This window comes from Balaenoptera physalus, assembly GCF_965194825.1.
Source record: "Balaenoptera physalus genome assembly, chromosome: 15".
Lineage (NCBI taxonomy): Eukaryota > Metazoa > Chordata > Mammalia > Artiodactyla > Balaenopteridae > Balaenoptera > Balaenoptera physalus.
The window spans coordinates 74,246,091-74,318,179 of NC_138894.1; positions in this window are offsets into that span (position 1 = coordinate 74,246,091).

Consider the following 72,089-nt stretch of genomic DNA (forward strand, 5'->3'; position numbering starts at 1 on the left):
GCGCACGGCGATGAAGAGTGGCTCCCGCTTGCCACAACTAGAGAAAGCCCTCACACAGAAATGAAGACCCAACACAGCCATAAATAAATAAATAAATAAATAAATAAATAAAGAGGGAGTACAGTGATTGTCTCAGATCAGCACACAGTTTTTTGCTCCCAAGAGGGCCTTGTGACATTGGGGAGCCAAGGAATAGGGGCTACTTTACTATAATTCGTGTTTGTTGTTGTTCCAAGCAGTGGGAAATAGCAAGGTCACCTGAGATAGGAATAGCTGAGTGCCCAGAAGTTCTCTGGCCATGCCCAGTGACTGGTATGGGAAAATTTGGAAGTGACCTACGTTATCAAGTTTCTTCCTTCCTGCTGGGGGACCAGGAGAGCATCCTTTGGAACCTTTGGGCACAGGGACTGTGGATAGGTGCTGGGAGCAGGTGGCTGCTCTCTGACAATTAGATTATACCACAGGAGGCCTGGGGAAGAGTAGGAGCCACAGAGAGGACAATCTTGTAACGCTGATCATCTTTCTTACCAGCGTGGTCTTAGTAGTTCAGAGACCATTGTCACATGCCTGTCACCTGTCAGGCTCTACCCATTCAAGGGTCATAGCCGCTACTAAAGTGCAGATTGTCATCCACTTCTCTGTGATACAAGTGCCTTCATGCCTCAGAGCTCCATCATTAGTCTTCCTCACCTCACTGCTGTTACCACCTGGAACGCAGGGACTGCCATCCCACACAGAGTGATGATGGGACAGCCCTGTGGACCTCAGCAGAGGGGAGACTTGGGGAAGGCCACACATCTCTACACTGCCCTGCATCTTCCATCCTCCATCCCACCTCCATACAGAGTTGAATGACTGGTGGTGATAAATTAAGGTAATTACAGTAGTAGAGGAAAAAAGGTGATGTATCAATGCTTGCTTTGACTTTTTCCATAGTCCAGGGGGTAAAAAACCTAACCAAATAATTAAACTCTTCACTGGGAGCCCCCCCCTTGCGTACATCCTGATACCTAGTCTTGCTTCCTGTGCTTGAGGTTTCTTTTTCACTCTCTTTCTGAGAGACTTTTTCTGTTATCCAACATATAAAACCTCCACCTTTTGAAAACTTAAAACTCATAACCTGTATCACAGAGGTTGATCTCATCCCAGAATCTACTCTTTTCACTACACCTCAAATCAGGGACTTGATCTGTAACAGCATAAATGGGGTGGGGAGGAGGTACTTGGATGGGGTAGTCCAGGGTTGGCTTTGGCACTCCAAGGTCTGATGCCCACTGGAAATCCCTCCATCACTGTGACGGTAGGCCCCTTCTTTATTCCTTGTCTTCAAACCTGTGCGCGTGCATGCACACACACACAGACATCTCACAAAGACACAGAATATTTCTCTGAGACAGTGGTATAAAGGAAAAAGAAACATCATTTCTGCGATATCATCTGCATAGATTGTGCTGCCAGGAGCAGAGAGAGTGCTTCATCAGTTGTTCTTTATTCATCCTCCCGTATGTCCCAGGCCCATTGCTCTAAAGAGAAAGATGGTCAAAGACCCTGGACATTTTCTTTTTTAATAATAATATTAAATTATAATATTAATAATTTAATAATGATGTAATAATCATTTAATAATCTTTTAAAATAATCATTTGGCCTGAACAAATTCTTAGATATGGTGTCTTCCTTCCTCAGTCTGTAGCACTCATCCGGAAGTGGTGGCAGGCACCATCACTCCCATGATGACTGGTGTATTACCCTGTTTTATATATTAGAAGGAGGAGACTCATAGACGCTTTCTGGTACCCCCAAGGTCAGATGTGGTGGAGCCAGGACTAGAACTCAGATCTGGTGAGTCCAGGCCTAGAGCTCTTTCTACCACATTAAAATGGAAGAGAACATCACTGAGTATATATCTTGTTAAAACAGATTACGATGCCAGTAAAGAAGAAATTAGTGTGAGAATGTACAAGACAGGGGGATCTAGAGTTCAGAATAGATCAAGATATCACTATATTTTCCAAGAAAACCTAAGGAAGAAGGATCCTGTCTGTTAGCTTGGTATAGGAGGACTTGTTCTTACTCTTCAGCCAAATTTTATATTGGCTACTTCAAGGATCTTAGTTTATTCATCTAAAGATAGGAAAGTTTGGATTATGATTGTGCCTTTCCAACCCCAGCATTCTGTGATATAAAAAGCTGACATAACACATGATATGAAGTATGGAGAATGACTTCCGTGTCACATGTTGACTCAGGAATGGTAGAGCCATGTAGCAACAAGGCTAATCTGATAGCTGTAGTGTATCCAAGGTCATCGAGTTAGCCTGGCCTTGCAGCCACAGTGAAAAGAAGTGCTTCATTTCATGATTGTGGAAGATGATAGGCCATTATCAAGAGCAAAGAACTCATATCGAATTCTCTGTGAGGTTAAACAAATCTTCAGATAAGACACTTGACATGTAAAAGGAAGCTTAAGTGGGTCAAGAAAAAGAGCTGTTGGCTGACACTGAAGGATTCAGGAAGGTCAGATACATGTGTGAAGTGGGGGCCCATCATCTGCAAGACTGATGAAAGTTTTAAAAGGCCAGAAATTTGGTTTGTACAAATAGACAATTATCTGTAAGAATGATGGTTGAGGACTTAAACTGAAAAGAAAGAACAGATTCATTTTGAGAGAATGCTGAAGGAGGAAAGTTTCTGTAATGATTGTGCTGTGCATTTGATTAATGATCAGAAATAGTCAGGACTTGTCATTCGTCTGGATCTCTCAAGGGAAGCTGGACACAGTAAAGGATTTTTGAGGAAAACAGTATCTGGTCAAGTAGTTCCTTCTATCTCTGACTCACCTCTCTAGTCTACTCATAGTCACAATTCTTGATCTGGAAGCCCTTATCAAAAAAATATGGATAATATTCATCTCACAGGTTGTAAAAATGTGTATGAAATATGTATGTGTATGAAAGGGCATGGCTACTTGAAAAATCCTCGACTAACATTATTGCTATGCTTTACAGGGACAGCAGTAAAGGGGGTGAGAAGGCAGTGTGGTATTTTAGTGAGAGCTATGGCTTTGGTATCAGGCAGCATGGATTCTAATCCCTGACCTGTCACCTATAGATAAATCACTTAACACCTGGAGTCTCATATTTCCCATCTGTAAAATGGGGATAACAAATCTCACTTGCACAGGTGTGTGACTTAAAGCCAAAATGAATAACATATGGGAAGACTTTGCAAATGCTAAAGCACTGTATAAGTGTGAGGAATTACAAATATTATTATCACTTGGGTCCCCAGTTTATGGGCTTGAAAGTCAGCTACTCCAATGACAGATGAGTGGGAATACATGAATGATTACCCTCAAAGTATACTTTTTCTCTTTGCCATCTATCACCAATAAATATTTGATTTACATTTGAAATTTGGCAACCCGGAAAGCCATTAATCCAAATAAATACTCAATGCTCTGCAAAGCAAAATGTTTCCCAGCCAGAGCCTCCACCTGCTCTGTGACGCTTGCCTTGCACATGTGCAGACAGACTCATTTGCTGCTGGTGCTGTCTATAATGATTCACCCCTCAGTCAGTCAACAGCCTGGCATAGGTTGCCACTGTGCATGCAGCAGCTTGCAGGATCTGCAGGCAACTACAGAGGAAGGACAAACATTGTCCTTACGAGCTGACAAGCTAAGAGATCCTGTCATGAATGGCTACTGTTTCTGACTGTCCAGCCTTCATTTACCCTCTTCTGGTAAGAAAACATCAATTTTCCTTTTGTTAACCATCCTTCCCCCACTCTTGCCAGTGTTATTTTTGGGAGAGACTGACCTTAACCCCCTGCTCTAGAAGTGGGGATACCACCCAGGCCTTCTAAACAGAGAGAGCCTTGATGATTGGTTCTGGGAAGGGCAAGTCAGTTTGACCCATTAAATGTCAGGTCCAGAGGTCTTGCTCAAATATTGAGAAAAAAGTCTTTCTGAGCCTCAAGAGTACTATAGACAGCTTCCTGGTATTATTTCTGAGCACCTGGATCTAGCTGGACCTGAAGCTTACATTGGACTTTGAAGCTTATTACCCCAACCAATGAATTCCTTTTGTTTGCTTGTTCATTTGTTTGGTCTAGTCAAGGCTGTGCATAGCTGTATAACTAGTTATAGCGGTGTTCATTCATTCAGTCTACACACTACTTATTGGGTGCTTCCTTGTGTCAGGCCCTGTGCAGGGAGTTTTGATGACAAAGACATGGGCTCTCTCTTCATGCAGTTTGCAAACTAGTAGGAGAGACACAGAATATTAAAATACAATATAGTAAATATAATGAGTGATATATGTATGAGGCATTAAAGAGCATAAAGTGGAAGTCCTTAACTCATCTAAGAGTATGTCAAGTGTGGAGGATCTGGAAGGGTCTTCTACCTTGAGGAAATAAACCCTGAGAGGCTACTTACTGGATGAGTAGGAATTATCCAGGAAGTGATGGGGAGGAAAGGAAATATATGCTTGTTTTTACCTCTGAGATATAGAGAATGGTGTGTGTGTGTGTGTGTGTGTGTGTGTGTGTGTAGGTATGTATGTATGTGTATGTGTGTGTTTGTTGAGGGTTGGGGACTATAGACGAATTACAAGCAGGTTCAGGATTCTAGAATGAAAATGAAAAATCTCATTGGAAAGTGATAGGATACTGGAGGGAATCTGGATGATGGGAGGAGTCCTTTCAGCTATGGACTTTTCTTGGGTGTTTGACTTCATCCTGTAGGTCATCCATGAAATGTATAAAGCAGGAGAATGTTTTGAAAGATATACTAGCAGCTATATAGAGAATGGGTTTGAGAAAGACACACTTGGAGGGAAGGAAACCAGTTAAGAGGCTCTTGAGGCTTCTTGAGAAGCCTAAGTTTGAAGAGACAAATATAGATTAGAGAAATATTTTGCAGGTAAAATTTGTAGTGTTGGTGCCTGGTTGTGGGGGGAAAAAGAAAAAAGAGTCTTTTCTTTTTTTGGCTTGTGTGACTAGTGAAGGTAGATGACCAACTAAAATGACGAGGTTTTTTTTGGACATGGTAAATTTAAGGTACATGAGGGATGACTGGACAGATAGACCCATCCATCAGGCAGTGGGATATATAAATTTGTGGCTTGATAGAGAGGTCTGGGTTGGAGGGAGACATTTAGCAGTCATCAACATGTAGTTAAAATGATATTATCTAAGGAGATAAGTGGGGTATAAAGAGTAGAGCATCTGGGAAGAACCCTGAGTACACCAATACTGAAGCATTGCGCTGGAGTAAAAAGAGCCCTGAAAGGAGGCCCTGAAAGAATCGTTAGAAAGACAGGAGAAGAACCAGGAGTGTGTGGTCTCCTAGAAATCAAGGAATAGAGCTTCAAGATGGAGAGGGTAATCATCTGTACCACATGCAGTAGAGTATAGGAAAAAAAAAGTTATTCCAAACTACCTATGGTATTTGAGTCAGGAAGTCATCTAGTGATTATAGAGTTGGTTCAGTAGAGGAAGGATGGGAGTGGGAACCAGAGTGGAGTAAGTTGAAGGTGACAGAATAACTATGACCACTCTTTGAGAAGTTTACCTAAAAAGAGAGGGAAAAGATGGTATAGTAAATGGAAATGGACCCAGTATCAGGGAAGGTTTCCTCTTAAGGACTGGAGCCATGTGAGCATATTTCCAGGATAACAGGAAAGAGAGAGATACCAGAAAGAGGGAAGTTGGACATATAAAATGAGAAGGTTTGGGGATATAGCAAGACTTTAGAGCCTGGAGTGGGTGTGGTCAAGGGCACCGTGGATAGGTTCGCCTTGGAAAGCAGGACATGTTATGATAATGGGAGGAAATTTTTTAGGACGGGTATGGGTTTTAATAATTGGACTGGGGAAATCTTTGGGAAGAATACACGTTATGGCTCGTTTTCATAGAAGTAGGAAATGGCGGGGGGAAGGTTGGAAAGTTGAGGACATAATACCAGATAACTGTTTTTCCTCATGTGGCCAGTTGTTTCTAGTTGGCCAGGAATAGACAATGACAAAAAAGATAAGTAGCTGAATGGCACATGGCCCAAAGGCCTTATCTTTTTCTTTTCTTAAGATATAATTTACTTGCCATAAAATATACCTTTTAAAAGTGGTTTTTAGTATCAGTACATTCACAGTTGTACACCTATCACCACTGTCTAATTCCAGAACATTTTAATGACCCCCAAAATAAACCCAACTAGAAGTCACTACCTATTCCCCCCATCCCCCAATCTCCGGGCAACTGCTAATCTATTCTCTGTTTCTATAGATTTGCCTGTTGTGGACATTTCATATAAATGGAATCATACAATATGTGGTCCTCTTTGTTACCGACTTCTTTCACTTAGCATAATGTATTCAAGGCTCATCCATGTTGTAGCATGCATCAGTACTTTATTACTTTTTATTACTGAATAATCATCCATTGACAGATACTCCACATTTTGTTTATCCATTCATCGGTGATGGATATCTGATTTGTTTCATTTTGGGGGTATTATGAATAATACTCTTAGGAATATTCATATACAAGTTTTTGTGTGGACATGTATCTAGGAATGGAATTGCTTTGTCATCTGATGTTTATGTTTAATTTTTGAGGAAATGTCAAACTGTTTTCCAAAGTAGCCGTACCATTTTATTTTCCTACCAGCAGTATAGAGTTCCAATTTTTCCATATCTTCACCAACACTTGCTATTATTACTTTTTCAAATAATTATCTTAGTGGATGTGAAGTGGTATCTCGTGGTTTTTATTTGAATTTCCCTGATGGCTAATGATATTGAGCATCTTTTCATGTGCTTATTGGCATTTATATATCTTCTTTGTAGAAATATCTATGCAAATTCTTTTCACCTTTTAAAATTAGGTAATTTGTCTTTATACTGTTGAACTATAAAAGTTCTTTATGTATTCTGAATACTAGGTCCTTAGTAGATACGATTTATAAATATTTTCTACAATTCTGTGGATTGTTGTCTTTTCACTTTATTGATAGTACAGTATCATTAGAAGTACAGATGTTTTAAATTTTGATGTAGTCCAATTTCTCTATTTTTTAATTTGATTGCTTGTGCTTTTGGTGTCATATCTAAGAAACTGTTGCCTAATCCAAGGTCAAGAAGATTTACACGTATGTTTTCTTCTAAGAGCCTTATAATTTTGACTATTACATTTAGATTTTTAATTCATTTTAAGTTAATTTTTGTATATAGTATGGGATAGAGGTGCAAATTCATTTGTTTGCATGTTGATATCTAATTGTCCCAGCACATCTGTTGAAAAAGACTATTCTTTCCCCCTTTTAAATTGTCTTGGCCCCCTTGTCAAAAATGAATTAACCATAAATGGTTTATTTCTGGATTCTCAATTCTATTCCATTAATCTATATATCTGTTTTTGTTCTGACAGTACTACAATATCTTTTTTTAAAATTTAATTATTTATTTTTGGCTGCATTGGGTCTTCGTTGCTGTGTATGGGCTTTCTCTAGTAGCGGCAAGTTGGGGCTACTTTTCGTTGTGGTGCGCGTGCTTCTCATTGCAGTGGCTTTCTCTTGTTTTGGAGCACAGGCTCTAGGTGCGCGGGCTTCAGTAGTTGTGGCACATGGGCTCAGTAGTTGTGGCTCGCAGGCTCTAGAGCACAGGCTCAGTAGTTGTGGCGCATGGGCTTAGTTGCTCCGTGGCATGTGGGATCTGCCCGGACCAGGGATCGAACCCGTGTCCCCTGCATTGGTAGGTGGATTCTTAACCACTGCGCCACCAGGGAAGTCCCCAGTACTACAATATCTTGATTGCTGTAGCTTTGTATTAAGTTTTGAAATTGAGAAGTGAGTCACTATTTTTATCAAGTTTTTTTTTGGCTATTTTGGGTTCCCTACATATCTATATTAATTTTAGGATCAGATTTTCAGTTTCTGCAAAAAAGCCAGCTAGGATTTTGATAGGGATTGTGTTAAATTTGTAAATCAATTTGGGAAGTACTGCCGTCTTAATAGTAGTCTTCCAATCCATGAACACAGGTGGAAATTAGGTTACTGACTTGAGATTTCTTCTTTTTTAATAAAGATTTTAAAGCTATAAATTTTATATTTGAAGTTTTGGTCTAATAAGCACAATATCTGGGTTTTTCAAGAGACTGGGAAACTGAGCTTAGAAAGTCTTTATTTGCTCAAGGTCACATAGCTAATAAGAAACAATATAGCAAGGTTGTAATTTGGGAACTGAATGACTCAAAGCTTGTTGTATTTGTTCCCTATTGCTTATTTTTTTTTTTTTTTATGTTTTGTCTTCAAAGAGTGACTTTATGTCAGGTGCCAGGGATGTAAAGGGTGCTAAGATAAATAAGCCCTGGACTTTGGTCTCAAGGAGCTAACACATTAGTTGAGGGAAAGAAATATGCAAATAAATGAGATAGAGTAGTACAGGTGCAGACCTAGATGCCTCTACTGGGATAGTTGTGGTGCAGAGGTGAGGGTGAGGGGTGCTGCCTATGAAACGGGGAAACTTACTCTATTTTAAGTGCTATCAATAGGATCTGAGTTTTACCAGGTAAATAGGATGCCAGAGGGGCCGAGTGACCATTGTGTCTGTGTGTTTTCGATGTAAATACTCCCTTCTCCTGTCTGTGAGGGTCATAGCTTCTTCGTTCATTTTGGTTTTTGAAGAGGGACGAGCATCTTGGGCTCAATTTCCTGTCTGTTTCAGGGGCTTGACACAGAGCACCACGGAGTTTCATTGCTGGAAGGAAGGACTGGTGCATTTAGACAAAAAAAAGAAAGACTTTCAGAAATATGAAGGGACTAAGGTGGCAAAATGACCTGTTGGATCTGTCTTCTGTGTGGTATTGTGGGCAGGTCACAATGAAAAAGGTCACAATGAAAAAGGCAGGCAAGATTCAGAAAGCATGTGGGCCATTTGGTCAATCTTGATTTTCCCACTTTGGGCAAGAGATACTTTATTCTCTTCTCTATAAATAAATGAGAGGGATTGCAATGATAAATAGCAATTGACTCCTGGCTGTTGTATAGGGAAGACAGTAGGTTGAGGTGGAGTCTGTGGTGATGGGAGAGCAGGCGACCCAACTGAAGTCAGCAGGAATATTGGCTCAGGCAGTGTGTTGACATGTGGAAATGTGGGCCTAGTTTTCCCAGGTCTACTGATTTTTCAAGAGAATTTGGAAAGTTAGATTTTTAATAAAATCACTCAAGTTTTAAGTGTAGGCAATTTTTTTTAAGACTAGGTGGGCTATTAATCTTCAGGCCAAACATGATACATCTGCAAGCCACTAAGTTACAGCCTTCACCAAATCAGTTTGCAGCCAGGACCCAGCATTTCTGGCTTTGGGGACCAGCTTTTAAAGCATATTGGAACCTGGGATACCTTTATCCCTTGGGGAGCATAATAGCACCTGTGCTGGAGTGGGAATCGTTCCTCCTATCTGGGGTCAGACTGACATGTCCTTACTTGCTGTTCCTGACTCCTTTGGTTAGCCATGTTTAGTGCTTCTGGTTTCCCCAGAGGTCCTTCCTTATTTGCTCAGACACCTGAAGCAGTTATCTCTAGAATGATTTGGGGAACACCAAAGAATGCAACTTTCTGGGAATCCCACCAGGGCTATGCTATTCAATATGGTAGGTGTATATGACTGTTCAGCAATTGAAATGTGGATAGTCCAAATTGAAAGGTGCTGTAAATGTAATACATGTAAGATTTCAAAGCCCTTGCTGTGAAAAATAGTGTTAAATATCTCAATTTTTATATTGCTTACATGTTGAAATGATATTTTGGATATATTGGCTTAAATAAGATGTATTATTAAAATAATTTACCTGTTTTTACATTTAAAAAATGTAGCTACTAGAAAATTTAAAATTGCATATTTAGGTGACATATTTCTACTGAACAACACTGCACTGGGTCCCTCCCATTCCCAGGGTAAATTGGGAAAAGATGATTGCTCATTCTATTCTCATTATCATGGGGACATCTACTCTGAAGCTCATGGGAGATGATGGGACTGTTGTGAGGGAAATAGCCGGGCCTAGAAATGTCACATCACTGCAGACAGTTATGCCTTTAAGATAGGCAAATATATGCCTGTAGAGTGGCCACTGAACCATTAAAGGAAATGCAGTCTCAGGGGATGACTGCAGGCTGACTGCCTCTCACAGATCCATTGTTATTTCCTTTTATTTTGACCTCTGACCCTGGGTTCTACTTCTCATTACTCTCTCAGGATCTGGCACATATTTGGACTTGAGGGAGTTGCCAGGGCCATTTTGAATAATAGCCTTTTTTTCTGCAATCAACATAGAACTGAGCCAAACACTGAGTGTGGATGAGTAGGTTCAGGGATGAGAGGGTCCTTTTATCACCTTATGGCCAGAGTACCACCACTGGAATCCCCTTTCTTGGCTGGTGTTGGAGGCTGGATAGTGGCCCCCAAGCACTCTGACTCTGGATGAGAGATTTATTCCCTTAGACCCCTGACAGAAGTTAGGAGTCTGTGCGGTAGACTCCACCCTGCTCCGTACCCCATGGGCCAGGGGGTATTGGGAGGATACCAAGAGAGGCAAGGAAAACCTAGAGCTGAAGTGTGTTCTGTCATCTGGGAGTGCCTGCTCTACAGGTGTGCTGAACCCTGAGTGTGCCAGCAGGCATTTTAACCAGCAGAAGAGTCAAAGCAGTAGGGATGAGGGTGCAAGTGTTGGATTAAAAACATTAGAAATCACTTTTAAAAACACTGTGCTGCATACTACCACCAGCATTATCATAGAAAGGTCCTTTCCTCCTTCCTTCTTTTTGCTCTCTTCCTCCTTTCCCTCCTGTTTCCTTCCCTCCCTCCCTTCCTCCCTCCTTTCCTTCCTCTCTTTTCCTTTTTTTGTGCTGGGGCATGAACCTGCCAACATATCTTTGCAATCTATCAGAGCCCTGATTTATACCACTCAGAAATTTTGCATGGCTGTCACCTCATTAAGGTATTTATGTCCTGGCAGAGCCTGAACTTGAATCTACCTTGAAGGTGTAATTGTGTGTTGCTAATGTAATGGCTGAAGTTGCCCATGCAAAGAGCAACATGGAAAAGGTCACAGGAGGAATGCAAGGTCACAGAGCCACCTGAAGCGTGCTCAGGGTTGATTTGCTCATTTCCTCCAATTCCAGAGAGGAGTCTCATGACAGCAGGTAAGACTTGCAGGGGGGAAGGATTGCAGCATGGGCTTGTGCAGATGGGAATGGAGAGGAGTTTATTGTGCTTTCCAACTGCTGAAAGCCTCACTGAGAATCTGAGCACACACACAGCAATAGCCCCAACCCAGATGCCTATAAATATGGATGAATCGATGGGAGAGATGATCGCCTCTCCCCTAAAGATGGCTTGCTATTTCCCCAGCATTAGCAGATTTATCTGCAAAACAATATAGGAAGTTTTTTTTTTTTTTTTCCAGAATAGATACAAAATCCAGGCTTGCTCTCCAGTGTTTGATCTACTTCCCAGATTCCTTGGGGGGGGCGGTGGTGTGGCATGAGAGATGTGGCTAGATCCACCACTGTGATGCTTTTCTTCTCCTGTCACCCAGGGGAGAACGGCTGACTATACCACAGGGGCCCTCTGCTCCCTTAGATTATATCACATTTATGACTTCAGTGAATATTTATTAAGCACCTGCAATGAGGTGTACCAGGTGCTGGGGGTACTGCAGGGAACAAGGTAAGCATGAAGCCTGCCCTGGTGCTCAACCACTAGCTGAGGATGCAGGCAGTTGCAGTGTGGTAAGTGCTATCATGAGGGACAGAACAGGGTGCCAGGGCTGCACAGAGAAGGGACATCTCACCCAGAGCATGTAGCACAGGGAAACCTTCCCAGAGGCAGAAGACCCTGTGAATCCTATATTCATGGATTCATGAAAGGGACTTCAGAATTCATCTTGTCCAATTCTTGCAACAATGAAGAAATTGAGTACCCCCCGCCGCCCCAGAAAAACCCCAAAGTTTACAACAGCTGGTAAGTGGAAGACCAACTGAACTCAGGCATCTTTTCTTCACTCTATTATTCTGTTCCATTAAAGTCATGTGATTCTCTTTCCATAATGTTGGGTGTTGAACCAACTGAATTTTAAGACGTCAGATGAAAGAATTGATAGGGACCACAGTATTGCTATTAATCACATAACCGATATTAGAGAATATGACTGTCCTTAGGTGGAGGTTGAGCTCCAGGACTAGGCTGTGCTGCCCACCCTGCCCTAGAGGTACTGGAGCTGAGACAGTGCAGGCACCTGTGGATGGCTCACTTTGAAGAGAAAGAGGAGATCTCGAAAAGGGCTAGGCTACCTTCCCCAGATTGTCTTCCAAATGCGGCATTTGGATGGGCCACTCAATACCTCCCAGGGCACAGTGAGTGACAGGACAGGAGGAACCAGGAGTGCTATGTTAATGGGAAGAAGGAAGAAACACCAGAAGAAGGGAAGAAATACTCCCCCAAAACTCACGTTCCATACTCATTCATTTGTCTGTCAAACTATTTTTGAGCACCTTCTCTTTCTCTGTGCTAGGTGGCAAGTATTTAATGATGTTATCTTGGCTACTAGAGAAGTCATTATTTAGTAATAAATAGTATTTTTCTTGAAGTTTAACATTAGGAGAGGAGGGGTTATTAAACATAAATTCTAAGCAACTCAATCAGTAGTTCACACAGTGCCTTTTTTCCGTCCTTTGAGTTTGGTGAAGAAATCCACATGGGGCACCACTTGCTATTATAAGGCCCTTATCTCAGCTTTGCACAATCCAAGTCACTGTGAGGTGGGAACTGAGTTCTGTCCTTCTGTGGTAAGAATGGAACAATTGTTTCCCTCTTCCCTGTGGCTGCCAGCTGGTCCCGTTATGCTGTCACGCCATCACTCCCTCTGTCCCTTCCCCCTACCCCTCCCCTTCCAGTATAAAGCATCTCTTCTCCATCTCCCCCACCCCGCACCCCGCACCCCGTAAAGAAGGACTACCAGCCTTTGACTCATCTCTCTTCCAAAATTTTAGTGACTTGTCTCTTTCTCGGACTATGTTTAACTGATGTCACAGACCCCTCATTTTGGAAGGGTCTCAGTATAAGTGGTCATTGACCTTAATATAAGTGAGTTTTCTGTGGTCTTACTTTTGGCTCCCCCAAAAGGAAACCCTGAGAGAAAAATATGGATTCAAGTTATTTATTTGGGGGGCAGCATCAGGAAGTACCAGTAGGGGAGTGAGAAAGCAGTAGAGAGAAGGGAACCAAGCCAGCCAAGTGTGGGGTAACGAGTAAGTCACTGCTGTGGAACCTGGGGCTCTGTTTGTTCCCAGGCCCTATGTGCAGCGTGCCTCAGAGTTGTCCCTGAAGGCTGAGGAAGTCAGCATATTTATCCACCAGCTCTCAGGCCTCTCTAGGTAAAGGTTGCTCCTGTGGCACCAAGTCCCAGAGCAGCCTGGAGGCCAGAAAATGCTTTGAAGCAGAGAGACAATGCAGAAAGCCATCCACATGAAAAAAACTGTGTGGTGACCTCTGGGGTAAGCTGGGGGTGTGGGCAAGGCACTGACCACCTAAGCCATGTCTTTGCTAATCTCTCTCTCTCTTTTTTAAAAATAGATCTTTATTGGAGTATAATTGCTTCACAATACTGTGTTAGTTTCTGTTGCACAACAAAGCGAATCAGCCATATGCATACACATGTCCCCATATCCCCTGTCTTTGCTAATCTCTTAATCCACTGTTTCTTCCATTAAAAAATATTTACTACACTTGTCACACTTTTCAATTTTATATTAATTTGTAAGTTCATATGTCTAATATCTGTCTCATTTGCTACCGTATACCCAATGCTTAGCTCAGTGCCTGGAACCTGGGAGATCCTCAATAGTATGTGTTAATTGAATAATTAAATGAATGAATGACTCCATGCCTCTGCATCAGCTTTCTGTTCTTGGGACGTGTCTGGGACTACCTGTAGGGCTTTAGTTACAAGGCGTAAGGGAGGAGGGAGGTTGGAAGCTATACCTGAATATAGGTAGTTCTCTTCCTGAGAATCTCTGTAGGAGTAGGGCATGGCTCTCATTAAAAAGTGTGCACTCCATGGGGGGTGGGGGTGGGGGTAGGGGCGGGAACAAAAAAAAAAGTGTGCACTCCTGACTCTCGTAGCTTAAATCTGTAGGGAAACTCTAAGATCCCTTCAATAGCTTACGCATTTGACAAGTTTCAAGCACCCACTGTGGGTAATACACTATGGTTAGAGGTATAAGATATACAAGCAAGGTACAAGATACAAGTCTTGTTCTCACAGACCTTACAGTCGAGTTAGGGGTAATAACATAACCCGTGTGAATTACAAAACACCTTACAATCAAGAGTTGGATTGCACATCTCAGACTAAGTATTAAGTATTTGTAGGGTTCAGAATCATCAGGGGGATTCAGTATAGCAAAGGGGAATGGAGCAAGCTCTGGACTTGTGGTGAAGAGACCTCGGTTTGGGTTCCTTCTCTATCACTAGACTCTAAGACTTTTGAGGGCACAGACTAGAGTTGATCCTGAGAGAAGAACTTCTCACAATATTTAGAGCCCACAGTAGCTACCTCATTCTTTGCCCCAAGGCTGAGCAGTATGAATTACATTAACGGTGCTGATGCCCTCTGGTTTCTGGTTGGTTTTGACCAATGGAGAACCCAGTTGGTGTGAGGAGAGTGAGGCCAGTGTATTGGCATTCCATGGCTCCCTCCCTGGGGTCACCTTGGCCCAGCTACTGGCTCTTTCCTATTCTTTCCTTCAGGGGTCCATTTACCTGAGCCTCTCTCATTCCCTTGGGTTTCTGCTAGCTCTGGATTCCCACACTATCCTTTAGGTTCCCCGTGTCTTTCCCACATCTTGGTAAATAAACAAACCCTCTTTGAATTGTCCAATTTCAACATGCCATCTTTTTTCTACTGGGACATGTTACAAAAACTCAGACCCTGCCCTTAAGAAACTAACAGTCTAGTAGGAGAGAGAGTTCCAGACAAGACCATTCTTTTTGTTGTTGTTGTTATTTATTTATTTTAAAATTTATTTATTTATTTATTTATTTATGGCTGTGTTGGGTCTTCGTTGCTGTGTGCAGGCTTTCTCTGGTTGCGGTGAGCGGGGGCTACTCTTCGTTGCGGTGCACGGACCTCTCATTGTGGTGGCTTCTCTTGTTGAGGAGAACAGGCTCTAGGTGCACGGGCTTCAGTAGTTGCAGCACATGGGCTCAGTAGTTGTGGCTCACGCGCTCTAGAGCACAGGCTCAGTAGTTGTGGCACATGGGCTTAGTTGCTCCGCGGCATGTGGGATCTTCCTGGACCAGGGCTCGGACCCATGTCCCCTGCATTGGCAGGAGGATTCTTAACCACTGCACCACCAGGGAAGTCCAAGACCATTCTTAATCAAAGAAAAACTGAAGACGGTATGCTGATGGGCTGACGAAGGTGTGATGATTCAGATTATAGGTAGCTAGAGGGCCTTTTCAAATTTACTTTGGAATATACAGGTGATAAAATCTGTTACAGAAGAGATTATTACCTATAATTACACTAATTTAATTGTGGCAGCATGATTCACTGAAATAGTAATTGGGGCTTTGTTTTTTTTGTTATTGTTGTTTTTTTTAACATCATTATTAGAGTATAATTACTTTACAATGGTGTGTTAGTTTCTGCTTTTTAACAAAGTGAATTAGACATACATATACATACATCCCCATATCTCCTCCCTCTTGTGTCTCCCTCCCATCCTCCCTATCCCACCCCTCTAGGTGGTCACAAAGCACCAAGCTGATCTCCCTGTTCTATGCGGCTGCTTCCCACTAGCTATCTATTTTACATTTGGTAGTGTATATATGTCCATGCCACTCTCTCACTTCATCCCAGCTTACCCTTCCCCCTCCCCGTGTCCTCAAGTCCATTCTCTATGTCTGCGTCTTTATTCCTGTCGTGCCCCTAGGTTCTTCAGAACCATTTTCTTTTCTTTAGATTACATATATATGTGTTAGCATACACTATTTGTTTTTCGTTTTCTGACTTACTTCACTCTGTATGACAGACTCTAGGTCCATCCACCTCACTACAAATAACTCAGTTTTGTTTCTTTTTATGGCTAATATTACATTGTATATATGTGCCACATCTTCTTTACCATTCATCTGTTGATGGACACTTAGGTTTCTTCCATGCCCTGGCTATTGTAAATACAGCTTCAGTGAATATTGTGGTACATGACTCTTTTTGAACTATGGTTTTCTCAGGATATATGCCCAGTAGTGGGATTGCTGGGTTGTATGGTAGTTGTATTTTTAGTTTTTTAAGGAACCTCCATACTGTTCTCCATAGTGGCTGTATCAATTTACTTTACCACCACCAGTGCAAGAGGGTTCCCTTTTCTCCACACCCTCTCCAGCATTTATTGTTTGTAGATTTTTTGATGATGGCCATTCTGACTAGTGTGAGCTGATACCTCATTGTAGTTTTGATTTTCAATTCTCTAATAATTAGTGATGTTGAGCATCCATTCATGTGTTTGTTGGCAATCTGTATATTTTCTTTGGAGAAATGTCTGTTTAGGTCTTCTGCCCATTTTTGGATTGGGTTGTTTGTTTTTTTAATATTGAGCTGCATGAGCTGCTTGTAAATTTTGGAGATTAATCCTTTATCAGTTGTTTCATTTGCAAATATTTTCTCCCATTCTGAGGGTTGTCTTTTCGTCTTGTTTATGGTTTCCTTTGCTGTGCAAAAGCTTTTAAATTTCATTGGGTTGCATTTATTTATTTTTGTTTATATTTCCATTTCTCTAGGAGGTGGGTCAAAAAGGATCTTGCTGTGATTTATGTCATAGAGTGTTCTGCCTATGTTTTCCTCTAAGAGTTTGATAGTGTCTGGCCTTACTCTTAGGTCTTTAATCCATTTTGAGTTAATTTTTGTGTATGGTGTTAGGGAGTGTTCTAATTTCATTCTTTTACATGTAGCTGTCCAGTTTTCCCAGCACCACTTATTGAAGAGGCTGTCTTTTCTCCACTGTATATTCTTGCCTCCTTTATCAAGAATAAGGTGACCATATGTGCGTGAGTTTATCTCTGGGCTTTCTATCCTGTTCCATTGATCTATATTTCTGTTTTTGTGCCAGTACCAAACTGTCTTGATTACTGTAGCTTTGTAGTGTAGTCTGAAGTCAGGGAGCCTGATCCTCCAGCTCCGTTTTTCTTTCTCAAGATTGCTTTGGCTATTTGGGGTCTTTTGTGTTTCTATACGAATTGTAGGATTTTGTGTTCTGATTCTGTGAAGAATGCCGTTGGTAGTTTGATAGGGATTGCACTGAATCTGTAGATTGCTTTAGGTAGTATAGTCATTTTCACAATATTAATTCTTCCAATCCAAGAATATGGTATATTTCTCCATCTGTTTATGTCATCTTTGATTTCTTTCATCAGTGTTTTATAGTTTTCTGAGTACAAGTCTTTCGTCTCCTTAAGCAGGTTTATTCCTACGTATTTTATTCTTTTTGTTGCGGTGGTAAATGGGAGTGTTTCCTTAATTTCTCTTTCAGATTTTTCATCATTAGTGTAGAGAAATGCAAGAGATTTCTGTGCATTAATTTTGTATCCTGCTACTTTACCAAATTCACTGATTAGCTCTAGTAGTTTTCTGGTAGCATCTTTAGGATTCTCTATGTATAGTCTAATGTTATCTGCAAACAAGGACAGCTTTACTTCTTCTTTTCTGATTTGGGTTCCTTTTATTTCTTTTTCTTCTCTGATTGCTGTTGCTAAAACTTCCAAAACTATGTTGAATAATGGTTGTGAGAGTGGACATGCTTGTCTTGTTCCTGATCATTGAGGAAATGGTTTCAGTTTTTCACCATTGAGAACGATGTTAGCTGGGAGTTTGTCATATATGGCCTTTATTATGTTGAGGTAAGTTCCCTCTATGCCTACTTTCTAGAGGGTTTTTATCATAAATGGGTGTTGAATTTTGTCAAAAGCTTTTTCTGCATCTATTAAGATGATCAAATGGTTTTTATTCTTCAATTTGTTAATATGGTGTATCACATTGATTGATCTGTTTATATTGAAGAATCCTTGCATTCCTGGGATAAATCTCACTTGATCATGGTGTATGATCCTTTTAATGTGTTGTTGGATTCTGTTTGCTAGTACTTTGTTGGGGATTTTTGCATCTATGTTCATCAGTGATATTGGCCTGTAGTTTTCCTTCTCTGTGACATTTTTGTCTGGTTTTGGTATCAGGGTGATGGTGGCCTCGTCGAATGAGTTTGGGAGTGTTCCTCCCTCTGCTATATTTTGGAAGAGTTTGAGAAGGATAGGTGTTAGCTGTTCTCTGAATGTTTGTTAGAATTTGCCTGTGAAGCCATCTGGTCCTGGGCCTTTGTTTGTTGGAAGATTTTTAATCACAATTTCAATTTCAGTGCTTGTGATTGGTCTGTTTATATTTTCTATTTCTTCCTGGTTCAGTCTTGGAAGGTTGTGCTTTTCTAAGAATTTGTCCATTTCTTCCAGGTTGTCCATTTTATTGGTGTATAGTTGCTTGTAGTAATCTCTCATGATCCTTTGTATTTCTGCAGTGTCATTTGTTACTTCTCCTTTTTCATTTCTAATTCCATTGATTTGAGTCTTCTCCCTTTTTTTCTTGATGAGTCTGGCTAATGGTTTATCAATTTTGTTTATCTTCTCAAAGAACCAGCTTTTAGTTTTATTGATCTTTGCTATTGTTTCCTTCATTTCTTTTTCATTTATTTCTGATCTGATCTTCATGACTTCTTTCCTTCTGCTGACATTGGGTTTTTTTGTTCTTCTTTCTCTAATTGCTTTAGGTGTAAGGTTAGGTTGATTATTTGAGATGTTTCTTGTTTCTTGAGGTAGGATTGTCTTTCTATAAACTTCCCCCTTAGAACTGCTTTTGCTGCATCCCATAGGTTTTGGGTCATCGTGTTTTCATTGTCATATGTTTCTAGGTATTTTTTGATTTCTTCTTTGAATTCTTCAGTGATCTCCTGGTTAATTAGTAGTGTATTGTTTAGCATCCATGTGTTTGTATTTTTTACAGATTTTTTTTCCTGTAATTCATATCTAGTCTCATAGTGCTGTGGTCGGAAAGATACTTGATAAGATTTCAATTTTCATAAATTTATCAAGGCTTGATTTGTGACCCAAGATATGATCTATCCTGGAGAATGTTCCATGAGCACTTGAAAAGAAAGGTATCCTGTTGTTTTTGAATGGAATGTGTTATAAATATCAATTAAGTCCATCTTGTTTAATGTATCATTTGAAGCTTGTGTTTCCTTATTTATTTACATTTTAGATGATCTGTCCACTGATGAAAGTGGGGTGTTAAAATCCCCTAGTATGATTGTGTTACTGTCAATTTCCCCTTTTATGGCTGTTAGCATTTGCCTTATGTATTGAGGTGCTCCTATGTTGGGTGCATAAATATTTACAATTGTTTTATCTTCTTCTTGGATTGATTCCTTGATCATTATGTAGTATCCCTCTTTGTCTCTTGTGATAGTCTTTATTTTAAAGTCTATTTTGTCTGATATGAGAATTGCTACTCCAGCTTTCTTTTGATTTCCATTTGCATGGAATATCTTTTTCCATCCCCTCACTTTCAGTCTGTATGTGTCTCTAGGTCTGAAGTGGGTCTCTTGTAGACAGCATATATATGGGTCTTGTTTTTGTATCCATTCAACCAGTCTATGTCTTTTGGTTGGAGCATTTAATCCGTTTACATTTAAGGTAGTTATCGATATGTATGATCCTATTACCATTTTCTTAATCTTTTGGGTTTGTTATTGTAGGTCTTTTCCTTCTCTTTTGTTTCCTGCCTAGCGAAATTCTTCAGCATTTGTTGTAAAGCTGGTTTGGTGGTGCTGAATTCTCTTAGCTTTTGCTTGTCTGTAAATGTTTTAATTTCTCCATCAAGTCTGAATGAGATCCTTGCGGGGTAGAGTAATCTTCGTTTTAGGTTTTTCCCTTTCATCACTTTAAATATATTGTGACACTCCCTTCTGGCTTGCAGAGTTTCTGCTGAAAGATCAGTTGTTAACCTTATGGGGATTCCCTGGGATGTTATCTGTTTTTTTTCCCTTGCTGCTTTTAATATTTTTTCTTTATATTTAATTTTTGATAGTTTGATTAATATGTGTCTTGGCGTGTTTCTCCTTGGATTTATCCTGTATGGGACTCTCTGTGCTTCCTGGACTTGATTGACTATTTCCCTTCCCATATTAGGGAAGTTTTCAACTATAATCTCTTCAAATATTTTCTCAGTCCCTTTCTTTTTCTCTTCTTCTTCTGGGACCCCTATAATTTGAATTTTGGTGTGATTAATGTTGTCCCAGAGGTCTCTGAGACTGTCCTCAATTCTTTTCATTCTTTTTTCTTTATTCTGCTCTGCAGTAGTTATTTCCAGTATTTTATCTTCCAGGTCACTTATCCGTTTTTCTCCCTCAGTTATTCTGCTCTTGATTCCTTCTAGAGAATTTGTAATTTCATTTATTGTGTTGTTCATCATTGTTTGTTTGCTCTTTAGTTCTTCTAGGTCCTTGTTAAACATTTCTTGTATTTTCTCCATTCTGTTTCCAAGATTTTGGATCATCTTTACTATCATTACTCTGAATTCTTTTTTCAGGTAGACTGCCTATTTCCTGTTCATTTGTTTGGTGGGTTTTTACCTCGCTGCTTCTTCTGCTGTGTGTTTCTCTGTCTTCTCATTTTGCTTAACTTACTGTGTTTGGGGTCTCCTTTTTGCAGGCTGCAGGTTCATAGTTCCCGTTGTTTTTGGTGTCTGCCCCTAGTGGCTAAGGTTGATTCAGTATGTTTTGTAGGCTTCCTGGTGGAGGGGACTGGTGCCTGTGTTCTGGTGGATGATGCTGGATCTTGTCTTTTTGTTGGGCAGGACCACATCTGGTGGTGTGTTTTGGGTTGTCTGTGACCTGATTATGATTTTAGGCAGCCTCTCTGCTAATGGGTGGTGTTGTGTTCCTATCTTGCTAGTTGTTTGGCATAGGGTGTCCAGCACTGTAGCTTCCTGGTCGTTGAGTGCAGTTGGGTCTTAGCATTGAAATGGAGATCTCAGGGAGAGCTTTCGCCTTTTTGAAATTACTTGTAGCCAGGAGGTCTCTGGTGGGCCAAAGTCCTGAATTTGGTTCTCCCACCTCAGATGCACAGGCCTGACACCTGACTGGAGCATGAAGACCCTGTCAGCCTCACAGCTCAGAAGTAAAGTGAGAAAAAAAGAAAGAAAGAAAAATAAAATAAAATAAAATAAAGTTATTAAGATAAAAAATTTAAAAGATTATTAAAAATAAAAAATTTAGAAAAGAAACGTAAGAAAGAAAGAACAGAGCAACCCTAACCAAAAAAGAAATCCACCAATGATAAGAAATGCTAAAAACTATACTAAAAGAAACAAAGCAAAACAAAACAAAAAAAAACATAAAAATGGACAGACAGAGCCCTAGGACAAATGGTAAAAGCAAAGCTATACAGACAAACTCACACAAAGAAGCATACACATACCCATTCACAAAAAGAGAAAAAGGAAGAAAATATATTTATCTAGATATAAAAATATAAAAAGGAAGAGAGCAACCAAATCAATAAACAAATATACCAATGATAATAAACTCTAAATACTGAACTAAGATAGACGTAAAACCAGAAACAAATTGGATGCAGAAAGGAAACCTCAAGCCTACAGTTGCAACCAAAGTCCACTGCCTCAATTTTGGGATGTTTCATTGTCTATTCAGTTATTCCACAGATGCATGGTACATCAAGTTGATTGTGGAGATTTAATCCGCTGCTCCTGAGGCTGCTGGGAGAGATTTCCCTTTCTCTTCTTTGTTCACACAACTCCTAGTGTTAAGCTTTGGATTTGGCCCCGCCTCTGTGTGTAGGTCACCTCAGGGCATCTGTTCTTCGTGCAGACAGGAAGGGGTTGAAGGAGTGGCTGATTAAGGGGCTCTGGCTCACTCAGGCCAGGGGGATGGAGGGGTATGGAATGCGGGGCAAGCCTGTGGTGGCAGAGGCCAGCGTGACATTGCAACAGCTTGAGGCGTGACGTGTTCTACTGTGGAAGTTGTCCCTGGATCATGGGTCCCTGGCAGTGGTGGGCTGCACAGGCTCCCAGGAGGGGAAGTGTGGATAGTGACCTGTGCTTGCACACAGGTTTCTTGGTGTCTGCAGCAGCAGCCTTATCATTTCATGCCCATCTCTGGTGTCCACGGTGATAATCAAGGCTCGCGCCCATCTCTGGAGCTCATTTAGGTGGTGCTGTGCCTTCTCTGGGAAGACAGGGAAGGAATCCCCTCTCCTCGCGCACCCTGAAACAATGGTCTCTTCCCTCTTAGGCAGTTCCAGACTTTTTCCCGGACTCCCTCCTGGCTAGCTGTGGCGCACTAGCCCCCTTCAGGCTGTGTTCATGCAGCCAACCCCAGTCCTCTCCCTGGGATCTGACCTCTGAAGCCCCAGCCTCAGCTCCCAGCCCCCGCCCGCCCAGGCAGGTGAGCAGACAAGCCTCTCGGGCTGGTGAGTGCTGCTCGGCACCGATCCTCTGTGTGGGAATCTCTCTGCTTTGCTCTGTGCACCCCTGTTGCTGAGCTCTCCTCCATGGCTCTGAAGGTTGCCCCCCCCACCGCCCACTCCCCCGTCTCCACCAGTGAAGGGGCTTCCTCGTGTGTGGAAACTTTTCCTCCTTCACAGCTCCCTCCCAGTGGTGCAGGTCCCATCCCTATTGTTTTGTCTGTGTTTTTTCTTTTTTCTTTTGCCCTACCCAGGTACATGGGGAGTTTCTTGCCTTTTGGGAAGTCTGAGGTCTTCTGCCAGTAGGTGTTCTTTAGGAGTTGTTCCACATGTAGATGTATTTCTGATGGATTTGTGGGGAGAAAGGTGATCTCCATGTCTTACTCCTCCCCCATCTTGAAGAAAGGCTGGGGCTTTGTTTTTAAAGCTATACAGTGTGCATTTTCTGTACCCCACCAAGGCCTCCCTCATCCCAGGAGCTTCCTCCTCCCCCCTGGAGACAGTGATTCTCCTGGCTTTTGTTTTGCCAAAGTCTGTGCTTCAGAGGGGAATGTGCTGAGCTTCAAGAGAAGGGAAGAAGGTGGAGGCAAGTGCGTGGCATCCAAGAGCCTCAAGATTTTGAAACTGTCAGAGGATTTTAGAACATCCCTTAAGACCAGGAGAGAAAGAAAAGTTCTTAGGTTCATGGTAGTAGGCACCAGTGTGTGGCCCTGGAAGGTACTGCAGGAAGGACGGAGTATCTCAGAAGAATGACTCCTTGGGGCACCAAAATAGGTTGGACCTGGTACTCTGGACACTCAGTGTTGGCCATGAGCCCAGAAAAGAGGAGATGCTCACCTTTGTGAGATTTCATGGGCTTGGACAATGATCATATTAGCGATAGACCATGGACCATAGAGCCATTCCTGAATGACGCACACACACTATGCCAGGTCCCTGGGAACTTTGCCAACTCTGGGTGAGGAAACTATGCCACAATAGTGACTATAGTTGAATTTCCTACCAACCCAATGAGATGGGGTCTCAGAAAAGATTCAATTTTATTTCAGGAGATAAAAGTAATGTAAAATTTCTTACGTTCCATTTTGTGGAATAAATTCATACCTGCTACACATGGGGACCTCATCTAGGACTACTGAGAATCCCAGTATAGCACATATCTGTACCACAGATTGACTGATGACTGCCATAGCAGTGGGACTGATTAGTTTTGAAGAAATGGCTGTTTCTCTGTTGGAAAACTGGTGCGCAGAGATGAGTGTGAACTCTTAGAAGTCACTGCTGATTTGGAGAACACCATGCACTAGTGATGAAACTGAGTTTGAAAGAGTACTATAGAACGCTTTAAACTTTGGTTTGATACAGGGTGGCTTATACAATGTTTGGAAGGAAGATAATGCAAGTGTAGCTTTGTTAGATTACAGTGGCAGTATTAATTTCTCTGAAATTCCCAAGAGGATACAGAGACATTTGAGACTCACAGAAGGAGAAATTTAAGGCCCTATCTCTGCTTTTATTTTTTATTTTATTTTTTATTTTTTTTTAAAACATCTTTATTGAAGTATAATTGCTTTACAATGGTGTGTTAGCTTCTGCTTTATAACAAAGTGAATCAGTTACACATATACAATATGTTCCCATATCTCTTCCCTCTTGCATCTCCCTCCCTCCCACCCTCCCCATCCCACCCCTCTAGGTGGTCACAAAGCACCGAGCTGATCTCCCTGTGCTATGCGGCTGCTTCCCACTAGCTATCTATTTTACATTTGGTAGTGTATATATGTCCATGACACTCTCTTACCCTGTCACATCTCACCCCACCCCCTCCCCATATCCTCAAGTCCATTCTCTAGTAGGTCTGTGTCTTTATTCCCGTCTTGCCACTAGGTTCTTCATGGCCTTTTTTTTTTTTTTTTCCTTAGATTCCGTATATATGTGTTAGCATACTGTATTTGTTTTTCTCTTTCTGACTTACTTCACTCTGTATGACAGACTCTAACTCCATCCACCTCATTACAAATACCTCCATTTCATTTCTTTTTATGGCTGAGTAATATTCCATTGTATATATGTGCCACATCTTCTTTATCCATTCATCTGTCGATGGACATTTAGGTTGCTTCCATGTCCTGGCTATTGTAAATAGTGCTGCAATGAACATTTTGGTACATGACTCTTTTTGACCTATGGTTTTCTCAGGGTATATGCCCAGTAGTGGGATTGCTGGGTCGTATGGTAGTTCTATTTGTAGTTTTTTAAGGAACCTCCATACTGTTCTCCATAGTGGCTGTATCAATTTACATTCCCACCAACAGTGCAAGAGTGTTCCCTTTCCTCCACACCCTCTCCAGCATTTATTGTTTCTAGATTTTTTGATGATGGCCATTCTGATCGGTGTGAGATGATATCTCATTGTAGTTTTGATTTGCATTTCTCTAATGATTAATGATGTTGAGCATTCTTTCATGTGTCTGTTGGCAATCTGTATATCTTCTTTGGAGAAATGTCTATTTAGGTCTTCTGCCCATTTTTGGATTGGGTTGTTCGTTTTTTTGTTATTGAGCTGCATGAGCTGCTTGTAAATCTTGGAGATTAATCCTTTGTCAGTTGCTTCATTTGCAAATATTTTCTCCCATTCTGAGGGTTGTCTTTTCGTCTTGTTTATGGTTTCCTTTGCTGTGCAAAAGCTTTTAAGTTTCATTAGGTCCCATTTGTTTATTTGTGTTCTTATTTCCATTTCTCTGGGAGCTGGGTCAGAAAGAATCTTGCTGTGATGTATGTCATAGAGTATTCTGCCTATGTTTTCCTCTAAGAGTTTGATAGTGTCTGGTCTTACACTTAGGTCTTTAATCCATTTTGAGTTTATTTTTGTGCATGGTGTCAGGGAGTGTTCTAATTTCATACTTTTACATGTATCTGTCCAATTTTCCCAGCACCACTTATTGAAGAGGCTGTCTTTTCTCCACTGTATATGCTTGCCTCCTTTATCAAAGATAAGGTGACCATATGTGTGTGGGTTTATCTCTGGGCTTTCTATCCTGTTTCATTGCTCTATATTTCTGTTTTTGTGCCAGTACCAAGCTGTCTTGATTACTGTAGCTTTGTAATTTAGTCTGAAGTCAGGGAGCCTGATTCCCCCAGCTCCATTTTTCGTTCTCAAGATTGCTTTGGCTATTCGAGGTCTTTTGTGTTTCCATACAAATTGTGAAATTTTTTGTTCTAGTTCTGTGAAAATGCTTTTATTTTTTAAAAACGAACAAAATTTAATCTCTTTCTAGGATAGAAAGGCATCAGAGACTGATATCACCAGAGTCCCCAGTAAAAAGAAAACTATTTCCCAAGGATTATGATGGGTAGAGAACAGATGTCCAGGGATGATTTTACTGGCAGTCTTTCCAGCCAGGGCACTTGTGGTCTTAGAAGATAGACTGCCAGAGAGAGGAAGAGGCCTGCACCTTATCTGATGAGGCCGCTAACAAGAGGTGGGCTGAGTATGCATATGACAGCTACCCCTTGCTATGCTCTTTAATGGAAGAGGTTATAGCCTCAGGCTCCAAGTGCCATCAGCTGGGTCCAGAGAAGTCCACATGAGTATGAGATCACCACCCCTAGGTTTGGCCCAGAGCCTAGGACAGGGTGATGATTTAAAAGATGTAGAATGCATGGTTGGACATTCTACTGGAAAGACTTACTTATTCATGTAATAAAAATATTTATTGAGCACCTATTTCCTGTTAAATGCTCATCTAGATTTTGGGGCTATAACAGTGCAAAAGAGGCAAAAATGTCCCTGCCCTCATGAAGTGTGGCAAATCGTATTTTCCAAAAATGAGTCAATATTTTCAAGATAGCAGTTCTCCCCAACTTGCTCTGTAGATTCAATGCAATCCCAATCAAAATCCCAACAAGTTATTTTATGGATATTGACAAACTGATTCTCAAGTTTATATGGAAAGGCAAAAGACTCAGAACAGACAACACAATACTGAAGAAGAAGAACAACAAAGTCTGAGAACTGGTTCTATGACTTTAGCTGTTAGTAATCAGGACAGCGTGGTATTCATTAAAAAATAGACAAAGAGCTCAATTGAAATAATCGAGAGATTTTTCCCACAAAAGTACAGTTAACTGATCTTTGACAAAAGAGCAAAGGCAATTCAATGGAGAAAGTATTGTCTTTTCAACAAATGGTGCTGGAACAACTAAACATTCACGTACAAAAAATTGAATGTAGACACTGACCTTATACCTTACACATAAGTTTATTAGAAATGGATCATAGGCATGCAACTCAACAACAAAAAAACAAACAACCCAATCAAAAAATGGACAGAAGAATTAAATAGACATTTCTCCAAAGAAGACATACAGATGGCCAACAGGCACCTGAAAAGATGCTCAACCTCATTAATTATTAGAGAGATGCAAATCAAAACTAAATGAGGTACCACCTCACACTGGTCAGAATGGCCACCATCAAAAAGTCTACAAATAACAAATGCTGGAGAGGGTGTGGAGAAAAGGGAACCCTCCTACACTGTTGGTGGGATTGTAAGTTGGTGCAACCACTATGGAAAACAGTATGGAAGTTCCTCAAAAAACTAAAAATAGAGTTACCATATGATCTAGCAATCCCACTCCTGGGCATATATCTGGACAAAACTATAATTCAAAAAGGTACATGCACCCCTATGTTCATAGCAGCACTGTTCACAACAGCCAAGACATGGAAACAACCTAAATGTCCATTGACAGATGAATGGATAAATAAGATGTGGTACATACATACAATGGAATACTACTCAGCCATAAAAAGAACGAAATAATGCCATTTGCAGCAACATAGATGGAACTAGAGATTATCATACTAAGTGAAGTAAGTCAGAAAGAGAAAGACAAATATCATATGATATCACTTATATGTGGAATCTAAAATATGACACATGAACTTTTATGAAACAGAAACAGACTCACAGACATAGAGAACAGACTTGTGGAAGGGGGAGAGGAGTTGGGAAAGGGATGGACTGGGAGTTTGGGGTTAGTGTATGCAAACTATTACATATAGAATGGATAAACAACAAGGTCCTACTGTGTAGCACAGGGGACTATATTCAATATCCTGAGATAACCCATAATGGAAAAGAATATAATAATTAAAAAAGAATGTATATGTATTTATAACTGAGTCAATTTGCCGTATAGCAGAAATTAACACAACATTGTAAGTCAACTATATTTCAATAAAAAAATTTTTTAATCGATCATAGGCCTAAATGTAAAATGCAAAAATATAAAACTTCTAGAAGATAACATAGGACACATCTAGGTGGCCCTGGGTTTGGTGATAAGTTTTTAATACAATACCAAAAGTATAATCCATGAAATAAAATATTGATAAACTGAAGTTTACTAAAATTTAAAACTCCTTCTCAGTGGAAGACATTGTTAGGAGAATAAAAAATAAAATAAATATTGAAAAAATATCTGCACACATATCTAATAGCACACATATCTAATAGCAACTTGAATCCAAAGTAAACAAAGAACTCTTTAAACTCAACAGTAAGAAAACAGATAACTGGGTAAAAAGTCTGAACAGACACCTCACTAAAGAAGATACACATATGGCAAATATGTGAAAATATGCTCAATGTCAGATGTCATCGGGATTAAAAATTAAAACAATAATGTGGTATCACTACACACCTGTTAGAATGGATGAAATCCAAAAAACTGACAGCATTGAATGCTAATGAGGATGTGGAACAGTAGGAACTCTCATTTATTGCTGATGAAAAGACAAAATGGTACAGCCACTTTGGAAGACAGTTTGGCAGTTTCTTACAAAGCTAAACATAGTCTTACCTTGTGATTCAGCAATTGCACTCCTAGATATTGACCCAAATGAGTTGAAATCTTATGTTCACATGAAAACCTACAAGTGAATATTTATAGCAGCTTTATTCATAATTACTCCAAACTGGAAGCAACCAAGATGTCCTTCAAAAGGTGAATGGATAAACAAATTGTTGTACATTCATACAACACAATATTATTTGGTGATAAAAAGAAATGAGCTATCAGGCAGACCACGAAAAGACATGGAGGAAACTTAAATGCATTTTGCTTAGTGACAGAATCAATATGTATGAAATAGCAACATGCTGTATGATTCCTACAATATGACATTCTGGAAAAGTCACCATGTTGTAAGGCAGTCCCAGCTACATGGAGACGTTATATGATGGTGTTCCAGACAGTACTCCCAGCTAATGTCCCAGATGACAGCATCAACTACTAGACATATGAGTAATTCTTCAGGTAATTTTAACCCCCTGATGTCAAGACACCCTCAGCCTTCTAGTCTTATAGCTGAGGACCCAGATATGAGCAGAGGCAAACCATCCCCACATTGCCTTTGTCTGAAATCCTGACCCACAGAATCCATGAGCATAATAAATGCCTGTTTTGTGCCACTAAATGGTGGGATAATCTGCAATGAATGACTGGAACATTATATCTCATATTCTGGCTACCATTTCAGTGGTAGAAAATTAATTCTTACATGGTGGTTGTCAAGAAAGACTCAGAAATAAAAATATTTAGAAAAGAGGTTTACCTGCAAAGAAGTGCAAGATAATGAGAAGGACTGTCTCTCCAAATTATAAAAAAACTAACAAACTGAATTTCTGTGTTAGTTTCCTAAATTATCAAAAACTTAGTGGCTTAAAACAATGTCAATTTATTATCTTGAGTTCTGGGGTCAGAAGTCCAAAATGGGTCTCAGTAGGCTAACATCAAAGTCTCAGCAAGTCTACATTCCTTCTGAAGGCTCTAGAGGTGAAACTATTTTATTGTCTTTTTCTAGCTTCCCAAGGCAGCCCACATTCCTTGGCATGGACGCATTCTTCCTTCTTGAGAGCCAGCAACATTGGGCCAAGTCCTCATGCTGCTGTCTCTTGAGTCTCCCTTTTATACTTCCCTCTTCCACTTATAAGGGCTCTTGTGATTTAATTGGAACCAACCACAAAATCGAGGATAATCTTCCCATTTCAAGGTCAGCTAATTAGCAAACTTAATTCTGTCTGCAACCTTAATTCTCCTTTGCTCTATGTCTTTACCTATTACAGATTCTGGGGATTAAGACGTAGACATCTTTGGGGGCCATTATTCTGCCTACCAAAGTTTCAAACTAGCTTTACAATCAGTGGATGGGTAGGTATTGATTCTCTATTTAAATGTAACAAAAACATTCCATTTTTAAAACAAATTGTGATGGGCGATGAAAAGTGGATACCGTACAATAATGTGGAACAGAAGAGATCGTGAGGCACCACCACCAACCACACCAAAGGCCGGTGTTCATGTTGTGTATATGGTGGGATTGGAAGGGAGTCCTCTATTATGAGCTCCTTACAGAAAACCAAACGATTAATTGCAACAACTGCTCCCAATTAGACCAACTGAAAGCAGCACTCGACAAAAAGCATCCAGAATTAGTCAACAGAAAATGCGTAATCTTCCATCAGGATAATGCAAGACCGCATGTTTCTTTGATGACCAGGCAAAAACTGTTATAGCTTGGCTGGGAAGTTCTGATTCATCTGCCCTATTCGCCAGACATTTACCTTTGGATTTCTATTTATTTTGGTTTTTACAAAATTCTCTTAAAGGAAAAAATTTCTATTCCCTGGAAGACTGTAAAAGGCATCTGGAACAGTTCTTTGCTCAAAAAAGTAAAAAGTTTTGGGAAGATGGAATTATGAAGTTGCCTGAAAAGTGGCAGAAGGTAGTGGAACAAAAGGGTGAATATGTTGTTCAATGAAGTTCTTGGTGAAAGTGAAAATTGTGCCTTTTATTTTTACTTAAAAACCGAAGGAAGTTTTTTGCCAACCCAATATTTCCATTCCTTAAGGTGGTTGAGACTATGTTTTCACACACTTTTTTATCCATCTATAAACTTTGCATGTGGTAGGTTCTCAATAAATGTTGATTGATTGACCCCCCTCCCCGCCTCCAAAAAGTACAAGTAAGGAAAGTAAGCATATTCACATACAAATTATATTGTTCTGTGGAGAAAGAATAATTAAAATGACATGCAGAGCAACCTGAAACCCATATGGGATGCAGAAACCTGCCCTTCTTGTTCTTGTTTATCTCAGTGAACTCTTAGAGTAACTTTGTGAAGTAGGTGGGATGGATCAGTTATCCATATTTTACAGATGGGAAAGGAAGTTGCAGGGAAGGTGAATGACCTCTCTACAGTCACCCAGGGATCACTATAGAGCCATCCTTGAACTCTGTCTGATGTTTCCAAACCTAATGCTTTTCTCTTGTACACTCTGATGCCCAAGAATCCCCTTGGTCTCTTCCTGTGAAGATGGATTTCCTGCATGTGTCAAAATCTTATATTTGCTTTTGTTTTCCCCTTTTCATCCTTTCCTGGCCTAAGGGATTTCTATTTTCCCTACTCTGTTCTATGATTTCATTTCCAGCCTTTTCTTCATATGGAACTTGATATTTTGGGGCATTGTCAGGGACCAGCCAAGAAAAGCCAGCACAGAGCAGCTGTGTGAGCTTTTTATCTTTCTCTCCTCTATTACTTGTAGACGCTCTAAATTTTATGCTTTTATACCATTGCATTTGGACTGGCAACAGCTGATGAAGTCTGAACTTAAGTGATGATCAAACTTCCAAGTGTCTTTTAGGATTGTCAAGGGGCAGAGAGAGCCAAAGTCACCAACAGCCCCCTCATTTGAGCATTCACTAACGTAACCATCCATCTAGCTATTTAAAAATATTTATTGGACATATTTGGAGAAGTGGAATTGTTCAAGATTACTCAGCCAGTTAGCAGCAGAGGTGGAATTAGGAGAAAAAAAAAAAAAGAGATGGAATTAGAATGCAGTCAACTTCCCCAGCTACACTCATCACCATCACCAAACCATTAATAGAACGTCATGGCAAGATGATGGGGTCAGGTTGTGAGGACTGCTCATCTCCATCAGTCCTCAGATGCCATTTTCTAAACATTTTCAGATTCATTCCTCAGATGCTATTTTCTAAACATTTTCAAATTCAGGGATTTGTTTACATTGGGAGATATCAGCATACAGAGCAGAAGACAAAGCTTGGGGTAAGATTGGGGTTTGAATCCCAGCTCTACCAGATATTAGTTGTGTGCAAGTAAGTTAAATAATTCCGAATATTACTCTCTTCTTAGTCTAATGAGAATAAGATAACTCTCTTTCTAAGACATTTGTGAGGAATAAATGATACGGTTCACATGAAAACCTATGAAAGTATGTGACACATAGCAAGTGCTCAGTAAATACCTGCTCCTCCCTTCTAACTGTCTGCAGTGCATTCAGCTACTCCTCACCTCTGTCCCTGAGGAAGAAGAAACTGAGGGTAGGTCAGGCATACCTGGTAACGGAAATTGTAGTCTTGGTTCTGCTGTTGCCCTGGATTAAGATGCAGCCTAATTCTGTTCATTTTTAACATCCGTAAAAATATGGGTAGTCAAGCCTACTCATCCTAATAACCTTATGAGGTTTGGTAAATGTGCTGAGATCCTAGGACTGAAAAATATGTAGAATGATTTAAAAAAAAAAAAAAAAAAAAAAAGGAGGCTTGGCTTCTAATATCACTATGCCAGTGTGTAGAAAATAAGCAACCAGAGCAACTTGCCAGTGATTGAGAACTGTAAATATTTCGGTCCAAAACAAATTTATAATTGGTCAAAAAGCATTTGATTAATAGCCCCAGGGATTGAAATCCTTTATCAATGTGGTTACTATCGTTAATAGACATGTATTAAAAAACAGCTATGCTCTAGGCAGGCTACAAATAAGAATATTTAAACACAGCCCAGATCTACAATTAAAGGATATCAAAAAACAAGCCAAGCATGCATAAATGAGAAATGTACTAAGGGGAGAGGGGGTGTGGGATTAGACTAGGGTGAATCAGGATACCCCCTGAGCACTGCATATGCCATGGAACTCAAAGTCTGAGAAAAAAGATGGGGGAACTGGTCCAAAAGAAAACAGTGAAAATGATAAAACAAGCTTTGAAGGATGGTTAAATGCTTTGGGTTGATTCCCCTACAGAAGAAAAGTTTCAGGTTTATAAGACTCCAGCTGTCCATTGTACACATGCACATCCATCCAACTCTCAATGATTTCCCTCTCTTCCCCTCTGCCCTTGTTGTGATCAATTTCCAGTTTTACCAGACTGCAAGTCCTCTGAGGACAAGAATCATGTTTGTCTTTGAATGTCAGTTCACTGGTGCTTGTACAGAGTAAGGTGCCTACCTCATATTTATTGGACTATTGAGTTATTAGAAGGGAGGATGGATGTAGAGTGGCGAGGCCACAGCTTGCTCAGAGGAATGAGAAAGCACTGTTTTTTGTCACTACTCAAAAAAGTGTCCTGACACATTAGTGGTAAGGAAAGTTGTTTAAATGCTGCAGTGGACATCTGTTAGTTGCTCACCTAGCATATGCTGCTGCCTCCCCCATCTTTCTAATAGCACAGAGTTTCCTTCTGTGCTGAGGTGGGGATTACCTCACCTTCAGCCAATTAGTGTAATCTCATCTTCCTTGACTGGGTGTTGGTCTAAGGCCAGATGATAACCCAGGCCTAAGCTAATAATCAATGCATTGGCATACTTTGGCCACTCTGATTCTTTCAGGTTGGTCCAAATCAAAGTGAAGATTATTAGTCTGCTCCAAGTTTTGGAGAAGAGAAGTTTCATGTCTCTCTCTTCCCTCTGGATGATGTAGAACATGAATATTGTGTTGGAATAACTGTAATCACTTTGCTTCAGTTAGAGATGAAGCAAGTACACGAATAAGGGTGAAACCTGAGAAATGGAACACAATTCTGAATCAGACGGCCCTGAAGACAGCTCTACATTGTGCTTCTCTGTATGAATCAATACATTTCCTTCATGTTTAGGTCAATTTGACTTGGATTTTTAGTAATATTCATAACATAATGCATACTAAGTGATGCACCTGTAATTCTGCCATCAAAGTTGGAATCTGAGAGGTAGTGGCATGGTGGTTAGGAATTCAGGTCTGGCTCCACCACCCCATTACCACCTCTGACACTGGACAAGTTATTTGCACTTTCTGAGACTCAGTATTTCTCATAGGTAGAATAGAGTAAGGATAATAGGCTTGTGAGGATTAAATGAGATAACGCATATACACTGCTAAGCATATGAGAGTTCAGAGGAAAGTAACACAACAGTACTGACATGAACTACACAACTTTGAACAGTCCTACCTGGGATTTTGAGTATAAAATGACATGTCCTGAGTTATAATTGAACTTCCTTGTCACATTTCTCTTACTTAAGCTCACACACCTAAAGTTCTTTGTGTCTACTTCCTAGAAGGTCAAGTCAACTCAAATGGTTAATTATTAATAACCCTGTCCATTTTATTGTGCTTTATTCATTGTATTTTAGTTAGGGTTCTCCAGAGAAACAGAACTAGTGAATGGGATGAGAGATGGAGATACACGGATCTCTCTCTCTCTCTCGCTCAGTCTTGCTCTCTTTACTTATTTATTTATTTATTTATTTATCTATTTATTTATTATAAGGAATTGGATAACACAATTATGGAGGCTGAAAAGCCCCAAGATCTGTAGTCAGCAAGCTGGAGTCCCAGGGAAACTGGTGGTGTAAGTTCCAGTCCAGGTCAAAGGCCAGAGAATCTGGATTGCTGATGCTATATGTTCCAGTCCAAGGGCGGGAGAAAACTGATGTCCAACTCAAGCCAGCAGGAGGCTGAAGTTCCCTCTTACTCAGCCTCTTTGTTCTATTCAGACCTTCAACTGACTGGATGAGATCCACCCACATTAGGGAGGGCAACCTGTTTACTCAGCTTATTATTTCAAATATTAGTCTCATCCAGAAACTCCCTCACAGACACACCCAGAATAGTGTATGACCAAATATGTGGGTACCTTGTGGTACAGTCAAGTTATACATAAAAGTAACTATGATAGTAATCCAAAAATGTTTATTGAATACCTCCTGTATGCTAGGTGTTGTTCTAGGCACTGGGGATATGGGAGTATAAGGGTGAGAAAGAGAGAGAGAGAGGGAGGGAGGGAGAGAGGAAAGAAGGAAGGGAGGGAGGGAAGAAGAGAAGAAGGAGAGAGAAGGGAAGTGCAGAGAAGAGAGAGAGGAAGGAGGGAAGGAAGGAAGGAGAGAAGGGAGGGAAGGAAGGAAGGAGAGAAGGGAGGGAGAAAAGGAGAAATGGAGAAAGAAAGGAAGGAAATCCCTATTCTCATGAAGGTGTTTTTAATGAAAGTTTCTTCATACTTTAGTAAGTTCTTTCTCTTTATTGTCTCATTTAATCCTCATAATAATCCTGTCAGGTTGTTTTGACAAGTATTGTATCTTCACTGTACAAAGGAGGAGATAGAGACACGGAGAGATTAATTTGTTGACTTGGCCAAGGTCACAGAGCTCCTAAGCAGTAGAAACAAGACTACAATTGAAATCTCCTGAAACCAATGTAATGCTATTTTCACTATACTGGATTTTTATATACCTGGTTACCCAGAGAGAGCTGCAGAGTTGAGAAGAGTCCATTTACAGAATTACCTATCTCCATTCTGCAGTCTGTTTAGGGACAGACAGTGCTATACGAAGTGTCAAATCATGTGTAATTACTATTATTACTCTTTTGCCGACACACCCTAGCAGCCTTTCTTGCCTTTGTCCAATGGACAAATGCATTTGAGAAACACACTTGGGTTGGCATCAGTTGACCACTTAATTCTCAACTGAAGACGAGCTCTTGCTTCGTTTAATGGCTCTTAAAATGTTGACATACATGGGAGCTCAAAACAGCACTCTTTCTTGTTTTTCTCTCCTTCTAAAACCACAAGAAGTTATTTAAGTAAGTTTTAATGAAATGCATCTGTCACTTATTAAGATGGATGGCTGGAGGGCAGCTTTCCATTACTGGAAATGGCAGAATCAAATTAGGAAATAACAGTCCTCAGCATCTTCTCCAACTGGCTTTAGCATAATGTGTTGGGGAAAATGCCACCTCAGCAGAAAACTGCTATTGTGTAGGCCAAGGTTCTTTCCCCAAAAGGGTTGTGTTTACCAGTGGGGTTCCTCTTCCCCTGGGTAACTGAAATGGCTAAGCTTGAGAGGGAAGCTTCCTTGCCTAGGACAACTTGCCTTGGCATTTGGAGGTTGGGGCCTCTATTTCACAGCACCCATTCAACAAATACTGGATATCTACTATGTGGCCAGCACTCTTTTGACCTTGGGGGTTCCCAGTGAGAGCAAAACTATGTTCCTGTTTCACCTTGCTACTACGCATGATGGGGACACAGTAAATAAAGTTCAGAAAGTGTTTCATGCTATCAAGGTAATAAAGCCAAGCCACAAAGTAAAGAGTAGGTGGAGGAGGGGTTTATTAGAGAGAATAAAATCTCTTTCACAAGTCATGAAACCCAGGCCCTTATTTCAGGGTAGCCACTGTATTTTATGTCTCCAGAGGGAATCTGTGCAGTTAGCATTTGTTGTTATTGTTGATGATGTTAAAAAGGATTTTTGAGATTGTTTAATTCATCTTCTGTCTAAATAAAGGAGTCCCTTTTTCAACAACCTAATAAATGATAGTGGACTAGTCACCTTTTCCTAAATATATCTAGGCTCAACTCATATTTTCACAGGAAGAAAAATCAACTCAAAATATTTGTTAATCCATATAGTCTTTCAGCAGACAGTTAAAGAGCCTCTGTTATGCACTAGGCACTAAGGAGGAAGCAATGAACAAGGAGCAGGACATCAGCACACCGTTCATTTTCGTACCACTTTATCCTTATGAAGAACTTTCTTGCATGATTTTAACCTCTCAACCATCCTGCAAAGTAGGCAGAACAAGTATAATCAAGATATGGAAGTTTATGATTGTCCTTAGTGCTATTCTCTAAATATTTCTGGCTTTCTGTTTTCTGAGCACAACCCTTTTAAGTAGTTGTGTAGGTGTGACATGCTCTGGCCAGTGAAACATGAGGATATCATGTCACCAATGGACAGAGGTTCTAAGGGGACCTTTCCCTTCCCACTTTTGTGGTGATCAGGATGCTTGTGTGCCCATCACTGAGAAACCATAGTGAACAAAGATCCCTCCTGCCCCACACTGGATCTGTAGTGTGAGCAAGAAATTAAACTTTTGTCATATTAAGCTGCTGAACTTTGTGGTGTTATAACTGCCCCCTAACCTGGCCACAACTAATAAAAGGTTTCATCTGATCACCTTTCCTCACTGGGAGCTTACTCTCTTGTGGAGCAACTTAGCATCTCAGAGAGAGTCCATTCCACTGCTAGAAGTTCTAAGTGTTGGGAAGTTCTTCCATCAAAATTGAAATGAAATCTGCTTTCCCATCATCCCCCCTGGCTCCTCACTCTTCCCTCTGGAATATCAATGGAGAAACCTACACCTCCTTCTACATGGCTGCTCTTCATATAATATGACAGGTGTCATGTCTTCCCTTAGAGCTTTGTTCTCCAGGAGAAATGTGACTGATACCCTCAAACTGGTTCTTTAATGACGTGGTTCCCAGATGCCTCATTATTCTTGTTTCCAGTCTCTAGATACACTGTAACTTACCATTGTAGCTTTTAAATGGGGAGATCATACTTTCAGATGTTTTATGATTCCATCTACTACAATGAAACCTATTTTTTATGCTCAGGTACTGAAGCTAAAAAAATTATAAAAGATTTAGTAATCTTTTAAGGCAAAATCAGTCATATACTTTCTGCTTAAAACCCTTCAAAGGCCCCCATTGTGTTTAGGGTAAAGCACTTATAAGACTGTAGGTGATCTGACCTCAGCCTCCTTTTTCAGTTTTACCTTTACTGTGTTAGTCTTTTGCCTGTTTGCCCTCTGATCTGTTCCTTTCCCTCCTCTACATTACAGTGGAGCTGAAAGAATGCATTCCAGGGCTCTCATTTCGGCTGGATTCCACCTAGGTTTGGCCTACCAAAGGCACTGGTGGGGGATGAGGGTGGGGAGGGTATTTCTACTCCCCAGCCGCTCCATGTCAGGTGGTGTCTCCAGAAATGGCTGCATTTTCTCTTTCTCCTTCTGGCTCGAGTTCCCACCAGGCTGTTGTGACCTCTGTAGCCCTACTCCTGACAGGCAGTCACCATTGTGCTGTGGCCTCTGCCAGCTAGCTCCAGCTCTGGGCTCTGGTAACCCTCCTCTGGCTTCCTGTTGTCACTGATCACTGAGCTGCTTCCTCATCCTCTCTTTATCTTCTCAACTCTTCTACCACAGTTGTAAAAAAAATTCCCTCTATTAAATTTACTGTATTTGAAATACCTAGAGAGGTTTCTGTTTTCCAGCATTCTGTTCTCAGCCACAGTGAATATCTTTCAGTTCTTGGGATAAGTAAGCCATGTTCTTTCTTGCATGTCTGAAACAGTTTTCTCTTTTCCCTCCCAAACATGACTAACTTCTATTTATTTTTCTGTTCTCAGTATAGGTACCTCCCCAGAGGTTCCCTTAGCACTCCATGCTCACTTTTATCAGTATGTTCATTTACTGTTGAACTGACCATTACCCTTTGGAATTATGAGCTCATGGCAGGCAAAAGCCATGCCTACCTTATTTATTGTATTCCCAGAACCTAGTATCTGGCTCCTAGAAGGTGTTCAGTGAATAACTGAAGAATAAATGAATTAGTAATATATGTAAAACATGGTCATAAACTCAGCATTGTGTATTTTGAAAAGTGAAGTGAGTGCCTTGGTAACTATCAATGATGTCTGGAACTTTGAAGGTGATGAGGAGTGTTTTGGTGAGGACTTGTATTGTGGCTTTACTTTGTACAGAGACATGTATGACCTTGATTTATATTTTGGATGTCTGTGAGGCATGAAATTTCCTGAGTTTTTTACTGCAAAGGAGATAACCTTGGATGAGGAATTGTTATTGCCATTTTTTGTACCAGATGATCATACCATTGGCATTGGCCCAAGATGCTGTAAAAATGTGCAGAGGGGACAGATTGTTGGCCAGGGCATCCTCTAGTGCTAAGGTGACCACATGAGGTTTGGCCAATTGTGCTGACCTTGGGTCCCACCCTTGATTAGGGATGTACTGGTTAGGGGTACAGCAACTCTCCAGTGGGCTCTTATCATGTATGATGCTGCCACTACCACCCATAAGTATATAGACTTCCTTTTCTGGTCACTCAGTTGGTTCCGAGGGGCTCTCCAGGTAGCCAGCGGGTCTGGGAGAGGGATGATCACCTCTGGTGCCATTGCATTTAGCTAGGTATTGAGGACAGGGGAAGCTCTCTCCTCTTGTAGGTCCAGGTATTCCAGCGGGCCCAGATTTGGCCCTAACCTGTAAGTACTATTTCCATTTCAATAAGGAGGCCTCTGTGGCTGTGCTGAGCCTGTAGGATGCTGCTTTTGTGACCCAAGACATAATGGGCAGCTGGGTAAAGATTGGTCTGGTAAAGCTGAGTAAAGTCTGGGCTCAGGGCCTGTGAGAGCTTCTACGCATCTCTAGAGGAAAGCAATATGTGGCCAGCAGTTGCTGCTTTAATATTGTATAGTATGAAGCTGAAGAGTTTCTTGCACTGAAAGCCCATGAGCAATTTATGGCCATCATGGGTGGTCCAGAAACTTCAGGAGGGGGTTGCTAATGCCTGTACAGTGAAGGAGTCTTCAGAGGGCACTAATGGGATTGCCTGTTGCATTGCAATTTGGACAGATTTTAGAGACTTTTGTTGTAGGGAGCCCCATTCAAAGTGGACTGATTTGTGAGTAACAACATAAATGGGATTTAGTAAAATTTGTAAGAGGAATATATTGCCTCTAAATTTGAACAGATCCAGCAAGTGTTGGGCCTGCCTTAAATCAGTGGGTGCAAATAAGGTGAGGAGTTGATTCCTTTACCAAATAATGCTCAGAAATGTTATTGAAATTGTAGAGCCTTGACTCTTACGGGGAACAATGACTCAGCCCTAACTGAAAATGTCTATGACAAATGTTTATATCTCCTGTGTGAATGTATCCTTTGAATCTCCTCAAAGGAGGATGTAGTCAGTGTGATGTCATACTTGTGTTCCTGGAGAAAATGCAATGCAGTTAAGATCTTGCCTGCAAAGAATGAGTGTGATGGCAGGGCTGTTGAAACACCCCATGGGGAGGCAAGTGAAAGTATATTGTGTTCCTTCAAAGGGGAAGCCATATTTCAGTCGAAAGGCTGTCAAAATGAGTAGTGAAGAGAACATGTTATCCAAATCTATAACAGCATAATACTTTGCAGTTGCTGATTGAGTGGAGTCAGTAATATCAATGATATTAGATATGGGAACCTTAATTGAGGGAATTATGGTATTAAGGTTAGGATAAACCACTGTTAGGTATCACTTATTTCCATCAAGTTTGGGCACTGGACAAATTGGGTTATTAAAGAGGGAGACAGTAGAAACAATGACCCCTTCCTTCAGTAAGTCTTGCATAATGGCTTTTAATTCCTGTGGGTCTTGTTTTAAAATATATTGAGCTATATTAACTGCTTTAACCAGGTTAAAGGGAGGTGTGGAGAAGGCCTATGGGATCCCATTTTGTGAAACCAACTATAAGTGCCAAAGACGTTGTTTTATTCAAACTTATTGCTTATTGAGTCGGGGTATCCATGCCCACTATGGGATATTTTAGGGAAATTAGTGCTATGACCTTGGGGAATTTAGGTAAGACAAATAATGCTAATGGTTAAGGTGAGGCATTGCTGTTTGCCCTATATTTTAATGTCCCATAACTCCCCTAAGAGCATAGGTAGGACCTTGTTTAAATTTTGTGGGACCCCAGGTATAATTGTAACTTGACCCCAATATTGACTAAGGCCATGAAGATTTGCCAGTTGTGGGGAGACCAATGAACCACTAGAGAGATATAAGGGCAAATTGTCCCTGGGTGGTGGCTTGTACCTCTGGGAGATGCTGAGTGCTTAGCAGGTTTGTGGCAGTTGCCACTGCCTAAAATCAGGATATTGGGTAGTGGGCCCTTGGGGTGTTAGGGGCATGAGAGTCATGAAGGTCTGGAGGCAACTTGCTATATATCTGGTGTGGCCTGGCATTGGGTGCCTTGTAGCTTCTGCATAGTTTGCTGTAAAAAAGCTTGTAACTCTTCAGGGGTTGTGCCCAAAATTAAATGATTGGGAGACCCAGATTTCAGAGTCTCCAATATTAGGCCTTTTGGTGAGGTTGTTGGTTTTGGGGAGGCTGATTGCCTGGAGGTCCTTTGTGAGGCAACAAATAACTCTAGGCCATCTAATGCTCTCTTAATAAGGCAGCCTAGCTAAAAGGCGGAAGTAAGTCTTTTCGATTCTTTGGGGATGACCTTCTTAAAAAAAAATTTTCTGGTACAGCATCAAAAGGCCCTGTTTTGGGGTAGTAAGTGCTTCTGATTGATTGGGATGTTTCACAAAATAATAATAAATACACTGCATCATGCCAGTTTTCCCCAGTAAATATTATTCTTCCTTCAAGTTTTTCCAACTATTGAAGGCATGAACATTTACAGTGGTAGCAGTGGGATGGGTTCATTTCCATGTTGTGAACACCCAGTAGATGAGAGGAAAGACAGGGAGATGAGCTCTAGAATGCTGTGGGAGGGTGCATATTATGGTCCCATTTCAATAGATCAAATGGGTTGCTCAATAAATTATTAATTCGGGGATCATGAGGTATGCCTGCCAACTAAAAAACCTCAACAAATGTTAACATTAATCCTGAACTGTGTTATAGAGGTGCAATAGCCACCTGGTTCCCTTTTCATCTTCCCACTGAATAAATTCTTATAGTCAGTTTTGAATTTCCAGTAGGGCAAATCACAGACCTCTGTTTTAGTTTCTCTTTCCTCCACCTGAATAAGAGTTTTGAGTAGTTATAAGGAACACTTGGGGGGAGGTCTTGCCCTGTCCTACCTTTAAGTTTCTCCAGTTAGGAAATTCCAGTCAGTGTTATAAGGGTCAGGAATTTCACCCCCCACATAACCTCACCCACAAATACCATCTGTTTTGTTGACTTTGGCGCCTGTGCTCCACGGTGGAGTTGGAATGGCCGCTGAGCATGCTGATAGGTGGTGGCACACAGAGTCTTCGGTGATCACTTTTTCAATTTTCCAGTAAATTTATAGTTTCCTCTGGCCCCTTTGGGGAATTGGGATGACACATACTGGTACACTTTCATTAGTGTCTGTGCCTTGGAACATCACAGATTTCCCCTCTCCAGTGCTGAGGGTCACGATCTTTTTTGTGACAGAAACAAAGCAGCAACAACAGAGAAGCAGTTTCAGCCGCCCAGAGACCTGGTGAGCTGAGTGCCCTGTGGAGCTTGTACCTTAGCGTGCCACATACTTAGTTGTTCTTTCTCACCTGAGCAACCACCAACAGCACAGTTGTATGTTTGTCCCTGAGTGTTCTCTAGAGAGTCATTCTCTGAGCCTAGAGTTGGTCAGGCTCAGCTTATGGTAAAATCAAGACACATGGTTCACTCTGAGACACAAAGATAGATCTGGACCATGACACACCACCCAGGGTGACTTTAAGGAAGTCACCAATCCCATTTAGGGACTCCTGTACCTAACTGCCAATTATCAAAGTTTTTGATTTAGGTCAGTTAGATCTATAACAGAGTCTCAGTAGGACTCAGCCCTTGCAGCACAAACTAGCTCACCTCAGAGTGTAAGCTCGTCAGCAGGCCGCAGCACAGCTCAAAGGGCATACGGGCCAGCAGGCAGCAGCTCCAAATGCATACTTCCCAACAGGCAGCAGAGCTGGTTAGCAATCCAAAAATAAGAGAATAAACACCCCTAGGTGGTCGTGGTCATTGCCTAGACCATCATGCTTACAATGTCTGTTGTCTTGTGGTTGCCCTTGGAGGTTGGGATCAATCCCTCACCCCAAATTTGCTTGGATGTCGAGACTGATGATGGCACACATGCACCAAGAAAGCATGAAAAAAAATTCATTTCTCATATATTGGGGCTTTCTGGAGAGAGCAGAGCATGCATCCAAGCCATTCTGAAATGGCTTGAGTGAAACAAGGGGATAGTGGCTTTGGTTTTTACTGTGGTTTGGAGGGCAGGGGCAGAGTGAGTATTCCCATGCATATCCAGGGTTTGTGTGGTTTGGAGTTCTCTGCTGATGCCCAAGGAGAGAGCACCAGGGCTTTCTTACCAGCTTGTCAAATGTGGGGCAAGAGGGAAAGAGATGGGGTGGAGCCTGTCAAATGTAAAAAATGGAATCAGACTCTTTAATACACTGATACAAAATGTTTTACAAAATTCTGATTTTGGCTTAAAAACTCAAATTGTATCATTAGCAACAAGTTTTATCAGGTGTTTTCTAAGAAGTGACAGTCTCACTTTGCTTTTGACAGAGTATCTGCTAAATACACAAGTCTGAATAATCATAGTTTGTTAGTCATTCTTTCAAATAAAAGTGTTCCATGGAAAGAGTAATTAATGCAGCCTGCAACTCAGTCACACAAGTGCTTTTACTCAAGACAACCACAGAACTTGGGTATACAACAGAAGTGCTTTATGCTTACTTCCCATTTTCTTACACAGACTATTAAAGAGACATTTACTTAGGTATCAAGATTTAATGAAATTAATCCTGTTTACTGCTTTACTGCTTCATTAAGGAAATTTGTAGAGAAACTGCAATTTTCTCTTGACATGAATGCATGGCTGTGAAGAACATCATGACTACTGGTACAGTTGGTGGCGTGGCCTTGGTTCATGCTAAGGTGCCAGCAGTTTTACCTAATGTTGCCTCTGCACCGTCAGTGAAAATGTCAACTCAGTGAAAAGAGCAAGTAATGTCTTAGTATTATTATGAAAGTAGTTTTGAACTCATAGCTCCCCAAAGTATCCCAGGGACCACCCTGCCCCCTTACAGATGTTTGCATCTCACAGCTTGAAAACTGTTGGACAAGATCAAAATCAAGTGGCAAGGAAGTATACTTTTCCTTCCCTGAGGTCATAGTACAAGGCTGCTACTACAAGGGGGATGAAGAATGGACTAATAATTCAACCTACCAGGATGGGTGTCTTATCAATCTCAGCTTGTGTTTAATTGAATTCACTCTCTTAATTTGCATTTTGTTCCAGGCTCTGTTTAGAGGAATCAATAATAAACAATGAATAAGATGTTCCCAGATGAGTAGAGTTTGGACACACTGCAATAAATGATCATAAAGCACTTATAAATAGGTCCTTTGATAGAAGTACATACTTTGTGTTAAGGTAGCACAGTAACTAAATCTTCACATTGGGTTCAGAAAAGATTTAACTAAGGATGTGATGTTTAGGCCAAGTCTTAAAGGATAGTAGAAGTAGTTCAGGTAGGGAAAGAAGGATAGGAGCTTTCGACTGAGGAAATGACATGTGTAATGACATGAAGGTGACAAAGAGTGAAATCTGCTGACATTTCTTCAAAGCCAGCTCCAACTCTGGGCTTCTATGACTGTCTCAGCAACCCCTTTATTAATCACCCCAGATTACAACTTGAGGCTTATTCTTATCTCTGCCTTCTCCTCTTTATCTGTTCGTTCATTGGTTCATTCATTCGTTTGTTCATTTATTCATTCATCAAAAGCATATAAGCACCTGTTAGATATTTTTACAGAGTTGCATCTTATCCAGGTTGGAGCTCAAAAGTCTGAAGTGGAGAAAGTAGGAAATTACTTGGAGTCCATAGTTAACCTCTGAAAATTCCTTAGATCACCCATCAAGTACAATATATATAATTTTATGAAGACACCAAGAGGGGGTTCATGTAAAAAAGGACCTTTACATGTTAGACTTACAGAGCCCTTCTGTGAGATGCTTACACTATGAGAGGCACGTAGGAGTTGAGACCTAGTGAAGGAATCAGATTCATAGATTCTGGTTCATGCTCATTCCCTGAAACATGACCACTGAGAGGAGTAGCAGGCAGATGAACATGACATTTTTCATTGTTCCTCCCTCTTTCTCATGCATGCACATACACACTCCCATAGTTGAATTTATATAGATAAATGCATGTACAATAAGACTGCCTTCTATTTTGTCTCTGGTTATGTTGGCATTTATCATTTCTTTTCTGCCACCTCTGTCACCACTCTGCTCTGAGCTTCTGGTTTGCTGTTATGGTCCTGGATAGCTGGCCTCCTGCATGCTTCCATCCATTCTCTGCATTAGAGTCAGATGAAGCTTCTAAAACTTCCTTGATTAAAGCCTATATGATACCCTACTGCCAGCTGAACACTCAGCACAGACAACTTTGTACCATGTAATTTTTTATCTCTCTGACTTCTTTATTCATTGAGAATGTGAGGTCTTTGAGGGTAAAGATCACCTCTTTTACTCTCTGTATCCTCAGACTCTCTACTTAGTGGGAACTTCATGAATTCTGGTCCTTTTTGATGATGGTAAAGGCGACATTGAAGTGTACATTGTGCCCATTGCATGCAAGTTGATGCCACTTGGGGTTTTTTTCCTCCTATATCCACTCAGCTCCTCCCTCCCTCTGCCTTAAGGTAATCAATGAGCTGACAATGTTTACTCATTTGTGAGCTCTGCTTCTAGGAAACCTAAAGCTGTCAATCACTTATCTTTTGCAGATCTTTTTTTCAAACCTGATTCTCTTAAAGTCCCTAAAGCAAGTACAACCAGTTCTTAAGCATTTACAAGGTTGTTCTTCTGCATAAGAGCAGTCACCCTGCTGAGTGAGTTCTTCCTTTTGCCTGGAGGGGCTGTGTGTCTAATGGAACACCACATACAACAGGCGGGCTCTTCCATGTGCCTCGTCCAGGTGTGTGAAAGATCAGGGGACCCCCATCCATGCAACACTGCACAGAATGGAAGTTTAGTAAATGTTCCTTATTATTTGCACCCAACTTCTTTCTAAGAGGAATTCAAGGTAGATTACAAAGAAAAATAAGTTAATCATAATAAATAAAAGAGGCAAAGAAAAAAATGTAAGCTGAAAAAATGTTAGTGCAGAAATGTACACTGTGATTCTGTACACTTGTAAGGGCGGGTCATTTATTTGCACCTTGCTTTCTTGCAAGACCCTATGGTTGGAACTATCATAGGGTCACAGTATCCTGAGGTTAAAACAATACAGTCAATTGAGAAGCACAATTGCTATTATTGAATCCAGAGAGAAACATCTCCCAAGGATTTCCATAAAGAGAATCCCTATAGTAAACAATGTCCTTGACAAAGTTCTTACAATAGATGCAGTAGTGGGTTTCTTAGGGCTATTTCTTATAATGTCCCCAAACATAGCCTTAGAAAGGGAGTAGGATACCTTGGAGAAAAGAGGCTTCCTTTGAGTCTGGGAGGGGAGAGGATAGTCCTGAACTAGACCAAGGCAGGGCTGGGCAGGGCTGGGCAGGGCTGGGCAGGGCTGGGCAGGGCTAGGCCAAGCAGGGCTCGCTGAGTGGGATTGAGCAGAACATGAACTGGTTTGAGCAGGGCTTAGCTGGGCAAGGCAGATTGGGCAGAACCACACAGTACTGAGCAGAGCGAAGCGTGGCTGTGCTGTGCTGAGCAGGTGCGGGCAAGGACACCCAGGCTGGGCAGAAGTCAAGAGGACTGGGCAGAACTGGGCAGGACTTCTAGGGCTGAGTGGAGCCGGGCAGAGTAAGGCAAGGCTGGGCAGGACTGGACAAGACTGAGCAGGTCTGGGCAGAGGACAAAATATAGGAGGGCAGAGTCTCAGACTCTGGAAGGAGTTGCTGAAAGAAGAAAAATGTCCTCTGTTCCCAGTAGTCCCTAGAAACTGCAACTGCAGAACTCATCCTCCCTGCAGCAGGGAGGCTGCTTGCCCTGTTTACATTATGGCTTGTGAACCCTGGCAAGGGTAGGTCTCCCTGAGGTCTCCCCTGAGGATACTGCCTGGATTATCATGCTCTGAATGAATAGTATCATCATGGTTGGTGAAGACCATCTGGATCTAATATGTCCTCTTCCTGGAAGGCCCTTCTTCCCTGGAAAGCTCGTTGTCCTTCAAGACCCAATACAAATGGCACTTTCTCTGTGCCACCTTCCTGATGTCTCAGCTGTATAATTTGCTGACCCTTACCTGCATCAACCTTGAAGCACCAATAATTTATATCTGTGTCATTCTAGCGCTGGTTGAAATTCATCCTTTCCTTCCTGCTTGTTCATCGTCATGAGTGAAAGTGATGTTACATGAATGCTCTCTAATTTGGCACACCTAATATTATTAACAAATGATTTGTAGTATGCTTCACAATTAATATGTCGGGACATCTCTATTTCAGGAAAGAAAGTGGGGCACGAGAGGATGGTCATGTCTCAGGTCTCAGGCAAGTCCCTGGGACAGCCACCAAGTGTGGGTTCTTGGCTTCATGCAGGAAGGAATTCAAGAGTGAGCCATAGTAAAGTGAAAGAAGGTTTATTCAGGGAGATACGCACTCTGTAGACAGAGTGTGGGCCATCTCAGAAGGCAAGAGGTCCCAGCGGACCGGGTTGTCAGTTTTTATAGGGGTGGTTAATTTCATAGGCTAATGAGTGGGAGGATTATTCCAGCTATTTGGGGGAAGGGGCAGGGATTTCCAGGAATTGGGCCACCACCCACTTTTTAGCCTTTTATGATTGGCCTTGGAACTGTCATGGCACCTGTGGGTGTGTCATTTAGCTTGCTGATGTATTACATGAGCTGTACTGAGGCTCAAGGTCTAGCAGAAGTCGACTCATCTGCCGTCTTGGACCTAGTTGGTTCTAACCAGTTTATGTCATGTCCTTAATGGCTATGTCATTCTTTTATTTATTTATTTATTTTAAATGTTTATTTATCTATTTGGCTGCGTTGGGTCTTAGTTGCAGCATGTGGGATCTTTTTGTTGGGTGTGCGGGCTTCTCTAGTTGCGGCACATGGGCTTCTCTCTAGTTGTGGCGCGTGGGCTCCAGAGCACATGGGCTCCGTAGTTGTGGCACGTGGGCTCTCTAGTTGTGGCATGTGGGCTCTAGAGTGTGGGGGCTCAGTAGTTGCGGCATGCGGGCTTAGCTGCCCCACGGCATGTGAGATCTTAGTTCCCCGACTGGGGATCGAAGCTGTTTTCCCTGCATTGGAAGGCAGATTCTTAACCACTGGACCACCAGGGAAGTCCCCATTCTTTTAAAGGTTGTGCCCTGCCTCCCTCCTGTCTTATCTTTACTGGGAGCCACTTTCATGGGCTAAGATAGATTTTACTGCAGGATCAGGAACTAGAGTTGGAAGGGTCATTAGGAGGTCTTATTAGGAAACTGAGGCCCAGAGAAGATAATTTACTTACCGAAAGTCCCTCAGAGAATTCAGGGGAGAACCTGAGCAAACTTCTTTTGACTCTTGGTCTGATGTTTTCCCCTGCAAGACTTTTCAAAAACATGTGACTTTATATCTCAGGGAGCTGTGGGTTAATGGCTCTGAAACCAAGATTGTCAAAATGTGGATCAGTAACTCCCAGGATCTGGGGATTTGTAGAAACCTTTCTGGAATGATACTTCCCAGCCTGAACTTATGATCCCTTTCCCCCATAATCCTATAGCTTCTCGAGGGGCTTCTTCTCTTTTTAATGAGGAGCCCCTGAAGTTGAGTGAGAATCACAAATAAACACATCCAGATCAGCCTGGTGGAAAGAGGATGGACCCTAGAGTCAGACAGACCTGGGTTTGGATCCCAGTTTCATAACTTGAGTGAATCATTTACCATCCCTGAGTCTCAGTTTTCTAGTCTGTAAACTGGAGAGAAGAGTATCTCATAGGATTGTCATGAGGAGTACGAGGTAATAAATGTAAAATGCTTAGCACAAAGTAGGTGCTCAATAGACACATTTTTATCATTCTCCTTAAAAGAGTCCTCAGATGTAATTTAATAGAGTCTGTTCATGTCTGGAAATCAGTTCAGAACAGCAGGCTGCTTAGGAGTACAGACTCTGAAGTCAGACTCCAGCCCTAGTTCAAAGCTTTGCTGTCATGTAATTATAGTCTATGCCAAGTTGCATAGGTGAGCCTCAGTTTTCTCATTGCCCCTACTTTATAGAATCATTGTGAAGATTAAATGAAATACTGCATGCACATGGTTTAGCAGTGCAATGCTTAGTATCCATCAATGCCAGCCATTACCGGCAGTATTATTACCTTATTAAAACACTTTAGACATATGACAGTGAAAATCTTCCAAAGGCTGGGGCTCCCTGCAGCAGGCCAGCAACTCCTCCAGCTCTACCAACAGGCCTGCTGAACCCTGCAGACACCTCCTGTCTCTGGGCTTTATCCTCTAGCCATTATGAAAATGCAGGGGGCCTCGTGGCAGGTGCCTCTCCCTCCCTATACGTGGTGAGCCTCACTTGTGTAAAGCCTTAGAAGCACATCTGAAAACTATGTACCAAGTGCAGGGGCCCTCTCCTGCCCCCTCTCCCAACTCAGGGCTTCCCTGATCCCCAGCCTCCTCTGCTCTCCCAGGGCTGCTGCTGTAGCTCTGGATCCAGGACTTCTTCTTAATCCACTGCCCCTCTTCCCGCTGCTTGGCTCTCCCTCATTAGCAGTGCAGATTTTCCCAGCCAGGACCTGCCTAATCCAGGGTTTGAAGCTTTACCCAGGTAAACACGTAATGAGCGCAGAACACAGTGGACTCCATCCTGAGGAGGTCAGGAGGATGGGGAAGCAGACCCCTGGGGCCGGGAACAGGAGCTGGAGGAACAGCTGCTGCTTGCATCTGCACTTGCTGCACCCTACCTCCCCTCCTCTCAGTCTTGGCTGCCCCGGCAGGCTCCGTGGGGGCGTGCACTGAGCTGGCTTCCAGCACCTCAGAGCTGTGGCTCTCATCAGATCAGGTCCTGTAACTCCGCCCCACCACCCATGGATGAGGCAGGGACACTCGGGGAGACCAGATCCATGATGTAACTGGGCAGCCACTGGCAAGCTGGACTGACAGGGCAGGAAGGGCCCCTCCAGGAGCAGCCTCCTTAGTCATCCCTGGGGGAAGGTCAGGGCACCAACAATGCACTTTCTCTCCCCCCAAGGTCCTATGCCTGGCTGGCCCCCTGGGGGCTTGCACTGACTCCGAAGGATGGTGAGGTCCCAAGACATAGACCTTGAAAGAGGGCATCTCTAGGGGTCTATGAGACACAGTGAAATGAAACCACTGTCTTGGAAACCATTTTCATATATGTTATATATGTATCATGTCGAGTTCCATAGTATGCCTGTGAGGTGGGCAGGGCACATTTATATCCCCAGTTTATAGATGGGGGAACTGAGGCCTAGACAAGATGAGTAAAGGGCCTGATGTTGCTAAGTGAATCAGGCAGGGCCAAGACTAGAATCAGAACTTAGGTCTTCTGACTGTAGTCCATACTCTTCCTAAGGGAGTCAGCTGCTCCAGGCAATTTCACCAGAGGTCTCATCTGCTCCTAGGGAAGGTACTCAGAGAGACCCTAAAGGGTGGCTAGGCCAGGATGTCAGCACCTGATATAATATGAGTGCTGGGAAGGCTAGTAGGGGAGCGAAAAGAGCTCTGATCCTCACTCAGCCAGGCAGCTTGGGTAATCAGTTACTTCACAGAGCCTGTTTCATCCTCTGAAGAATTGGTACAAAAAGAACTGTTTTCCAGATATCCGGGGAGTCTTGTGAGACTAAAATTAAATGAGATGAGTGTGAAAGTGTTTTGTAAATTGTAAACAGTCATAAAAATGTATATCATAGTTAATGCAGAGTCAAGGAACCAGGTTGGCAGAACTTACAGAGGAAAAACAACAAGGTAAGAAGAAAGGAGAATGTTAAAATAGGGCTGGTTTTCTTTTCTTGTCTCCTTCCATCTTCTACCTGTAGGCTGTCTACTCTTTAAGGGAGGTACTGACATATTTTATTTGATACAGAAATTCCAAGACGAGCTTTAAGATGAAAATGATTTTATGAGATAAAACGCCAACATATATTCATAACTTTCCTTGAACTTCAGATTTTAAGCATGTTATTATATTGATAATTTTAATACCACTCTCTCTACTCCCAAGAATACAAATTACGTATTTATCTGTTTGACACTATGCATTAAAATAAAAACAATTCAATGTGGAAGTGCCAATATAATTTTGCACACACAGATAGCCCTTAAAAATCATGTCTTAAAAATGTCAGACTTACCTTGAACCAGTTTTAGTGGGGATACATTGCAAAGCAGAGGGAATAAATGCATCATATAGAAAGTTGTAAAATATAGAATCCTTAATCAACTGCAAGTGCAAGTTTAGACTCCAATAAAGGAAAGTAATTATGTGCGTGAATACTTATTTTTTTTTTATTTTTTGACATCTTTATTGGAGTATGATAGCTTTACAATGGTGTGTTAGTTTCTGCTGTATCACAAAGTGAATCAGCTATACATATGCAAATATCCCCATATCCCCTCCCTCTTGCGTCTCCCTCCCACTCTCCCTATCCTACCCCTCTAGGTGGTCACAAAGCTTCGAGCTGATCTCCCTGTGCTATGTAGTTGCTTCCCACTAGCTGTCTATTTTACATTTGGCAGTTTATATTTGTCAGTGCTGCTCTCTCACTTCATCCCAGCTTACCCTCCCCGGCCCCCATGTCCTGAAGTCCATTCTCTACGTCTGCGTCTTTATGCCTGTCCTGCCCCTAGGTTCTTCAGAACCTTTCTTATTTTTTTTTAGATTCCATATATATGTGTTAGCATACGATATTTGTTTTTTCTTTCTGACTTACTTCACTCTGTATGACAGACTCTAGGTCCATTCACCTCACTACAAATAACTCAATTTCGTTTCTTTTTATGGCTGAGTAATATTCCATGGTATATATGTGCCACATCTTCTTTTTCCATTCATCTGTCGATGGACACTTAGGTTGCTTCCATGTCCTGGCTATTGTAAATAGTGCTGCAATGAACATTGTGGTACATGACTCTTTTTGAATTATGGTTTTCTTAGGGTATATGACCAGTGGTGGGATTGCTGGGTTGTAGGATAGTTCTATTTTTAGTTTTCTAAGGAACCTGCATACTGTTCTCCATAGTGGCTATATCAATTTACATTCCCACCAACAGTGCAAGAGTGTTCCCTTTTCTCCACACCCTCTCCAGCATTTATTGTTTGTAGACTTTCTGATGATGCCGATTCTGACTGGTGTCAGGTGATACCTCATTGTAGTTTTGATTCTCATTTCTCTAATGATTAGTGATGTTGAGCATCCTTTCATGTGTTTGTTGGCAATCTGTATATCTTCTTTGGAGAAATGTCTGTTTAGGTCTTCTGCCCAGTTTTGTATTGGGTTGTTTGTTTTTTTAATATTGAGCTGCATGAGCTGCTTGTATATTTTGGAGATTAATCCTTTGTCAGTTGCTTTGTTGGCAAATATTTTCTCCCATTCTGCGGGTTGGCTTTTCATCTTCTTTATGGTTTCCTTTGCTATGCAAAAGCTTTTAAGTGTCATTAGGTCCCATTTGTTTATTTTTGCTTTTATTTCCCTTCCTCTAGGAGGTGGGTCTATAAGGATCTTGCTGTGATTTATGTCATAGAGTGTTCTGCCTATGTTTTCCTCTAAGAGTTTTATAGTGTTTGGCCTTACATTTAGGTCTTTAATACATTTTGAGTTTATTTTTGTGTATGGTGTTAAAGAGTGTTCTAATTTCATTATTTTACATGTAGCTGTCCAGTTTTCCCAGCACCACTTATTGAAGAGGCTATCTTCTCTCCATTGTATATTCTTGCCTCCTTTATCAAAGAAAAGGTGATCATAGGTGCGTGGGTTTATCTCTGGGCTTTCTATCCTGTTCCATTGATCTATATTTCTGTGTTTGTGCCAGTACCATACTGTCTTGTTTACTGTAGTTTTGTAGTATAGTCTGAAGTCAGGGAGCCTGATTCCTCCAGCTCCATTTTTCTTCACAAGATTGCTTTGGCTATTCGGGGTCCTTTGTGTTTCCATACAAATTGCACAATTTTTTGTTCTAGTTCTGTGAAAAATGCAATTGGTAGTTTGACAGGGATTTCATTGAATCTGTAGATTGCTTTGGGTAGTATAGTCATTTTCACAATGTTGATTCTTCCAATCCGAGAACATGGTATAGCTCTCCATCTGTTTGTATCATCTTTAATTTCTTTCATCATTGTCTTATACTTTTCTGCATACAGGTCTTTTGTCTCCTTAGGTAGGTTTATTCCTAGGCATTTTATTCTTTTTGTTGCAGTGGTAAATGGGAGTGTTTCCTTAATTTCTCTTTCAGATTTTTCATCATTAGTGTATAGTAATGCAAGAGATTTCTGTGCATTAATTTTGTATCTTGCTACTTTACCAGATTCATTGATTAGCTCTAGTAGTTTTCTGGTAGCATCTTTAGGATTCTCTATGTATAGTATCATGTCATCTGCAAACAGTGACAGTTTTACTTCTTCTTTTCCAATTTGGATTCCTTTTTTTTTTTTTTTTTCCTTCTCTGATTGCTGTTGCTAAAACTTCCAAAACTATGCTGAATAATAGTGGTGAGAGTGGGCAATCTTGTCTTGTTTCTGATCTTAGTGGAAATGGTTTCAGTTGTTCACCACTGAGAACGATGTTGGCTGTGGGTGTGTCATATATGGCCTTTCTTATGTTGAGATAAATTCCCTCTATGCCTACTTTCTGGAGGGTTTTTATCATAAATGGGTGTTGAATTTTGTCAAAAGCTTTTTCTGCATCTATTAAGATGATCATATGGTTTTTCTCCTTCAGTTGGTTAATATGGTGTATCACATTGATTGATCTGCATATATTGAAGAATCCTTGCATTCCTGGGATAAACCCCACTTGATCATGATGTATGATCCTTTTAATGTCCTGTTGGATTCTGTTTGCTAGTATTTTGTTGAGGATTTTTGCATTTATGTTCATCAGTGATATTGGCCTGTAGTTTTCTTTCTTTGTGACATCTTTGTCTGGTTTTGGTATCAGGGTGATGGTGGCCTCGTAGAATGAGTTTGGGAGTGTTCCTCCCTCTGCTATATTTTGGAAGAGTTTGAGAAGGATAGGTGTTAGTTCTTCTCTAAATGTTTGATAGAATTCGCCTGTGAAGCCATCTGGTCCTGGGCTTTTGTTTGTTGGAAGATTTTTAATCACAGTCGCAATTTCGGTGCTTCTGATTGGTCTGTTTATGTTTCCTATTTCTTTCTGGTTCAGTCTCAGAACGTTGTGCTTTTCTAAGAATTTGTCCATTTCTTCCAGGTTGTCCATTTTATTGGCATATAATTGCTTGTAGTAATCTCTCATGATCCTTTGTATTTCTGCAGTGTCAGTTGTTACTTCTCCTTTACTTTTCTAATTCTATTGATTTGAGTCTTTTCCCTTTTTTCTTGATGATTCTGGCTAATGGTTTATCAGTTTGCTTATCTTCTCACAGAACCAGCTTTTAGTTTTATTGATCTTTGCTATTGTTTCCTTCATTTCTTTTTCATTTATTTCTGATCTAATCTTTATGATTTCTTTCCTCTGCCAACTTTGGGTGTTTTTTGTTCTTCTTTCTCTAATTGCTTTAGGTGTAAGGTTAGGTTCTTTATTTGAGAGTTTTCTTGTTTCTTGAGGTAGCATTGTATTGCTATAAACTTCCCTCATAGAACTGCTTCTGCTGCATCCCATAGATTTTGGGTCATTGTGTTTTCATTGTCGTTTGTTTCTAGTTATTTTTTGATTTCCTCTTTGATTTCTTCAGTGATCTCTTGGTTATTTAGTAGTGTATTGTTTAGCCTCCATGTGTTTGTATTTTTTACAGTTTTTTTCCTGTAATTGATTTCTACTCTTATAGTGTTGTGGTCGGAAAAGATACTTGATATGATTTCAACTTTCTTAAATTTACCAGGGCTTGATTTGTGACCCAAGATGTGATCTATCATAGAGAATGTTCCATGAGCATTTGAGAAGAGTGTATTCTGTTGTTTTTGGATGGAATGTCCTATAAATATCAATTAAGTCCATCCATCTTGTTTAATGTGTCATTTAAAGCTTGTGTTTCCTTATTTATTTTCATTTTGGATGATCTGTCCATTGGTGAAAGTGAGGTGTTAAAGTCCCCTACTATGATTGCGTTACTGTCGATTTCCCCTTTTATGGCTGTTAGCATTTGCCTTATGTATTGAGGTGCTCCTGTGTTGGGTGCATAAATATCTATAATTGTTATATCTTCTTCTTGGATTGATCCCTTGATCATTATGTAGTGTCCTTCTTTGTCTCTTGTGATAGTCTTTATCTTAAAGTCTATTTTGTCTGATATGAGAATTGCTACTCCAGCTTTCTTTTGATTTCCATTTGCATGGCATATCTTTTTCCATCCCCTCACTTTCAGTCTGTAAGTGTCCCTAGGTCTGAAGTGGGTCTCTTGTAGACTATATATGGTTGTTGTTTTTGTATCCATTCAGCCAGTCAGTGTCTTTTGGTTGGAGTATTTAATCCATTTACAGTTACGGTAATTATCGATATGTATGTTCCTATTACCATTTTCTTAATTGTTTTGGGTTTGTTATTGTAGGTGTTTTCCTTCTCTTGTGTTTCCTGCCTAGAGAAGTTCTTTAGCATTCGTTGTAAAGCTGCTTTGGTGGTGCTGAATTCTCTTAGCTTTTGCTTGTCTGTAAAGTTTTTAATTTCTCTGTCAAATCTGAGTGAGATCCTTGCTGGGTAGAGTAATTTTGGTTGTAGGTTTTCCCCTTTCATCACTTTAAATACGTCCTGCCACTCCCTTCTGGCTTGCAGTTTCTGCTGAAAGATCAGCTGTTAACCTTTTGGGGATTCCCTTGTATGTTATTTGTTGATTGTCCTTCTCTGCTTTCAATAATTTTTCTTTGTATTTAATTTTTGCTAGTTTGTTTAATATGTGTCTTGGCGTGTTTCTCTTTGGATTTATCCTGTATGGGACTCTCTGTGCTTCCTGGACTTTATTTACTATTTCCTTTCCCATATTAGGGAAGTTTTCCACTATAATCTCTTCAAATATTTTCTTAGTCCCTTTCTTTTTCTCTTCTTTTTCTGGGACCCCTATAATTCGAATGTTGGTGCGATTAGTGTTTTCCCAGAGTTCTCTGAGACTGTCCTCAATTCTTTTCATTTTTTTCTTTATTCTGCTCTGTGGTAGTTATTTCCACTATTTTATCTTCCAAGTCACGTATCCGTTTTTATGCCTCAGTTATTCTGCTATTGATTCCTTCTAGAGAATTTTTAATTTCATTTATTGTGTTGTTCATCATTGTTTGTTTGCTCTTTAGTTCTTCTAGGTCCTTGTTAAATGTTTCTTGTATTTTCTCCATTCTATTTCCAAGATTTTGGATCATCTTTACTATCATTACTCTGAATTCTTTTTCAGATAGACTGCCTATTTCCTCTTCATTTGTTTGGTCTGGTGGGTTTTCGCCTTGCTCCTTCATCTGCTGTGTATTTCTCTGTCTTCTCATTTTGCTTAACTTACTGTATTTGGGGTTTCCTTTCCACCGGCTACAGGTTCATAGTTCCCGTTGTTTTTGGTGTCTGTCCCCAGTGGCTAAGGTTGGTTCAGTGGGTTGTGTAGGCTTCCTGGTAGAGGGGACTGGTGCCCGTGTTCTGGTGGATGAGGTTGGATCTTGTCTTTCTGGTGTGCAGGACCACGTCCGGTGGTGTGTTTTAGCGTGTCTGTGACCTTGTTATGATTTTAAGCAGCTTCTCTCCTAATGGGTTGTGTTGTGGTCCTGTCTTGCTAGTTGTTTGGCATGGTGCGTCCAGCACTGGAGCTTGCTGTCATTGAGTGGAGCTGGGTTTAGCGTCGAGACAGAGATCTCTGCCGAGCTCTCGCCGATTGATATTACAAGTGGCCGGGAAGTGTCTGGTGGGCCAGTGTCCTGAACTCAGCTCTCCCACCTCAGAGGCTCAGGCATGACTCCCGGCCGGAGCACCAAAACCCTGTCAGCCACACAGCTCAGAAGAAAAGAGAGAAAAGAAAAAAAATAGAAAGAAAGAAAAAAATAAAATAAAGTTATTAAAATGAAAAATTTTTAAAAAGAACTATTAAAATTTAAAAATATAAAAGTAATTAAAAAAAAAAAAGAAGAGAGTAACCAAACCAATAAACAACTGCAGCAATGATAACAAGCACTAAAAACTATACTAAAATGAACCGGACATACATAACCCTAGGACAAATGGTAAAAGCAAATGTATACAGACAAAATCACACAGAGAAGAATACACATACACAGTCACATTCACAAAAAGAGAAATAGGAAAAATATATGTATATGTATATATATATAATAGGAAGAGAGCTACCAAATCAATAAACAAATATACCAATGATAATAAGATCTAAATACTAAACTAAGATAAACATAAAACTAGAAACCAATTAGATTCAGAAAGCAAACCCCAAGTCTACAGTTGCTCCCAAAGTCCACCGCCTCAGTTTTGGAATGATTCATTGTCTATACAGGTATTCCACAGATGCAGGGTACATCAAGTTGATTGTGGAGGGTTAATCTGCTCCTCCTGAGGCTGCACAGAGAGATTTCCCTTTTTCTTTGTTCGCAGAACTCCTGGGGTTCATCTTAGGATTTGGCCCTGCCTCTGCATGTAGGTCACCCTCTGGCATCTGTTCTTCACCCAGACAGTAGGGGGTTAAAGGAGCAGCTGATTCGGGGCTCTGGCTCACTCATGCCGGGGAGAGGGAGGGGTATGGAATGCAGGGCGAGCCTGCAGCAGCAGAGGCCAGCGTGACGTTGAAACAGCCTGAGGCGCTTCGTGTGTTCTCCTGGGGAAATTGTCCCTGGACCATGGGACCCTGGCAGTGGCAGGCTGCACAGGCTCCCAGGAGGGAAGGTGTAGATAGTGACCTGTGCTTGCACACAGGAGTTTTGGTGGCTGCAGCAACAGCGTTAGTGTTCCATGCCCGTCTCTGGGGTCTGCGCTGATAGCCGTGGCTCACGCCCGTCTCTGGAGCTCATTTAGGCGGTGCTCTGCCTTCTCTGGGAAGACAGGGAAGGAATCCCCTCTCCTCGCGCACCCTGAAACAATGGTCTCTTGCCTCTTAGGCAGGTCCAGACATTTTCCCAGGCTCCCTCCTGGCTAGCTGTGGCGCACTAGCCCCCTTCAGGCTGTGTTCACGCAGCCAACCCCAGTCCTCTCCCTGGGTTCTGACCTCCGAAACCCGAGCCTTACCTCTCAGCCCCCACCCACCCCGGTGGGTGAGCAGACAAGCCTCTTAGGCTGGTGAGTGCTGGTCGGCACTGATCCTCTGTGCAGGAATCTCTCCGCTTTGCTCTCTGCACCCCTGTTGTTGCACTCTCCTCTGTGACTCCGAAGCTTCTTCTCCCCACTCACCCCCATCTCCACCAGTGAAGGGCTTCCTAGTGTGTGGAAACTTTTCCTCCTTCACAGCTCCCTCCCAGAGGTGCAGGTTCCATCCCTATTCTTTTGTCTCTGTTTTTGCTTTTTTCTTTTGCTGTACCCAGGTACGTGGGGAGTTTCTTGCCTTTTAGGAAGTCTGAGGTCTTCTGCCAGCATTCAGTAGGTGTTCTGTAGGAGTTGTTCCACATGTAGATGTATTTCTGATGTATTTGTGGGGAGGAAGGTGATCTCCATGTCTTACTCCTCCGCCATCTTAAACGTCCTCTCCAATTATTTTAAGTATAGGTATAATTGGAATTACCTTTGGCTCATACAAAATATTGTAAAACATGAATTTTATGCAGCAAAGATATTTTGTCATCAGTTCCCATTATTCCTCATAGTATACTATTGGAGGAGGAAAGACCTTTGCCAGTGACTGCTTAGAAAGATGTAAAGGAATGGGTCGATACCATTAACCCTTACCTGAAGAAGGAACTGAAGCCTTGAGAACTTAAGTAACCCACCTAAGGTCGCACTGTCATTCGATAGCAGGGGGATTGTGTAGCCCAAGTGCCCTGACTTCCCAGCTTGTACATTGGTCTCTAAAATTGAAATGCTGCTTTTCACTATTAGTTCTTGTTAGGAATGTCATCTGGTGCTACCATCTCCTTTTTTTTTCTTTTTAAACTTCATCTATAGAGGTAAATATTTCCTCCTCTCCAATTAGTTTCATATTATGCTGCAAGGAAACCCAGAGTTCTGTGAATATGACTTTACCATGGCATGTGAGTATATGGTGTTGAGAGGACTGGGAGTGGGGAATGGTGGTGAATCAGCAGGGTCCTTCATCCTCAATCCCCCTTTATCTAGAATTGCTCCACTACTATTTGTTATCTAGCCTGGATTTCAGAAAAAAATTTGAATTTGAAAAGAGGATTCCACGGCCAAAAAAAAAAAAAGAAGAAGAAGAAGAAGAATATGAAAACCATCAGTAAGAGGAAACCGTGCCCCTTTTATTGCCAGGTCTGGGGTTGGGGGGTGTGTCAAAGGTGGGTAGTGAAGGGTGGCGGTAGCTGTTGTTTCCAATTGAGGGCAGTGAGGGCAGGTCTCAAAGAATGGGACTGCAAATATTGTTGCTCCAGGTGTGAATCTGGAGAAGCCAGGAAGCACCTGCCTCTCCCAGCTGCTCTGGGAGGTTCTGTTTGGCTCAGGGAATCCAGAGCAGCAGCCAAGGGCTGCCACAGAAATGAACAGGCTGTTTCCTGAAAATAGGACATTTGGTGTCTTTAAGGCAGTATACCCTCAGCTTCCCATGTAGTGTATTCACTTTGAAAGGGAGCAAGACTACAGAGATGTTCAGGGCTGAATAAAGGTTCAGAGATATATACTATCAAGCAATCCCAAACTCCATGTTTAGGGGCCCAACACCTTTTATCTTAGGGTCTCAAAGCACCTCACCTGGCATTGAGGGTGATTACTTCAGCTGTACAGAGAGAAAATAGAGACAGAGGAATGAACAGAGTATGTGGGATGAGATACTGAGGGAATGGTGAGTCGTGAATAAAATCCTGGGGCTGGAGGAGACCTTGAAATGTTGTTGGGGTTTCTTCCCTTTCCCTCCCTACCCCCTTGTAGAGCTCAAAACTAACAGAGGGGAGATTATGTGTTTTTGGATCTGAATTTTATTTCTTATTCCTCAAAATATTGCCAGTGAAATAATCCTAAAGTGGGGGTTAGATGATTATTAAGAAACCTGAAAAGCAAACATATTGCACCCTTTGAATAGTTCCTGATATAAAAGGTTAAAAAATACACTGTGCTTCCTTGTTTACACACCAGTTCTAACCCCACCAATTTATTGATAAAGTATCAACAGAGATCCAGCAGATGTAGCTGTGAGGATAAGCAACAAATATGAAATACATAAAAATGAACGGTCAGAGTCCAAGAATCAGTGATCATATCATGAAATGGGGGTGGTGGTGACAAGTTTGTGTGCATTTTATATAGGCTATTTTATTTCATTCTCACAATATCCCTTAGAGGTGGATTTCATCATCTCCAATTTATAGGTGAAGAATCTGAGGCTCAGAGAAGTTATAACTTACTTAAGGTCACATGGTAAAGAAGAGAAAGGGTCAGAATTTGAATTCAGGTTTAGTTGACTCTGAGGTCCATATCCTTTTTATCTCATCGTGAATGAGTTTTGATTTGAGGCTAAAGGTCAATGCTATTAGAATTTTAAATGTGATTAGGACAACAAAAAAGATAAACTATTTTGGAATAAACTTAACAAGATATGTGCAAATGCTTTATGATGAAAACCATAAAACACTTCTGAGGAACAAAAAGTAGATTTGAACAAGTAGAAACACATCCTTTGTTCTTGGATAAGATATCTAAATATCATCAGTATGTTGGTTCTCTTTAAATTAACTTATAAATTTAATGTAACCACAACAAAACAGCTAATATACTTTTTTTTTTCTGTAGCTAGACAAGCTGATACTAAAAGTTTATGTAAAAAAAAAACCATGAAAGAATAGCTCTTGTGTATGTGGTGGGGAGTAGTGGTGGAGAGAAGGGACCTATTAGATATTAAAACACACTACGAAGTCTCTATAATTAAAATAGTACTGGAACATAAATAGACCAGTGGAATAAAATAGAAAATCCAGAGACAGACCAAATACATACAGAAATTTAATATATATGATAAATGTGGCATCTAAAATCACTGGGGAAAAGATAGTTATTTTAATAAGTAATGTGAGATATCTGGATAGCCATATAGTAAAATATAAAATTAGTTCCATTCAGTATGTATTAATAAACTTCAGATAGTTCAGAGGGAGAGCAGAACTTCTGGCTATGGTGGCATCAAGAAACTGACATATCTTTTTCTCCTCAAAATAAGTATAAAACTGGAAAAAAGTATAAGAAAAATAATTTCAGGAATCTAGAGATTGACCAAAGGCAGACAAAAAATTGAGATGCATTTATTTGTGAAAAACTACAAGAGATTTTGATGAGAACATCAGAGTCTGCAACCTACATTCTGGGATTGCTATCATCTTGCCACCACCATCCACACCTCCACACACAGATCTGTTGGCAAGAATTGTGGTTTTGCCATTGCAGAATTGGCCAGCAAAAACAAGCAGTTTTGCTGCCAAGGATATTGGACTCAGTAAGTGGCAGAGGACAGAAAATCTGGGTGTTTTCAGTAAAAGTACAAAACTCAGTATAAAATGAACTGGGAAAATCTACAACTGTGCTAACCTATGTTTGTTGTGGTTCCGGAGCAAGTATGAGCAAATGGTGGATCATCAGGTATTTAAAAAGGAAATCCTGGAAATGAGAGTTCAGTGTTCAAAGGGCTAGGTAAGCTCTCCAACCTACCCTTGACTGATCGTGAAACTAGGTGCTAAGGAGAGTCTCAGCAGAGTCCAGTGGTAAGTGAAAGTCAAGGCAGACTTGAGAACTGGCTGAACTTTGAACTCTTCCTAACCCATAGATGAATAGATTGGCAGAGGTGTGGATGGACACTTAGAGAGATCAGAGTGTTTGAGAACAACCTCTACCAAATTGTTGGTTGCCTTCACTGTACATAATCCCTAGAAACCCAGGTTAAAAAATGAAGGTAAGAATAAAAAACTGACGAGAGATATCAGTGTATGCTCACCATGGCAGAGAGGAATTTTGCAGCTCAAGTCAAGGCAACTTACTCCTTTCGCTAAAAGCAAACAAAGAAAACCGTACCTCAGGAAAAAAAATCAGAATCAAGAGTTGTTATAAAATATTATCTAAATTTTTGAAATGAGGCATGTAAAGAAACAGGAAAGCATGGTCCATACTCAAGGAAAAAAAGAAGCCAATAGAAATGGATTCTGAGTGGGCCCAGAATTTTAGATTTAGCAAACAAAATGTTAAAGAGCTATTATAAATACATTCAAAGAATTAAAGGAAACTGTTTCCAAAGAATTAAAGGAAAATATGGTGACAGTGACTCAACAAATAGAAAATATCAAATAGAGAAAACTGTAAAAAGAACCAAATGGAATTTTGAGGATTGAAAAATACAATAATTTTTAAAAATCACTAGGTTTGCTCAAGAGCAGATATGAAATAGCAGAAGAAGGAATCAATGAAATAAATTGTTTAATAAAGTTACCTAAGCTGAAGAGAAATTAATAGAGCCTTAGAGACCTCTGTGACAATATCAAACATACCAACATATCTGTAAAGGGAGTCCCAAAATGAGAAGAAAGAAAAGAGCAGAACAAACATCTTTGAAATAATAATTGAAAACTTCCCAAATCAGATTTTAAAGATGAATCTACAGATCCAAGAGGCGCAACTAACCCCAAGTAGAATACACACAAAGAGAGCCATACCTCAACACAACATATTCAGTGATAAAATCCAAAGACAAAGAATATCTTGTAAGCAATAAAGGAAAAATCACTCATCATATACAAGGGAACAATAGTCTAATTAATGTCTGACATGAGAAAAATGAAGGTCATATGGTATAATGACATACCACAAAAGTGCTAAGAGAATAAACAATTGTAAACCAAGAGTAATATATCCAGAAATAGTATCCTTTCAGTATGAAGACAGAAATGGAGATTTTTCCAGATAAACAAAAACATAGAGAATTCATTGCTAGCAGACCTTCCCTATAAGAAATTCTAAAGAAAGCCCTTTGGACTGAAAGAAAATGATACGTTAAACAAGATGCACTTAATTGATATTTATAGGACATTCCATCGAAAAACACCAGAATACACTTTTTTCTCAAGTGCTCATGGAAAATTCTCCAGGATAGATCATATCTTGGGTCACAGATCAAGCCTTGGTAAATTAATGAAAGTTGAAATCGTATCAAGTATCTTTTCCGACCACACCACCATTAGACTAGATATCAATTATACAAAGAAATCGGTAAAAAATACAAACACATGGAGGCTAAACAATACACTACTAAATAACCAAGAGATCTCTGAAGAAATAAAAGAGGAAATCAAAAAATAACTAGAAACAAATGACAATGAAAACATGATGATGCAAATGCTATGGGATGCAGCAGAAGCAGTTCTAAGAGAGAAGTTTATAGCAATGCAATGCTACCTCAAGAAACAACAAAAATCTCAAACTACCTAACCTTACACCTAAAGCAATTAGGGAAAGAGGAACAAAAAACCCCCAAAGTTGGCAGAGGAAAGAAATCATAAAGACCAGATCAGAAATAAATGAAAAACAAATGAAGGAAATGATAGCAAAGATCAATATAACTAAAAGCTGGTTCTCTGAGAAGATAAACAAACTGATATACCATTAGCTAGAATCATCAAGAAAAAAGGGAAAAGACTCAAATCAATAGAATTAGAAATGTAAAGGAGAAGTAACAACTGACACTGCAGAAATACAAAGGATCATGAGAGATTACTACAAGCAATTATGTGCCAATAAAATGGACAACCTGGAAGAAATGGACAAATTCTTAGAAAAGCACAACCTTCCAAGACTGAACCAGGAAGAAATAGAAAACATAAACAGACCAATCAAAAGCACTGAAATTGCGACTGTGATTAAAAATCTTCCAACAAACAAAAGCCCAGGACCAGATGGCTTCACAGGTGAATTCTATCAAACATTTACAGAAGAGCTAACACCTATCCTTCTCAAACTCTTCCAAAATATAGCAGAGGGAGGAACACTCCCAAACTCATTCTACGAGGCCACCATCACCCTGATACCAAAACCAGACAAAGATGTCACAAAGAAAGAAAACTACAGGCCAATATCACTGATGAGCATAGATGCAAAAATCCTCAACATAATACTAGCAAACAGAATCCAACAGCACATTAAAAGGATCATACACTATGATTAAGTGGGGTTTATCCCAGGAATGCAAGGATTCTTCAATATATGCAAATCAATCAATATGGTAATACACCATATTAAGAAAATGAAGAAGAAAAACCATTTGATCATCTCAATAGATGCAGAAAAAGCTTTCGACGAAATTCAACACCCATTTATGATAAAAACCCTCCAGAAAGTAGGCATAGAGGGAACTTACCTCAACATAATAAAGGCCACATATGACAAACCCACAGCCAACATCATTCTCAATGGTGAACTACTGAAACCATTTCCTCTAATATTAGGAAAAAGACAAGGTTGTCACTCTCACCACTATTATGCAACATAGTTTTGGAAGTTTCAGCCACAGCAATCAGAGAAGAAAAAGAAATAAAAGGAACCCAAATCAGAAAAGAAGAAGTAAAGCTGTCACTGTTTTCAGATGACATGACAGTATATATAGAGAATCCTAAAGATGCTACCAGAAAAGTACTGGAGCTAATCAATGAATTTAGTAAAGTAGCAGGATACAAAATTATTGCACAGAAATCTCTTGCATTCCTATACACTAATGATGAAAAATCTGAAAAAGAAATTAAGGAAACACTCCCATTTACCATTGCAACAAAGAGAATAAAATACCTAGGGATAAACCTATCTAAGGAGACAAAAGACCTGTATGCAGAAAACTATAAGACGTTGATGAAAGATATTAAAGATGATAGAAACAGATGTAGAGATATACCATGTTATTGGATTGGAAGAATCAACATTGTGAAAACGACTATACTACCCAAAGCAATCTACAGATTCAGTGCAATCCCTATCAAACTACCACTGGCATTTTTCACAGAACTAGAACAAAAAATTGCACAATTTTGTGGAAACACAGGAGACCCCAAATGGCCAAAGGAATCTTGAGAAAGAAAAACGGAGCTGGAGGAATCAGGCTCCCTGACTTCAGACTATCCTACAAAGCTACAGTAATCAAGGCAGTATGGTACTGGCACGAAAACAGAAATATAGATCAATGGAACAGGATAGAAAGCCCAGAGATAAACCCATGCACATATGGTCACCTTATCTTTGATAAAGGGGCCAAGAATATACAGTGGAGAAAAGACAGCCTCTTCAATAAGTGGTGCTGGGAAAACTGGACAGCTACATGTAAAATAATGAAATTAGAACACTCCTTAACACCATACTGAAAAATAAACTGAAAATGGATTAAAGACCTAAATGTAAGGCCTGACACTATAAAACTCTTAGAGCAAAACATAGGCAGAACGCTCTATGACATAAATCACAGCAAGATCCTTTTTGACCCACTTCCTAGAGAATTGGAAATAAAAACAAAAATTAACAAATGGGACCTAATGAAACTTAATAGCTTTTGCATAGCAAAACAAACCATAAACAAGAGGAAAAGACAACCCTCAGAATGGGGGAAAATATTTGCAAACAAAGCAACTGACAAAGGATTAATCTCCAAAATTTACAAGCAGCTCATGCAGCTCAATATCAAAAAAACAAACAATGCAATCCAAAAATAGGCAGAAGACCTAAATAGATATTTCTCCAAAGAAGATATACAGAATGCCAACAAACACATGAAAGAGTGCTCAACATCACTAATCATTAGAGAATTGCAAATCAAAACTACAATGAGGTATTACCTCACACAGGTCAGAATGGCCATCATCAAAAAGTCTATAAACAATAAAAGCTGGAGAGAGTGTGGTGAAATGGGAGCCCTCTTACACTGTTGGTGGGAATGTAAATTGATACAGCCACTATGGAGAATAGTGTGGAGGTTCCTTAGAAAACTAAAAATAGAACTGCCATATGACCCAGCAATCCCACACCTGGGCATATACCCTGAGAAAACCATAATTCAAAAAGAGTCATGTACTACAATGTTCATTTTAGCTTTTTTTACAATAGCCAGGACATGGAAGCAACCTAAGTCTCCATCGACAGATGAATGGAAAAAGAAGATGTGGTACATATATACAATGGAATAGTACTCAGCCATAAAAAGAAACGAAATTGAGTTATTTGTAGTGAGGTTCATGCACCTAGAGTCTGTCATGCAGAGAGAAATAAGTCAGAAAGAGAAAAACAAATACTATATGCTAACACATATGTATGGAATCTAAAAAAAAAAAAAACAAGAATATGGTTCTGAAGAACCTAGGGGCAGGTTGGGAATAAAGACACAGACGTAGATAATAGACTTGAGGACACGGGGAGGGGGAAGTGTAAGCTGGGACGAAGTGAGAGAGTGGCATGGACCTATATACACTACCACATGTAAAATCAGTAGGTAGTGGAAGGAGCCACATAGCACAGGGAGATCAGCTGGGTGCTTTGTGACCACCGAGAGGGGTGGGAAAAGGAGGGTGGAAGGGAGGTGCAAGAGGGAGGAGAGATGGGGATATATGTGTATGTATGGCTGATTCACTTTGTTATAAAGCAGAAACTAATGCAACATTATAGAGCAATTATACTCCAATAAAGATATTAACAAAATAGGCAATTTGATTATAATAGTTGGATATTTCAATCTCACCATTAATAATAACTATAATTAGAGAATTAATTAGGATATAGAAGACTTAACCAGCTATTTATAAAGCATGCCACCCAACAATAGCAGAATACCCTTTTTTTTTTTAAGTGCAAATAGAATATTCTGTAGGATAGAATTTATGTTAGGCCATTAAACAAGTCTTAATCAATTTACAAGCATTCAAATCATACAAAATATGTTCTCCAACCACAACAGTAATAAATTAGAAATTTACAACAGAAAGAAATCTTAAAAATTCCCAATATTGAAAATTAAACCTACTTCTATAAAACCCAGTGGTCAAAAAAGAAATCATAGGAGAAATAAGAAGATATCTTAAAGAAAATGAAAATAACTGCACAACATATAAGAAGTTTTAGGCTGCCGATAAAGCAGTGCTCAGAGGAAAATTTATAGCTTTAAAATGCTTATGTTAGAAAGGAAGAAAGATCTAAATTCAGTAATCTAAGTTTCTACTTCAAGATGTTAGAAACAGAAGAACAAATCAAAGTAACTAGAAGAAATAAATAATATATTTTCAATGAAATAGAAAACAGAACAGCAATAGAGAAAATCAATAAAACCAGAAAAGCCAGTTCCTTGAAAAGATTTTTTAAAAGACAAACCTTTAGCTAGACTGACATAGAAAAAGAGAGAAAACACAAATTGCCCAATATCAGGAATGAAAAAGGGACATCACTAGAAATGCTACAAGAATTAACGGAATTATAAGAGAATATTATAAATCACTTTATGCTAACAAATTCAACAATTTCTATAAAATGAGCAAATTCCTAGACAGACACAAAAATATCAAAACTGACTCAAGAATAAATAGAAAATTTGAATAGGCATACAATGAGTAAAAAATTCTGATTAGTAATTAAAGATCATCCCACAAAGAAAAGCCCAGGCCTAGTTGATTGAATTCATATATATGAATCAAATATATGCCAACCTTACACAAACACTTTCAGAAAATAGACAAAAGAAACTCTTCTCAACTCATTCTTTGGGGCCAGTATTATCTTGACACCAAAGCCAGACAATGATATCACAAGGAAAGAAAACTACAGAGCGTTAGTCTTCATGAAAATAAATGCAAAAATTCTTAAACTAAATCCAGCAACATAGAAAGGATTATGCTCAGTGACCACATGGGATTTATTTCAAGAATCCAAATGGATCAGAGACTTGAATATGAAAAACAAAACCACACAAGTGCTAGAATAAAACATGGTCGAAATCTGCTATGACTTGCGTATATTCTTATTAATTCTGCTTTGAACTTTGACTGTAAAATCTAGATTTAATAACAGAAAAGATTGATAAATTTGACTACATCAAAATAAGAAGAAACTTCTCAATGATAAAAAAATTCACGCAACTTGACTCATAATAAGAGAAATTAAAATTAAGATTATACTGAGATACCATTTTTTATCCTTCAGAATTAGGGCTGGAAAACAGGAACTCTCATTCATTGCTGGTAGGAATGTGAAATGGTACAACTCCTATAGAGGGAATTTGGTAATATCTAACAAAATTACATATATATTTACCTTTGATCCAGATATCCCTTGAAATATACCTTTGACAATAAAGAATACGTATCTTCTGGGGTATTCATTACCCCTCCCTTTACTTCCTGTTCCTTCACCTCTCAATTTCTGTGAGCTGAATCATACATTCCTAAAGTTGAGAGTATCTACATGATGTTTTGGAATTATAATTAAGTTTTCTTTGCCTTAACTCTAAGTTGATTCCAAAAGTGGAAGCCAACACAGAGCTTTGAGGTTATTTATGAGGAGGTGCTGACTGTTCATTGCAGAGCCAAGTACAATACTGTGCTCCAATTACCAGTCTTTCTCTGTAGTTGCAATATCTTTCCTCTTGTACATCTTAAGGGGAAAATCCTCAAAGGATTTCTTTATTACATTCCACCACTTGCTCAAAATCATGTCGTATTTAAGCTGATTTCATATTTGGATTTTGCCTTTCTTGTGCTTGCCCCTCCTCAACCCCTATCCTAAAGTTATGAATTGTACATTTTTCTTGTTAAGGGAAGACTTTTCTCCCTATTCCTTTTACCACTCAGTCTGTCTGTTGTTCAAAATCCAGTTCATTTCTTCTTTAAGGACAGTGATCTCCAGTTCTTTGTCAAGCCAGCTGCTTCATATTTGGACCATAATTTTCCTGAGAGCTTTTCATTTTTCTTGGAGTGTCTTTTTTATCTTTCTTTGTATATCTAACACTTAATACACAGCAAATGTGCCCCCCCAAATGTTTGTTAAATGGATTCATGCATCCATGTGCTGAGGGGAATACATAATAGCTAGAAGGAAATTCCCATATGTATTTATTAAAATCTTTCTTTCCACTGCTCTCTCCTTTTCTTGTCCTTCCATCTTTTCATTCACTGATTCAGCAAACATTTGGTGAATAACTCTTCTTAAGGGGTTCTAAATCAAATAGGAAAAGGGAGTTATAAAGTAATAATTACAATACAATAAACGTTGTGTTCTGATAGTTTTCTGAATGTAAAACTGACATATAAACAAGTAAGTCTTCACCAAAGGGGGTTAAGCTCCTACTACGTGTCTGCCCTCTGCATAGATTAACGCAGTTGATTCTCACAGTAGGGTTTTCGTGTCTGTATAATACATCTTTTGTTCATCTTATAGGTGAGAAACAGGCTTGGGGAGATTTGGACTGTGCCTGGGTTCTACAACCAGCAAGTGACTGAGGCATCGCTTCATCCAGTTCTTCTGACTTTAAACCCTTCTGCTCTCTCAAGTGTCGGGTGCTGGCCACAGGTAACTGTCTCCCAGAACTTAACCCTGCTCAGACATAAGACTGGCGGACAGAAAGCATAGAGTTGGATTTAAGAAGATTGTTCTGACTGTAACTAATACCCTGGGGCCTTTAGGGGAAAACAAGCCCAGTGTTTATTGGCCTCACACAACTCTTTTAGTCTCAGCACCTAGCTTCTGTTCTAAGGAGTCCTGGTTTCCCCATCTTGCAGCTGGTCCTCAAACCCACATGGCCAGGCCCCGGCTGCTGGGCCCAAAGGGAGGTGCAAACACAAGTTCCAACCTGCAACTTCCCTCATTGCTCTGGACATGGGCTTTGCATCAGCTCTGCCTGCAGGGCTTTGTTTAATTATTGTAAGCCTGCTGACTTTGTGTTTTGCAGGGTTTTTTGTTTGTTTTTTTTTAAGTACTGGATACTTAAGTTTAGTAAGGGATATGGAAGAAGGAGTAAAACATTTCTCCATCATTGGCCATGTCATTACCAAAAGCAGTTGGTAATTTCCAGGCCAAGATTGTGCTGGAGCCAGCAGTCAGGAGCTCAGCTTGGAGCCCAGGGGTGCTGGGAGCCCTGAGGGACTGCAGAGCCACCTGTTGTACATCAGCAAGCATCCAGACATCCAGGCATAAGGCAGGGGCCTAGTAATGGTGGGGAGGGAGACACAGGCCCCAAGAGCCAGTCTAAGGGGCCCTGCAAAGATGCCAGCTTTGCAAAGCGTGGCAGAGAGAGAGGACACAAACACGGTACATTGCCCTTGAACACTATGTGCTTTTCTTGCTGTGCCATCGAGCACCTCTGGAGGGGGGATGCCGCTGGGAGGGCACAACTGCCCATGCTCTTCCTGACAATTTGCCCTCAGGGTTCATGTAACCCTTTTGAGCATATTCAACCCCCAACTTCACCTCTTATAAAAGCTCCCAGTGAATAATGAGTCAGTATATCTCAGGTTGGAAAAGAGAAGCTCACACTGCTCCAGGGAGGGCAGAAATGTATGTAGAGGTAAGGAGCATGGACTTGAAAATCAGAATAAGCACTTCTCCAGTTTCACCTGAGTCACTTCTTATCTTCCTAAACTGGGCAAGGAACTTAGTTTCTCTAAGCCCATAAGATCTATACAATGGGGCTAATGCTACCTACCCAGTAGTTCGTTGTAAAGAATTAATGAGATAACATTTAAAAGGCATAAGATACAGTGCAAACGCTTGCTGAATCATGGCTGTTATATGAGTAAAGGACTCTTAGTCTTACCCCGTGAATAGGCTCAAGGGATTCCTCCATCCTCAGTGGACCCTAGACTGAGGATCCATGCATGTTAGATCCTCTACATGAACCCACACCTTCTTTCTCTTTCTGGGTTTGGCTGGGTCTTACTGATCCTAAAGTACTCAGATTAAGCGTTTTTCTTTGCCTGGAAGTTTCCCTGACCCCCATCAGGCAATAAACTCCAGGAAGGCAGGGACTGTATTTTCTTTTTGTATTCCAGCATCACTTATAGTGTGTGGTGTAGAAAGATCCAATATGAGCAGAACTGAATTCAGGGTCCAAGTTTGTCCCTTTCTAAGGCCAGAGTCAGGTGCCTGCTGTGGAGGAGGTAGGGTCAATAGTGTGGACTGTGCCTTTAACAGAACAGGCTCCAAAGCAGAGCAAACTGTTATTCCTGCATGCCTTGTCTGAGCTGGGAATACCTGTGGGCACTTTAGGCAGATGTAAGCCATTAAAGGGAGAAGAAAAAAATGAAAGGAGAGAAAAATAAGAGGAGAAACAGGAAAAGGAAATATAGATTTGTAATGGGTCCATTATAGATCTTTGCTGATTGAACAAAAAAGTCATTGCTTGATTGCACATGAAAATGGAAGAAGAGAAAGAGATATGAAGAGTATTAGGGAAAGGACAACCAAACAATGCCTCTGTGAAAAGACTTGGCTCTATGTCATGCAGTAAATAAGCTCCAGTGAGATTTCAACAACAGGAGGAGGAGAGTATGGGGGCCACAGGGCTCCAGCTCTGGAGTCAGATTGTCTGGTTGTGGGATCCCAGTTCCACCAAATGGCCACTCAGCCAGCTCTTTTAAAACCCAGTTTTCTGAGTCATACAGTGCGGATAATAATAATATCTTCTTGTTGTTGTAAGGATTAAATGAGATGATCAGTGTAAAAGCAGTTGTCAGACTGCTTGGTACATAGTAAGTGCTCAGTAAATTATATCAATTATATAAACGTTGATAATTTTTTCTGACTATCCCAGGCCTGACTCCGAAGCCTCAGAGAGTTGGGGGAAAGTGGGATGAAGAGGAATCTTTGTATATAGGGTAATATGGCCTAGAACAGATCTTCTCTTATCCCAGTTATGTTCATTGAGATGCCCAAAACATTTTTTACTATGGCTTTAAGGGAATTAGTCATATGGAGAGATGAAAATAAAAACAACAGTGGAAAGAATGATCCTGGAGTCAGAACACCTGAGTTCTGGTCTAAATCTCACCACTGCTCAGTTTCGTGACCTTGGGCAAGTTCTGTAAGCTCTCTGGGTCTCTGCTCACTCCTCTGCAAATAAAAGAATTGGTCTATAAGGTCTTTTTTTTTTTTTCTACAGCAATCATTGATTCTAATATCCAGCCAAATGGAATTCAAACATTTTTTCCTTCTTGTCTACATTTCCTTGTTACCCTACCCATTTGGCTAGGGGTTGCAAATTGATTAATAGGCAAAGCAAATCTCACCAGACAGGCTCTTTGTAAAGGGAATTGATGCTGAATAAGTACAAGTTATATCTAGCACTGTATGTTTAAGTACTTAAGTTTAAGAACCCAAAGATTTCTGGGGCAGA